Raw genomic sequence first — 71,449 nt, 5'->3', positions numbered from 1 at the left:
CCTGTTTGGACTCTGTGTTTTGACAAATGATTTTTTGGACCCTATGTTTTGTAAAATAGTTAAAATAGAACCCTAAACTCAATTTTGATGAAGAAAAAATTGAATATAACAACACAGTTTTTAAGCAGAATGATTTTATTTTTGTTCTGAATTGTTAGTTTAGTAAATTATTTGTGATTTTAGTTGAAAAAACATTGACCAAATTTGGGTTTAGGGTTCTATTTTAATTATTTTACAAAATATAGGGTCTAAAAAGTAATTTGTTAAAACATATGGTCTAAACAGATAATTGAAAAAAACACAGGTAAAAAAAGTATAAACCCAAAATTTAAACATAAATTGAAAAAAATATGTAATATATATTAATTTTTAATCAAATGGGTGTATTTGGGATGAAAATATAATACCCCTAAACAAAAATATAAATCTTCATAGCTAAATCCTTGTATTCCTTTTCAGGCCTCTCGCATGGTGGTCTCTGACTGGGAATTGGAAATGGCTACTATTGACGCCACCAATTGCAAGTACTCATGCGAGACAGCCGCTCAGACACTACAATGGATCCACGCCATCGTCGATTTCCTTAAACCTTATTCTTTCTTCGTGAATGCTCACGTCGTCAATTTTTTCAAGGCAGAAAAAAAACCCCAGCTTTCTGTTTGTTTCTCTTGAAAATACGCTTTAAGCTATTATTTATATTATTATTTCTACTTTTTTCAGGATAGACTATGGGAAGCAATTGACAAGGAATGGATTGAGTGCCTACGCAAAGAACCAGTCGAAAATCTTCTTCAAATTCCTTCTGGAGTAGTTCAGGTTTCTTCTATTGCATTCTGATTTGAATTCCCATTACCACATGTGTTTACTCACATTTCAAACGTTTTTCATTAGTACTACTCTAATGGTAGAATTATCGATTTTTTTTCGATGGAAGGATCACTGGCCTGCTTCACTTAAGAAGTTTATTCTTACCTTGAGATCTCTGGTGTTTCCCCGAGAACAGACAGACTTACAAACGGTATGGTATCATAGCTCTGTGACAGTAACTGGTGTGAAGCGATTCCCTTTCCTTTGTTGAGAAAATTCATATTACATGGTTGCTTAAGAGAACAGACAATAAACTTACTTTGACATATTTAAAAACACCACATTGTGTTTTAATGTATTTACATTCTCTAGGGAGAAAAATGGGCGTAACTGCACCACAAACACTCTAATTCTACTAGATGATTAAGAAAATGTGTGTAATTTTACCGGGCTTTATTTTAGATAAGGATGTGATTTTTGGAATGTTAAAAAGTGTGTAGGTTTACAAGTACTGAAAAATGGAAGGAGCTTGGGATTGTGTAAAGCAAGAGGGTTTGAGTCCATTGTTGTTTCAAATTGGGAGATGCAGATTTGTCTATATAATTATTTATTTATTAGTTAAATATTGTTTGGGAATGTATCTTCTTTTTAGGAATTTCAATGACTTCTGTGGTAACCTCTTTCATTTATGGGTTTGGCAGGTATTACCTGGTCTGAACATATCTTCACTTAGTACTGTTCTAGCCCAAGGCATGAATCTGAAGAAAAAACATGAAGTAGGTTATTACCTTATTGAATTTCTGCCTGAAATTTTAATGGTTTGAGAACCTGATTTGCAATATGACCTTTCAAAAGATATGTTTATTGACACACTTGTCTCTAAAAGAGATTTTGAATCCAAGTTTTGCTTTGTTTATTTTTGAGCAATGAATGCTAGTGAATACTTACTGAAGCCAAATAATTTTGTATGAGCAGGTTGAAGTTCTTTCCGCTGTTGTCAGTTCCATCACGAACTCTGTGACAGCTCACACAATAGTTGATGTTGGCGCTGGTCAGGTACATTTGCTTTTATAAAATCTATATGACTAGTTTGATTGATGATTAAACCTGCTAAAATGCTTTCAATGTCTTGCACCCTTTTTTAGTTGCCTACCTCGTTAGAAATGCGATCACGTCTTATATAATAAATGTACCCAATAAGATGGACAGTAAAACTTTAAAAGGTCACAAGGAGACTGAAATGCTCCCTTTTGAATACATTAGAGTTATTGGAGTTTTGAACAGTGAATCTGTGTCAAATGATTTTCCTATAAATTATAATGAAAGTATTTGAGTAATTTCTTATTTTAAGGGAAAGCATTATTAGTAGTTTTAGCCATACTTTTTTTTTTCTTTCTATTTATTCATCAGAAAATTACAAAGCCAAGTAAAAGGGATTATAGTTTACTTTTTTTTTTACATGCTAACAAATTGCCGTGGCAAGATATTTTTTAATCTTATTTATTTTATTAGCACTAGTTGTCTCTTAATAAAAATAAAAACTTAACTGTTCTCTGCCATGTTTTAGGAGAAAAAATAATTGATATTTCGGTCGATTACAAATATATCATCTGTAGATTCTATTTGTAAAATTCCACCTTATTTTTGGAAACTACACTTCCCTGAAATTGCAACACAGTTTCAATTTCATTACTGAAACAATTAATCTTGGAGTTAAACCAAATTAATAGGGAAAAAATACCTTCTTCTTTCAGTGTTTTTGTTGTACAACGCCATTTTGTTAATCAGGTTGCTCTTTTAGGGTTATCTTGCACAAGTTCTTTCATTCCACTACCAGCATTCTGTAATTGCAATAGATGCTTCTTCTCATCACGGAAGGGTTACAAATGCACGCGCAGAACGAATAAAGAGACATTATGATTCTCAGATGCGTAAATCTGAGTATGGATATTGAAACTGTTTCATGTTATCTTTTCTTTTGGAATTCTTTTTGTCCAGTTTCATATTCTTTTGTAGTTTAAATTCTTGTTGAATGAGGATGCCTATTTCATTTATTGTCTCACCTAATCATGGAGTTCCATGTCTGTTATCCTGAGGAGTCTAATATTGTTTGATGGGTTGAATAACTTGAGTTGGAATTTTATGCTTGGAGAGAAATTCTCCCATAAATTGCAAGTTTGCTAATGATGTTTTTCGTTTTGTCAGTATTCATAAGTTAAGAACTGTGTCATACTATTTGCATAATCCAATTGGTTGACGTCAAGTTTGTTTTTAAGCTTATTTGAGGTCTGTATGCCATTTTGCATATCTTATTTGCTTGAGAATGCTGTTTATTGTTTTGACAGCATCTTGTTTTGTTATTGGAAGTAGGCTGCTTAGTTTTGAGTCTTTTAACTTCAGATAGCTGTGTTACCTTTTGCATAAATCTGATATAATTCTTTTTCCTAGGCTCAGTGTTTTGAAGTTGGCTTCTTAATAGTCAATGTATTCAAGAAATACCTTCCTTTTATTATTATCATTATTATTATTGTGACTGGTTATTAATTTATATATCTTTTTCTCGTTAGATCAGGAAAGAGAAGTTTGACTGTGCCTAAGACAATCACATGCCATGTGATGTCCATCGACACGTTAAAAGATTTGACTTCCATCTCAAGGGTTAACAATAATGGGCAAGATTGTGACAATATTGACACAGAAATGCAACAATCTTTGTGCCACGGGGACACTAAAACTTCACTGGTTCTAGCTGGGCTTCATGCTTGTGGAGATCTTTCTGTGATGATGCTAAAGTGAGTGCCAAATAATGCTTGAAGCTCAACTTTTCTAGATAAGGTTTATCACAGAATGAACATTCTAATGAAATAGTTTAGTGGTTGAGAAATTAAGGAGATGTCAATGTTGTAAATGCATAAATTTTTAATTATAATTTTACTTCATTAGAAAATTTAGGAATCGCTCTTTGGCTGTTGTCTCTTTCCTGCATGCTTAATTTTGACCTCAGTCAGCCAATTGCTTTCTCTCAGGCTTTATCATTATTTTCCCCTTTATTCTTTTTTGTATGAGAATTCCTTGTCCTCCTGTTTCTTCTCTTTATTCTTTCTATAGACACATATCTGTATTATACTCAGGCACATCTTTGCGAGAATTCAAAATTTGAGAAAGTTTTATTAAGCCCAAACCTCACAACTAAAGGCTTCGCAGCTTAACTAAAGAAGTGCATGCATTATTGCACTTTGTAGGTAGTTTTGCAATGCAAGACCTAGAGAAGAAGAGATGGAAACCTTAGTTTTTTTGGTGAGATTTTTTTTTGTTGATAAATAATCAATAGTTCATACTACTATCAAAGTCTCCAATGCTAATCATATTCAAGATTAATAGTTCCATTGTATATTATAATCTCATATCCCAAATTACAGAGCTGAAACAAAATGTATTTCAGAGAGGAAAAAAAATCTGTCAGGTTATTATAGGAATAACGGTTGTGTGTGTGTATAAAATAAACAAACATTACTGATATTAAAGACTGTATATTGTAGACATTTAATTTGCATTAAACTATGGCCTCGGGAAGCCGCATAACTATCCCAGCCTTCACTGCCAACTACTCTTTACTGCCTCCTTGACCCTCATTCGCTGTTATGTTGGCCATGGTCTTCCTCATGAGCATCATACAACAAGATTTTTATCTTCTGTTGAAACTTCTTCATCTTCCTCCCTGCAATTCTTGTGAGATCCAGTGTCACAATCACCATGAAATCTGAATTAGTAGCCATAAGTAAAGACTGAATAATTCCTGACTGACAGATTCATTTTAGCATTATCTGATTTTTATTCCTTTTCTTAATGCTTTCAAATCCTTCTGAGTTTTGGATTTACCATTGTCATTTGTCATTAGTTACTACCATTTTTAATGTTTTGTTTCCTTATTCCTTTTTTTTGGCTATTATTCAGTTGGTTTGATCTGAACAAATCACATATTTTTCTGAATAGGGCTTTTTTGGATTGCAAAGAAGTTAAAGCAGTTGTTAGCATAGGTTGCTGTTACAACCTATTATCTGAAGAAGGTTTTGACCATGTAAATTCTGAATATGGTTTTCCAATGAGCCGTGGAGTTAAATCATCTGGCTTGTCACTTGGAAAGAGTTTGCGTGATCTTGCTTGTCAGGTAGAGGCATATCCTTTGCCACTCTACTCCCTCACAAAATGTGCGTGTATATATATGTGTATATTTTAAAATGAGATATTATAAATATATATTTCTTAAATAAATCATTTATGTTTGAGACTTCAACATCTTTCTTGTAAGGTCCTGACCCTCAAAATAAAATTGTCTTTTCACTGTAGGTTTTATAATTTAAAATATATTAGTTGTAGCCTTCTATAGAAATTTTGCTTAATACATTTGTATTATGCACTTACGCAAGCATTTTTTGTCGATTGAAGAAAAACTTTACTGATGTTTTTTTATCTTACTAGAGTGCAGAGAGGTGGAGATGTCTGGAAATTGATGCCGGTGTTAACAACTTTGAGCTGCATGCTTTTCGTGCTGCTTTTCAGATGGTACCCCATTTATTTTCCTTCTACTGCAATTATTCTTCTAATTGTAATCCTGGTACAATTTGTAAATGTTAGCTTAAGTTTTGACAATATATATGCCGTTGATGACACAATCCATTTTCTTACTATATTGCCAGCTTTACCTGGGTACAACCTTCTTCGAAATTCTTCTCGATGTCTATTTTCCAATTTCTCTTCTTTCATATAAACTTTATTGTGGATAACATGTGTCCCTTTTAAAGGTTCTTAATAAATACTATCCTGAAGTCATGACAACAAGTCCATCAATTGGGCGTCAAGGGAAAGCTTTGCGCCGTCTAAAGAAAAGGGGGACCTTTGACTCCTCGCTGAGCCACAAAGATAGCACTTGTGCATCTTCACATCATATGCATTCTAACTTGAAAGAAAATACTGAACCAGAAAGAGGTAAAGATTTTTCTTAGCATGGTTTAAAACATGGTTATGCCTACATGTTTTTTTTCTTTCCATTATGTTATATTGTTGGTGGGTTGAAACATGTCTAGGCCTACTAATTCAACTGAAGCATATAACACTGAAAATGTTATGCAGGTGACATCTTTTGCTCAGTATCTGAGACAGCATCCTTATCTGGTAGAGATCCTCCTAGTGGTTCTGAATGTGAGAACGTCAAATCTGTTGATAAGTATTCTCTTTTTCTGAGATATAGCCAGTCTGGATTGTGCCACCTAGGTCTCAAGTCTTTGCAGGATATTGAGTTTCACAGAATATGGGAGGAAGTTGAACCTTTTTCTGTAAGTTACTATTTATATTGTACTCTAAATTTTGAAGAAATTCCATTGTTACTATTTAAAAGACAGCAGGCTGTTTTGTTAAAAATTGATGAATTTGTTAGACCGTAGTCTTTTATGCTTCGCGGATGAAATATTTGCACCTTTAAACTCACCCCTTGTCGTTGTTGGAATTGGAACCTTAGTGATTTTCCTGGAATATCAACTTTCAAGGTAATACTGGCCTAATAAGATTTTTTTTTAGTAAATACAATAAAGTCAAAGCCTAACATAACAAAGTAGATGAAAAATCTACTAATTAGTTTAGCAAAAGGAAATAATAATCCCTAAATAGCAGCAGATGAAAGACAGGAACGCTCGTCTCTGTTGGACATTTGTCTCAAGGCTGGATGCTGCAAGAAGGATTCTAGACTTTTGTTTCTGAAAGTTCTACATGAGGGTTAAGCGTATCTTTCCTTAGTGCACTTCTCTGAGGCTTCAGTCTTGAGTTGCTGAGGCTAACACTACATTTGTGAGCCTAATTAGATTAACCAAGCTTATGTTTGCTCATGTTCGAGGACAAGAGACTATCAATGCTTTGTAAAAATAATCTCTATAGTGCAAAATAACTAAATTAAAGGTGATGACAATCAAACCTAGGGCCAAGAGATTGATAGCTGATCAGCTATTTAAACAAATAATCTGCTATGAGAATTACTGCTTGATGAATTAACTATTTACTTGTATTTTTTTAATAGCCTATCCACCACCTGCCTTGTGTGCAACATTACATTGTTTATTGTCGTTGAAACTACTGATGGTTTTGATTCATTTATTACTTATATGTTTAAATATGGGAGAACGAGTTGACAATCATATAACCATGCTTTGCGATTACATACAGGAATTCATTGGACTGTATTGGTCTCTTCGAGCTGCTTTGGGGCCTATCTTAGAAACATATATTTTGCTCGATAGATTGTTGTTCCTTCAAGAGCAAGGAAATACCATTGAAGCGGTGATGTTATCGATTTTTGACCCTGCATTATCACCAAGAAATGTAGCAATTATTGCCAAAAAGAAGTGATATAAATGTGATGGTAATATTCTACACCTTATTTTTGTTGATACTGGTTTGCAATGATCATCAAATTCTTAGAAATTATTATGCTCTCTTATAAGTATAGCATTTGACAATAGGCTTGAGAAGGAAGCCTGTCTACAGTTGCTTGTGTTTGCGTAAGGATTAGAAACTATAGATATCAAGAATTGAGATGGGAAAAATAGTTTTGCAGTTAATGGTAAAAACTATTAGACTCCAAGAAGAGAGTTGTTTAAAGAAAATTGCTGGAATTAAATAGATAATTGCTGATTAGGAATTTTGAGTGTGTTTGCTGGAGTTGAGGGGTACAAGGTTGGGAGAGAGATGTCTTTGTGGTTGACAAACTAATGATGAAATAGAAAGAGTGTTGGAGAAGACAATAATTGTCTTCGGAAAGATTACATTGAGGATTAAGCTCATAAACAATAATCCTGACATTGCTCATTAATAATTTTGTTTAAATGATTAATTTTTTACAAGATTATTATTTATATCGTGCTATTGGATGTGTTTTTGGCTGTTGGACTATTTATTGCCCTGTTCTTTTAGCTCGTTGTGGCCACTTATTGCTTAGTGATTGCTATTTACATGTGGCTATGCTAAAATATTTTGGTTATTTGGTCCACACAGACTGAATTATCAATTACTAGATAATTAATTCTTAGTTTTTATTTGGTTAACGAAAATTGATTTTGTATCTTGATAATTAAAAACAATAACGCTACTAAAAATAATGCAAGATTGTAAGAACATAACAAGAATAAAATTCCAAAGATTTAAACAATTAGGGTTTTTAATTTCATCTACAATCCCTCCTATCAATCACTAACACAATATTAAAAACTCTTCTTATTAAGCTAACAAGTTGTCAAAGTCTTTTATAATCGGATTAGGAATTATAAAACTCAACCTAATTGTGAACTTTCTATATTTCTATGATAAATTCAACAATTAGGAGGCAATGAATTCACAACCTAGATACTTTTGTTCTAGATTAAATCTATGCTATGCTGTTTCAATCAAAGCTTGTTTAAATTTCACTTTTCAAAATTTCAATTCAAACACAAATAGATAATAAAATAAGATAGCCAATCACATTTCATGCATTAAAATAGATTGAGACAAGCTTAATAGAGGAAGAAGAAAAATACTAATATTGCATTAGATCATCAAAGGAGTTCAAGAGAATCCATTAAAAACCCTAATAAAGATTTAGTTCAACATTGTCATTCTAAACATAAACAACAATTAAAAATAACATAGAATTAAAAGGCAATAGAAAAAGAACTGTAGAGAGCGAATGGAGATGCTCCACGGTGTGTTCCTTCCTTCAGAGTTCGTCCTTCTCTCTATTCTGATTCTTTCCTTTCGAAATTAGGATTAAAACCTAACTTTTTTCCTTAAGAAGCAATGCGGGCTGCGGCCCAACACTTCAAGTGCAGTGGCAACTTGGGCTTCGCGTGGACGTCAGGTGGGCTGCGGCCCAACCCCTTTAGTGCCGCGGCCTGTGTAAATTTTCTGGGGAAGAAGAAATAAGTTTGGGGGAAGTATACATCGTCTAAAAAAAAGAAAGAAAAAAGAAAAAAGAAAATATATATATATATTTGGTTGAGTTACGATAAATCTCTCTCGAGTAATGAACAAGGGTTGATTGTGGATTGTAAAGTTGTATATTGGTTTGATTGATTTATATACTCGTGGTAGGTTGAGCTTAAATGACTTTTTCACCCACCTCCGCCTAAGCTGTTTGTGATAATCTTGAAAAGTCCTTGTGATTCTTGAGCATGTTTTAGTCTAAATTAGTGGAGAATAGTAAGAGCACTTACATTGGATGAGCTAAAATGCGTTATTCTTTATAATATAGAGAAAAAATAGTTAAGTAGCCTTCCATTGGATGATGTAAAGTTATATTTTTTTACCTAAATGAATAGTATTTCTTTATATGTAGTGAAATATTATTCATCAAGCTATAAATATTTTATTATTATTTTATAAACTTTTGTATATATATATATAAGTGTGATACTATTATGTTTAATTATTTTATTTCTTAAAATGAATAAAATATTTTTAAAAATATAATATATAAATAATGTAAAGAAGCAGATGTATGGTATAATGTAAAAGTTTTGAGGTAAATTATAAAAGTATGTTTTTGTGATATATTTTATAATACACTTTCTTTATAATATTTAGCTAAAACTCATAAAAACATCTTCCATCAGCTCCTTTATACATATATTTATAATATCTATGCACAAACTCCAATTAATCCATCTCTACATTTACATAACATTTACATATCATTTATATAATATTTTAATATTATTATTTTCTTTATAAGCTTTCTCTCTCCATTTAGTATATATTTATTATTTCTTTTTTATTTTTCAATTATTTTATTTTACTTTAAGTAATAAAATATGTTTAAAGATATAATATTTAAATGATGTAGAGAAATATATAGAGAAGCTGATGTATGGTATAATGTAAAATTTAGAGGTAAAATAGAAAATTGTGTGTTTTGATGAGGTATTTTAAAGGATAGAGTAGAGCACCCAATGTGAGTGCTCTAAGTTGGCAAGCCTATAGGATAATGGACTGCTAATGTGAATTCGTTTTTTGTAAATTGAGTTGAGTACTTGTTTATTCATTAATCATGATTTGGTTGTCATATATATTGATGCTTCTAAGTGAATTTGGGAAATATTTGACTTGAAATTCTAGATTGTAAAAATGATGACTATAATGTTGTAAGGATGATATTGCATGGTATTCGTGATATTTGAGGCTAGATCAATTGTTATTGACTTGATTCATTTTAGAGTCCGTTTGTGTTTTTTTTAGAGTGTTTAAAGTTCTTTACTCGAGTAAAGGTAAAGGTTAATTTTGGGGGAGTTTGTTGAGTCTAGTTTTGTGTTGTGTTTAAGGTAGTTTTTATTTAGTTTCTCTATTGTCTAGGGCGTTATTGTGCTTGTTTTTGTTTGTTTCCAGGTTTTAGCTTATAAATAAATGAAAATAACAATTGGTAGACAAATGATGAAAAATTAGCTTTTTGGTGTTGATTCCGTGAAAGAATGAATCATCAAGCAATTTTATGGCTTTGGTAAATTTTCGGGACCAAAAGCACAAAAATTGAAGAAGTTGTTAAGGGTCAAGACGCTGATGAGTGTCTCTGCCCAGAAAATTTACGCGGGCCGCGACACTGAAGGGGTTGGGTCGCAGCACGCGAAGCCCAAGTTGCCGCTGCACTTGAAGTGTTGGGCCGCGGCCCGCATTGCTTCTGAAGGAAAAAAATTAGGTTTTAATCCTAATTTCGAAAGTAGAGAATCAGAATAGAGAGGAGGACGAACTCTAAAGCAAGGAACACACCGTGGAGCATCTCCATTCGCTATCTACAGTCCTTTTTTTATTGCCTTTTAATTCTATGTTATTTTTAATTGTTGTTTATGTTTAGAATGACAATGTTGAACTAAATCTTTATTAGGGTTTTTAATGGATTCTCTTGAACTCCTTTGATGATCTAATTCAATATCAGTATTTTTCTTCTTCGTCTATTAAGCTTGTCTCAATCTATTTTAATGCATGAAATGTAATTGGCCATCTTATTTCATTATCTATTTGTGTTTGAATTGAAATTTTGAAAAGTGAAATTTAAATAAGCTTTGATTGAAACAACGGATTTAATCTAGAACGAAAGTATCTAGGTTATTTGTGTAGCATCTAGGTTGTGAATTCATTAACTCCTAATTGTTGAATTTATCGTAGAAATATAGAAAGTTCACAATTAGGTGGAGTTTTATAATTCCTAATCCTATTATAAAATACATTGACAACTTGTTAGCTTAATAAGAAGAAGAGTTTTTAATATTGTGTTAGTGATTGATAGGAGGGATTGTAGATGAAATTAAAACCCCTTAGTGTTTAAATCTTTGTAATTTTATTCTTGTTATGTTCTTGCATTATTTTTAGTAGTGTTATTGTTTTTAATTATCAAGATACAAAATTAATTTTTCGCTGATCAAATAAAAACTAAGAATTAATTATCTAGTAATTAATAATTCAATCATTGTGGGACGATACTTGGTCTTACCAATAAATTACGACTATGTGCACTTGCATAGCTGTAATTTTCGCAACAAGTTTTTAATAAATGATGACGGATCGGCTTTTGCCTAAAAAATATTTGGTCACTATAATGTTATCTTCCTATTATAATTAGGAATCTCATTTAATTATATAATTTCAGAACCACTAACCAAGAAACACATGTAAATGTTCGGTCCCATGACATTCCTTTTTTCTTAAAAAGAAAGTAAAGTAAAAAGTTACAGACCAAGTTCATCGTAAATTGTTTGGGACCTAACACAAGAAAATAGTACTATGATAATTCCATGCAGGAGGTCAAAGGAAAAAAAAACTCTTTAAAATATACAGTAAGGTAAACTTAGATATGATGGACATACTATATGTGTTCCTTGCACACATGTACTATTTTGATAGATGGGCCACTTCTGGCAGGCTAGCGTGAGAGTTTGTATTAAAGTTTGTAATCCCTTCTCTCTGGGTTTGTGGTTTTCATCACATATAAACTTGTGGCCATGTACGTTTCTTAAGATTATTGGTAGAAAAAGAAATATGTTATGTTGGAGCTTTTAAGGAGTTTGGAATCATTACTTAACTATATAATATCAGTAATAAAGTTTTGCCCCACTTAATTATAGTCTCTTTTGTTGAATTCTAGAATGATCAATACACTGTTTTGTTTTTTGGTTTTATCTCTATTTTGACATTGTCATAGTCCTGTAGAATAATTATCTCCTAAAGATCCAATAAATACGCAACTGTGATTTTTTTTCTTCCACTTATCGAAATTTTCTCTCATTTTCAGGTGCGGTATTTGAGTTACTAACTTCCATACTTGGTAAGATACAGGTTTGTTTGTATTTACTTATTTGAAGAAATATGTGGTGCCAGTATTCCAAGGATACAGATTCGAAGAGAGGAGCTAACCTTGAACTTGTGTGACTGCTACTAAGACAAAGTTCATACGATCATTATCAATGAAATTAACAAACTTGGATTATTGTCACCGTTATGATTATTATGGTAAACAAATGGCTTCCTCTGGAGGTAGGCCACGTGTTCAAGTCTGAACGCCTTTGTCGTCTTGTACACCCAGTCTTTCTTTGACTTCTTGTTCCTTCTGTTAGCTGATATACTTTTATGGAATTTTCGAATAATTTAACATATTGTTCCAAGGAAGACTACACAAGAGTAGTTGTCATTTAAAAGAGGATTCACTTGTAATATATTCCAAGTAGCCTTCAATATTTTTAGATATATGCACAATCGTTATCATGGGCTATTTTGGTGCCAACTTAATTAGTTATATTTGACCAGCTTATTGGAAAACCATATGTGCTAAAAAAGGAGTTGGGGTCACTTGAACTTTGATTGTTTGATGACAAAACACACCTCTCTAACTGACGTTATATGTCTTCTTATTCTTATCGTCATCAGAAATTACCTTGATTTGAATGAAAATGCTTGCTTTGAATTTCTTATAGTGAGTACCAAATACACCTATTTCTTTAGCCGCCAGAAGTTTTGCTTGTTCACCTCTCACAGAATATGATTCAGTATATTGATACTTAATTTTTTCTTAAAAAAAAGATGTAAGGTCACTAGTATTATTTGCTGCTTAGATTCATTGTAGTACAAACATAGAGGTCAACTCTTGAAGATTAGAATGTAAATTAGTCCGAAGTTAGAACTACCAGCTACGGTTTTATTTCTGCTGTCTATTCATATTGAATTATAGTCATGGTTTTAGGCAATCAAATGTGGAACTAGTTGAAGTTATATAGACAATCATCCAAGGAAAACAAATTCTTATTTATCAGCCAAAAAAAAAAAACAGAGAAATTCCAAATGGAAAAATTAAAAAGTTTTTTAGAAGTTAGGGCAAATGATTAATGGATTAGATAATAGTAGCAAGATGTGTGACTCATAATATTTATGACGGCAGTACCAATACAGTCAGAAATCTGGTCAAGAGTCATTTCAAAATTAGTCAAGAAATATATTTTGGCTCAAAAAAATTCCTAGTACATCTATTTACCTAAAAGGTATAAGCATCTTCAAAGTCTCTTTTTCTAAAGATACTTATCTAGATTGGATTGGATGAATCATGTCTTGGGAATTTTTGTGATAATTCACAATATACCCCCAGAGTTTGTTTATATCTGTTCTTGTCACAGATACCAAAACAAACGGGTCTACCACTAACAAAAACTTGTACGTAGTTTTTTTTTTTCTATTTTATTGACATGATGGAAAACCCCATTAAAATTGTAATCAAGGAAAACCCATTAAAATTGTAACCAATTCGATCAAGTAAATTATAGCAAAAGACTTCAAAGATAAGTTTTGTTTTTTACGATAATATTTAATCAAACAATTTCCTTATATTTATTTATTTATTATTTTTGTTTTTTTTTTACAGAATGCTACTCTTAATTTGGTGTAGGTTATTATTATTAATTGTAACTCATCAATCTTTTGTTATATTCCAGGTGGTTCAATGATTTAGATGAAATGAATCTCTCTTCCAATATGTATTTTTTATATTCTGAAGAGTAATAAATTCTATTCCGACAAAAAAATTAGTAACTTATACCAAAAGACACTCTAGATAGGTGTTTGTTGTTTTATAATACATGGAAAAAAAAGAAAAAAATAAAGTTGATGTTTGTGTCAAGTGATTGATCTAAGTCTCAACACCACTAACACTTTTAAAGCAATGGATCTATCATCTAATTGGTAGTACTTTTCTAGTTAATGAAGCACTCTTTCTTCGAAATAATAATAAAAAAAAAGCAAAGTTACATGTTTCGTATCAAGTATTACAAGAGCATATGTCATTACTAGATATATTTTTTCAAGTTAAAATAAAGGTTTAATAATTACATAATCTATAATCAAAATCACGAAGAACAAAAATTACTAATTTCTAAAACATGTATTGGTAAGTTGTGACAAAAGTGAAAATTAGATGAGATATTCTTTGTGACTGTAATTTTTCCACACATTTTTAGACTAATTGAAATTATTAATATGTATCCAAATAGTAATATATGATTTCAAAGTCCTTTGCAAGAACTAAAATTTTTAATACAATATATAGTCTCACTCTTTTTGTCAAGGTAAAGAAACTACTTAATTCTTAAATGAGTGATTGCGGATAATCTAGTACTTCTAGGAATTTGTCTGGTGGATTAAAAGTTAAAACTCATTTGGTATATATAATTTTTTTAGTTTTTGTTATATTAAATTACACCAAGCCTCCTATAATCAAATACACTTGGTGCTAGGCAGCTTTACTTAATTTATTTATAAACTTTTGACTAACATGCATGTACACAATCAACAACTGGTCCTTGATATAGGGCAATATTTTCTTTTTAAAATGTAAGATAAGAGAACAAAACTAGCTAAGTACATCTATCTACGTTGAAGGTCATAATATTTAGTAGAGATATAACTCAAATAAACTCTGACCCGTTTTTATGTGATGATGGGGATGTTTATAACATCTTTATTCAAGTCTTGAGCAATGATAATAAGAATACTCTCGGTTTCTGATACTCCCAATGGTGCCATGTTATCATCAAATTATTATTATTATTATTATTATTATTTTGAAAGGATATTATCAAATTATTAACTACAGACCAATAATATAGGTGGATCTGCAAAGTTTTCTAATACAATCATCATAACCAATATATAATTACATGTCATCTTTCACAAAAACATCACTCCCTCTTTGAAAAGAGATTGATTTCATTTCAATCATCTAATGAATATCAATAATAAAATATATTTTATTAATTAACATGTAGTTCTAAATCAATGTATTCCTTCTCCAAAACCAAACCAACAAATAATTTGATCCATTCATGATTACAATAATTTTGCGTACTTTGCAAATGTGTATTTGGACAATTTATTTGACAGAAATTTAAAATTGATGTTACTTCAACAAATTTAGTCAAGTAAATAATTTTTTTTATCAGAATAAAATATATTTCACTAAAACAGAGTACAAACCCCCAGCACCAGTTACAAAGACTCAACAACCGAATTACAATTATTGAATAAAATCAACCAATCTCTTCTCAACAGCTTTCATATTAGAACTAAGTAACTCTAATAATTTAGCTTTAAGACCCATAAGAATCAAAGAGTTCAACTTCAAAACAGAAATTGAATAAGAATCAAAGACATAACAATTCCTGTTAGTCCAAATATAATACACAATAACAGCAAGGACAGCAGCAACAATCCTTTGATGAAGTCCCTCACGTTTCTCATCCATCTAATTCAGCCAACCTGAATACTGAGAAGGCCAAATCATATGACTCAGCCAAGAATGAATCTGATGCAACACCTTCTACGAAAATGGACAATTAAAAAATAGATGGGCATGCGACTCCACTTCCAAATCACAAACAGAACATAAGCTAGACTCAACCTGCATATGACACTTAATCAAGTAAATAATTTTTAATATCTTACCAGTTTAAATAGGAAAACAGTGGCATACATACTCAATATTTTTAAAATATAACAATTTAATCCTTAATTATTTTTTAGGAAAAAATACTTGTTAAAATACTGCGTTCCTCACAACATCTTCCATTAGTTCGGTTAAGTGTTGATTACGTTTTAACTCCTAATTAATCCATCTAAATTTTTTCTAACCAATTCTTATTAGTTGGTTTAATTATGAAATGATTGTATCAACGAAATCGGTACTTAAGAGATGAGTAGTGACCAGTGCATTGTTTTAACAATTTTGATCTCTGAATTGGTCGCGGAACACTTGGAGAAGATCTCATAAACCATTTTTTTGTTTTGATACTTTTTTTATTAAAAAAATATTAAGTATTAACTTCTTATATTTTAGAAATATTTTTATGCAGCCATTCTTAAATTAAATATATATATATATAAATATTTGGGAAATTTGGATGCCAATTTAGCCCTTTCCGCTAGTAATATTTCTGTTTTCGGTAATAAATGAATTATAACTCAATATAATAGCATCCCACCTATTTTTAAAAAATTATAAATACTTTATAATGTTAAAAATAAAAGTTCAAAATGGTTAATTGTATGTGTATTAAAAAAAGTACGTGTAAAATAATATTTTAAATTTTATTTTGAGTATTATAAATTATTCAAAATTTTTAAAAACTTGGGCGATATCTTCTACCGCTATAATATACATTATTAAATAAAAAAATTTGAATTTTAATCATAAAATACGGAAAGACAAATTTTAGTACGTAGAGAAGAGAATGACATTGGGTGAGATGAAGGCTTGGCTGCAAGTGGGGATGGACAACAAAGTGAGTAAGCCATCAGAATGGGGCCCAACTTTTGGTGAAGATAGATATTACTATTTCTACGTATGGGCCAACTTCCTATATGTGTGATGTGTCTACTCTACATAAAATACATTATTTAATTCACCATTCCAACTCCACTCCTTTAATTGTATATTTGACATTAAATTAATTTATATTGATTTGGTTAATTAATTTTTTTTTTATCAAAATACTATAATTTTTGACAAATAATTTTTAATTATTTTCATGTAATAAATAAAATAAAAAAACTTAAACTTATCAAAATAATTTCTCATATATATAATACAACTTTCAAAATAAAAATTAAAGAATTAATTTTTTATTAATCATGTATTTATGATACAAATTGTCACAAATAAAAGTATTTAAATCCATAGTTCATGTCCACCCAATAATAAAATATTTATATCATTAATTGAATGAATATTTATATCAATTAAAAATATCTACATAAATATGGTATTTTTTTATTAGGTTGACACAAATTAACATACCATTTTTTTAACAGAATTTTTTTGAATTTTTTTTATCAAGTGAACACGATCCACACCAATTATCATCCATATTCTTATCATCAAATCATTTTATTTTACCTCAATTCAATGTACAGTTGTACATGTCGGCAAGTCGGCAGTGATTAGTTTCTCAATGTCATCATGACACGTCATTATATCTTTGCTACAGTGATCTACAAATATAAAATGCTTGAAAAAAAAATTTGTTCACATTGTTGAAATATCTCCCCTTGACATTAAAATTTTACAAAAGACTATCATCCTTTCAAAAAGAAAAGAAAAAAAATAATATATATTTGACGTTGTTGATGTTGATTAGTATTATTATTATTATTTTTAGAGAAATTAGTATTATTAATTTTAAACCACGAATTATAAACTTCACGGCTCTTTCTGTTTGGTAAAATATAAGGGTGGCTAATGACTTTTACAATAATTGGCTATTTAGAGGTGGCTTGCCGCCGTTTTTTACTCTCATCTTAATTAATGATAAAAAAGGCGAATTATATTAAATAATTTTAAAAAATTCTTTATTATTTTTTTAACACATCATTAGAATCTTAATACCAAAGAGTTTTAGATCGAAATCATTTAGTCATAGAGTTAAATTTAATAGTCATTATAAATGTATGGGTAAATACCAAATGTTTTACGCTTGTTGCAGTTGAATACTTAATCTTTTATTTTTACGGTAAAAATATACAATGTTCCATATATATTAAAAATAAATACATAATCTTTTTTATTTGCAGCAAAAATACCCAGAGTTGCTAAATAAATGATTTTATCAATACCTCATCTGTTGACTCACCAGATATGTATAACTTTGTAATTTGTGTATTTTTGTCCTCAAAATATGTATTTTTTAAATTTGAATTAATTTAAAATGTCTTTTTAATTCATTTTTCCAATTTAAAATATATTTTTTTAAAAAAATATTATGAAATGGATCGATTGCAGAGTGACAAATGTCTACTTAGTCAGCATGTTTAACAACTCTAACAGATGAGGTACTTACAGAAGCAATGCTTTAGCAACTTTGTGTATTTTTGTCGCAAAGAAAAAATATTAGGCATTTATCTTTAACATATATTGAATATTGTGTATTTTTGCCACAAACATAAAAAAAAATTAAGTATTTAACTGTAACAAGTGTGAAATATTGTGTATTTATGCCGCAAATACCATTTATAACAAAATTTGAAGAAGTGAATTCATCTACATTACATTAACTCTATAAAGATGTAACGACCCAAATTCGCTAATAAGGCTTAAGAGCCTTGATTAGTATGCCAGGAGGGCATTGCTGGAATAATTGTGATTTAATGAGTAATTATGTGTTTAATATTGTTTATATGATAATTGATTGTATTATGTTGTAATATGATATGTGATATATGTGAGAACCACATTATTATGTGGACAGGTTCGTTGAGCACGACTCAAGACGATTCTAGGGTCAGATAGCGGGAAAAATTACAATGGAATTTAAGTTATGACTTTGGAGAAGTCGGGGGTTTTTTTTAGATAGCGGGTAGCGATTTGGACTATCGGGACATGAAAATAAATATATGGAGATATATTTAAGGTTAGAATGTCTAAGCGAGAATATTGTGGGATTTTACCATTTTGGCCTCGGGGATGGTTCTGGCACCCCGAGCCTCGGGATTAACTTAATAGATAAGTTAGACTTAAGGAAACCTTTAGAAGAAAAATAAACCGACTAAACACTTAGGCTCTCTCTCTCTCTCACGCTCAAGGAAACACAGAGGAAACCAAGGGAAACTAGCTGGGATTTCTGAGTTTGGTGGTGAGAATTTGGAGGTCTAGCGCAGGGATTTATCAAGCACTAGAACAGGGATTAAGGTAAGCATCTAAATCTGTTTTCTGTGGTTGAATTATGAGTTTTAGCTGGGTTTTAGTTAAGTGCTTAAACAAGTTTAGTTGTGATGTTCTAAGGCTGAATTAAGAGGGGAAACTTGGAAGCTTAGCTTGGTGAAGTGATTCTACAACAAAGGTGAGTTTCAACCCCTGGTTTAGAGGCTTTAAATTGAGTTTGATGGCTGGTTTGTGTGTGTTTTAGCACTTGGGTTTCAGAAATTGAAAGGAAGAGATTGGAGTGTGTTAGGCTGTGTTTTCTTGGGAATTATGCTGTTTAGATTATGCTAAAGAGGTTGGGAATTAATTGGTTAAGAGTTGGGGAGTTTTGGGATGGTTTAAGGTGAGGTTTTGAGCTTTGAAATGGTGTAAAATCTGGGTTCGAAGAGGAGGGCCGCGGCTCTGTTCTAGAGCGCTACGGCCCTAGCATGCAAGGAAGCCAAGGGGGAGCGCCGCGGCGCCCAAGGCAAGGGCCGCGGCGCATGTGTGGTTCAGTGAGGGAATAGGCTCTGTTTTGAGGAAGGGTCGCGGCTAGGCTTTGGGGGCCGCAACCCTTGGTTGCACACTTGGGATTTTGAGGGTTTTAGGCATGGGAGAGCGGTCTTGGGTGCTCGAGTTTGGTTTCACCACCGTGCTTGGTGGAATTAGGAGTCTCGGGAGTTAGTTTTGTAACTCGAAACCTATATTTGATTATTTATGAAACCCTATGCTTTGGTTGTGGCTAGGTGATAAAAGCTTAGGCTCGGGAACGGATCGTGCTTGAGGGGCGTTGCTCGTAATTCGATAATCGTACAGACTAAAGGTAAGAAAACTGCACCCGGTTGAATATATGTGACGGGACTAAGGGCTCCCTATTGTAGAAGCTTGAAAAGATGGTATTATGCCATGCAAGCCATTTAGTGAGCCAACGGCCTAAGGGTGCCAAGGGTTTCACTAGCGCACAGGGCGCGGCTCGGACACTGGTATCCGAGGACAGCTTATTATGCACTGAGCTTGGTTTAAGCGGGCCAGAGTCAGTGGGTTAAACAGAGGGTGCGGCCTAAGTCGTCGGCCCTGAATATTATGTGATATGGTTATTACATGTGATAGAATGTATCTTGTGTTGGAATGTATATGCTGAATATCTGTTGTGGATCATCTGATGAGTATACATGCTTACTGAGCTATTTGTCTGTTATTATTATTTGAGTTTTCTATGATGTTTTCTTACTGGGCCTTGGCTCACGGGTGCTACGTGGTGCAGGTAAAGGCAATGGCAAGTTAGATCAGCCCTGACTGGAGAGCTCAGCGAGCGGAATGTACATAGCCAGGTGCTCGGCCACCATGGTTAAGGTCTAGGCAAGGAGATTGTCTGTTTTGCCTTAGTATGACTAGTGGATACACTTGTGCTTTTGGGAGTCTGTAAACTTGTTTTAACTTTGTTTTGTATGGGATCCCATGTCTACTACAGTTTAAATATATGAAATGAGTCTTTTGAGACCAAAACCTTTTTAACCATAGATCTCACATGTTTAGAAGCACGTTTTCAAATTAATGACTTGATTAGCAAGTCCTGCACTTTTATAAGTACACAGTGTAACGGTCTTGGCTATCCAGGGCGTTACAAAAGAACTCTACAACATAATGGAAAACATACGGAATAAACTAATATTTCAAATTTTGATATTAATTCCTATTCTTTGAATTAAGAGAAAAAACTTAAGGATATATAATGTAACGCACTAGAGAGCCAAGATTGTTATACTGTGTACTTTAAATAGTGCTAGACTCGCTAATCAAGTCATGTGGACATAAATGTGTAACTAAAGGTGATTAACAGATTATGATTAATATTTTTGGTCAAAATGAATGATTATTTCATTAAAATGTTTAAGTTCGTACATGGGATATTCCCAAAATAAACATTTAAATGCTCATTTACAATTCAAAAGGGCAATTACAACACAAGGCAGCTTAAGCGGAAAAATTAGGGTTCAACCCTAACTCCTCTGTGAATCCCCAGCTATGGTGATCAAGCAAGCTACATATGTACACGCTGCCACCGAAGCTCTCCAACTCATGGCTAGTCCAGCTTCAATTTCCCCTTAACTACACCACATAGCACCCGTGAGCCAAGACTCAACAAGAAAACTTAAACATATTCATAAGTAGTTAACAATATATTACAGAATCATAATTACCATGCCTAGCAGTAATAACTCTACTAATACATGTGTTCTATTCAAATAAGTGACTATAGGGTCACGCCGGGGCCCCGTTGCCCTAGATATGTGACCATAGAGTCCTATCGGGGCCCGTTTCCCTAGGATAAGTGACTATAAAGTCACCCTGGGGCCCAATGCCCTATCCTCTATATAAGTAGACTTAGGGCTAGCCAAGCATACCTGACGCTTTACTTTTCAAGCGACCATAGATTCGGTCAAGCGTATACCACGCTCCTGATTAGACCTAACCATATCGGCCTGCGTTCAGCGCGCTATTGGCGCCCTTGACTTATAAGTCAATCCTTTTGACTAGCGCTCAACGCGCTATTGCCACCCTTGACTTATCAGTCAATCCTTTCGACCATCGCTCAACGTGCTATTGTCGTTCTTGACTTATAAGTCAAGCATTTTCAATCAAATAATGCAGACAATCATACATCATTTAACAATTATCTCAATACATAGCATTCAAGCATGCTTAATCAAAAAATTACAAGCATAATCATAATCATGCTCATTCACAGGGGCTTGAGCCCTAATCATAACCATGTTCAGCAACCGGGCAAAGCCCTAATCACATATTGGGCGCAGTTTTCTCACATCTGATCTAAGCACTAGCAAAATAAAGACGACCCTCGAGCACGATCCCTGTCCGAGCCCTAGCGATACCCTAGTTACAATCATAATAAATGATATCCACCAATATCAAACGAATAAAGGCTTCCAGACCGAGTCCTAGCCTCTAGAGCCTTGAATTCTACTAAACCGGGTAGTAGAACCCTTACCCGGGTAGTAGAGCCCTTAGGTTTGAGTCATCGCACTCACAAACCTCATATGGCTAACTTTCCCAAATAGCGCCGCAGTGTACCCCTGAACGGTCGCAGCGCGCCTCAAACTAGAGAGCCCCCAGCCTATTATCTCTGGGACACGCGCTGCAGCGCCAAGACGATTTAGAGAACCGCCCAGCCTCTGAGTTCATGCAGGCCGCAGTACTCCAAGAACAGCGCCGTGGCGCAACTCCGTGAACCCAAATTGTCAAAGTTTTTCTCTGAGCCAAATCTCACATAATTCACTCCAAATAATAATAAAGCCTAGAATTGAGTCACAAAACATCATTAATACACCATAAACATCAAAACCCAACCCTCAAACTTAATAAAATATCAACCACACTAAAAAATCAACAGTAGATTCTCAAAACTTAGAAGAAAAAAAATCAAAACTCAAGCTTGAGCTTACCTCTGTACAATTCGTTCCCTAGCTATTTCTTTAAGCTTACTAGCCACAAAGTTCTCCCAAAGCAAGTTCCAATTGCTTACAAGCACCCTCCTTAGCCTCAAGATGATCAAGCCACTCCAAAATTCCTCTTCGAGCCAAAGTACAAAAACAAGGGAGAGAGAGTAACGAGAGAGAGAGAGAGAGAATGAGTGTTTCTGTTTTTGGGTTTCTTATTGCTGAAGTACTCTAGTGACTAAGTCATTCCTTGAAATGAAAAGACCAAAATGCCCCTACTTATTTCCTTGCTCTCTAATGCCCTCAAGGGCAATTTAGTCTTTTACCATATTTCCCGCCAATCTCAATTAATACCTCATAATTCCCCAAGTAATCATCAAATAACTTCCCATTACCCGATAAATCCTGGTAATGTATTAAATTACCAAAATACCCCTGGGCTCACCCCGAGCTGGGTATTGGACCATGTTGTGATTAAACCGCTAACTTGCTCACTAGGATCATCTCGTGCCGAGTAACCCAAAAGTATCCACATAATAATGTGGTCTAAATCACAAAACGCATATATTTACAAATATGCCTTCAACAGGTCAAAATTTATGAAAATGCTATTATAATAAGAAATAAGCCCACATGCATGCTTAATACATCTAATCATGCAAACATAGTCATATTATAATATAAATCACATAATCATGCATATAATCACACAATTAATTCAATTATTGTCATCCTGGCCTCATAATCAAGGCATTAAGCCTTATTAAGAAAATTGAGACGCATATAAGATTTGTTTTAATCAAAATTGTAACCAATTGAAACAAAAATATATATATATATAAGGGGTTGAGAAGTCTTCTAAATTAGTGAGAATTATTATATATGTACATTAGATTATTATTATATTAATCAAATTTGAAATGAACATTTAAAAAATGTGTGCTAATAATAAAATATTTTCATTTGAAAGAAAAGTCTGCTAAAAAAGGTTGGAGAGAGTAAGTCATCCATGATATTGGTTTAAATGTTATAATTCTAATTGAATGACTTTATATATTATTAAAAAGATCATATTAGATGATCATATTGTTATTTTTTTTTTAGAATTGATAGGGTACTAGTAGTGTCTAACGTCATAAGGAGATGACACACTATTATTGGTGAAATCCAATATAAGATCCCACACAATTTAATTTAATAATTATTATAGGATATCGCTAACCAATTAAATAATGACACTTTTTGTGGTATTTGTCATCTTTAAATGTCAAATAGCAACAATTTTTTTGTCTCATAGTACAAAATTACACATTGGTATAACCCATCACCTATAGCACACCCGGTAGAACTCCTAGCTTTATAACTAGAAAATTAGAAATGTAAAAATTAGTGGTGGTTTCAGGCCCCTTGGTGGTGTATTCAGCTCTTCTCTAAAAAAATAGATGACTCTTGTACATGGATGATATTTAAATATTTGTCTAAATTGGCAGATATTTGTATTCTGACTTCTGAGGTATAATTGAGATGTATTATGTTGTGCAACTATATATATATATATGTATATTTTAAAAAAAATGTTAGTAAAATAAATTGAATATTTTTTTTTACCCCCCTATACACTAATATTTATCAATTTTCTTATAACCATCAATAATATTATAGTTAAGTCAAACAAATCTTGTTAAAATAAAGATTACTAGTAGGATAACGTCTATCCAACATTTACACTTAGTTTATTTGTTTACGCTTGTAAATATAAAATTTTGATATTTAAAAAAAAAAAATTGATAATCGAAAAGTATATATTGAGAGAGAGTGTGCGTGTGTGTGTGTGTGTTTTTTTAAAAGAGTTTCACTATATTTAAATTACACAAAGGTAAATTTGCTAGCAAATAGATAATTAGAGGGTGAACCATCCAAGACATTATAATTATTATTATTATCAGTGTAGCAACATTATTTTTATTTGTTTCTATTATGCTACATGTTGATATTTTTTTTTGTCTCAATACTTTATGTTGATATTGAAAGTTTTAATATTGTATTGTTTATATGTAAAGATTCCAAAAGAAAAAGAAAAAAAGTAGTGCTACTGTTTCTCCATTAATTATTTATGTCTTAATATTATTATAAAATGCGGTGCTCTATAATTAAGATTGTTCTTATTATTTACATATATGTATATAAATATTAAATGTTATTGTAGGACTCACTTTAGTGGGGAAAGAAATAATACAAAGATTGACACACCGGACTTATGTACACTACTATACAGTCTTCTAATTATAATTATTATACCACATGAGACTAAAATTACTCGAGAGGTAGGAACTACTACTAGCGAGCACCATCCTTGCAAATTTTAATTTAATAAGGTCTAAAGTGTAATATGAATTTTTTATACATAAATATATATCATAAAAAATGTTTAATTAAATATATGTATAAAATATGATAACCCACAATCCTTGCACGGAATTACTAGTTGACTTAATAATAATTATTCTAATTAATGAATTTTTTTTTCTAGTCTTCTCCCTCTATCTTATTTATTTATATAAACACACACACCCCCACTTTTCTTGCTTTTTATTATGAGATACCTCTATTTCTCTCCCTAAATACTATTGTCATATTATAATAATATGTCACTTCTTCTTCTTCTTCTTCTCTTCTTATATTAACTTATTTTCTCTGTTTGCTTTTGCTTTTGATTTGCTTATTTTCCAAGAAAATCTATCAAAAAGAAAAAAAATCAAAGAAGAAGAAGGAAGAAGATGATGATGATGAGTAGCAGTAGCATAAGCATGGTGGAATCAAAGCTGCCACCTGGGTTTCGGTTCCATCCAAGAGACGAAGAGCTTGTTTGTGATTATCTCATGAACAAAATAACTCACTCTGATTCAACCCTAATGATCGAAGTTGACCTAAACAAGTCTGAGCCTTGGGATATTCCAGGTATTATATAACTCTCACACTTTTTCTTCTTACTATCTCATTTATTATATAATTTCGAAATTATAAATGATGAAACTTGCATATAATTATGTTTATTTGTTCATTATAAAACATTTGTATATGCATTAATTTTTTGGTTATTTAATTTTAAATGATCATATATGTATATATTATTGTCATGTAAGATGATAATAAGAATTAAGTTTTTTTTCTTTTTTTCCTTTAATATTGGATCTTTTATTATTTCTCGTAGAGATTGTTTGATAGGATATTGACAAAAATAATGGGGGAATAATATTAATTAATATTGTTTGTATTTTGTGTGAAGTTAATTTTAGTGGTGTACTTGCCAGTTGTATTGAGTGAGAAAATTACTTATTACTTTCTTCTCATCATCTGTTGTTTGGCTAAATTAGATATATATATATATATATATCGGTCCACATGATGCGATAGCAACCTCAATGGCTGCTATTCATTTTCACATATAATTATAATAATAATTATTATTATTATTGAATTATTAGAGTGGCTTCTGTGCTATGTATATACTATATATATTTATATAATATTCATATGCTTATGTGGTTGGCAAAATGAGACTCCTTCAGATATTTCTTTTTTATGATTGATTCACACTTCAATATATAATTATTAAAATAAAAATCACTTTTGTTAAGTTCATGGCAAAATATTATCTTCAAATTCGGTTTATATATATAAATATATATATTTTCTCAAAGAATCTTACTTGAATTATGAGTAGATTCATGAATGTTAATTTTTTTTAAAAGAAAGATAGATAAAAGAAAAGATAACTGAATAAAGAGAATAATAAACAATACATGTTCATTTTTGTTTACTGCATAATATGCCATTTTTCTATATAAAAAAAATTAAGTGTTAATTTAATTTTAATTTGTTTTTTGGCTTCGTACAAATAAACCTGTCACGAATCATCACACATAGAATTTGTATCAATTCTTGTATGAAATAATAAAGTTATTTAGCCATGTGAAGCTAATTAATGTTCTCAAATTAAATTTCCCTGGTGCCAACTAATTTCGATCTCCAGATTTATTATGGCCACGAAATATAACACAATAATCATTATTTTTTTTAAGTCTGATTACGACACTCTTAAAACTAATAATATTTACATAAACATCACTGACAATACTGATATTTAAACGTAACACAAAAAACTTCTATTTTCAGTTATATATGTATTATAGATTTTACTTTAGACCACTAAAATGTTTAATTTCTGACTAATATATTTATCTTAGTAGTACAGCACTTAAAAAGAGTAATATAACTCCACACCTTAAAGGTATAAAACTTTCAGTGATATATATTAATCCTTTATCTTTAGAAAATAAGCATTGTCGTTACTTTTAGTCTAAGAAATGTCATCATATAATTTACACACAGAAGAACACTAAGGTCTAATCACTCGAATATTCCCTATTTACATTATCTATATGTTTGTTATATGTGTTTTATGTCAAAATCAAAAGAAAAGCTAATATTATTGCTAAGGTGTCCTAATTAAGGCTAATGTCTTGTATGTTAAATTTTGAATAGAAACAAAAAAGATCATATTCTCTACTTTTTGAACAAATGGATGTTAGCCTTGGTGTTGTCCCAAGCGAAAGCTGTGAAAGTGATTGGGATAAGAGCAAAGGTCTTGTTTCCATCCACTAGTGATTGGACACGTGTCATTAAGTACATCAGTTGAGCTTTGGCTTCAAATTACTTTTTTTGGTCATCCAGATCATCCTTACCCTGTCAATTATATAGTTTTTGACTTTTTCCCCATCACTAATGTGAATATCATTCCCCAATTTCAAATTTCTTTTCTATTTTCCCCTCAAAAAACAAAAATTCCTTTTCTTTTATGTTTTTAAATAAACAATTTCATAACTTCTTTAATTCTTCTTCTATCAAACCAACCACACTTTTAAAACTAACTTACTAGCCTAGTTGAATTTAGTTTTTATTTCAGCTAAAATTAATGATAGGTTTTACATATATAAATTGAAATTATTTGTAATATTAGGGAGCCTAAGTTTAATATATATATATAAGAATTTTTATAATTGATAACCCTATTTTAAATAAAAATCTAATATAATTATTTATAAATAAAATATTCATATATATATATATAAAATGATAAGTATTATAAATAAAAATATATAAATGTACACATCAATAATTATGAGATAAGGCTTCATTTATGGAGCTACTTCATCCATCCACGTGTTCAACAATTAAGTCTATTTATTTGATTTGGAATAATTTTGAAGAGAAATAGTAATGATGATGCGTTGCACGTGTGTAGAGACGGCATGTGTGGGAGGTAAAGAGTGGTATTTTTACAGTCAAAGAGACCGAAAATACGCAACTGGGCTTCGTACAAATAGGGCCACTGCATCTGGGTATTGGAAGGCCACTGGCAAAGACAGGCCAATCTTTGGGAAGGGCAAGGGAGCCAAGGGCCATAATACCCATTATGCCCTTGTTGGTATGAGAAAGACTTTGGTCTTTTACCAAGGAAGAGCTCCCAAAGGAAAGAAAACTGACTGGGTTATGCATGAATTTAGGCTTGAAGGTCCTCTTGCTCCCAAACTCTCTTCCCTCAAGGTACTTCATAATTAATTACCATATAATATATATATATATATAAGTAAATGGTAAAAATAAAATTAAGTAACTAAAAAAACTATTTTGTCAAGCATACTATGCCATACTTGATAATATAGGTTGTTCTTTTTTACCTATTAAATTTGTTGTTCCATTGGTTTTTTTGACAATTAAAGCGGTTCAATAAATTTACAAGACTTTTGAGGTGTTTAGTTGTATAATCTTACAATCTTTGCTCATGACTTTTTCTTTTTTGATTTTTCTGGCTTGTCATGAGATGAGACCTAATATGCAAACTCTCTAACAAAATTAATATGGTAGCTGACCTAATCATGTCCTTATTAAGCTAATCAATAGCTTTCAAGCTGTAATGCACTATGCTTTTTTTTTTTTGGTTTAAAATATACAAATTTTATTTTATTCGATGACAAGTTTGCTGACATATTTTAGATTCTGGAGACTAAGAATGTTATCTCCTTGTGTAAGCACAAAATCCTAACTATAAGGATTCTACATATAATTAATTCCTTGAATTTAATAAATTATAATCATTATGTACTGATTAATAACTCACCATATATTTTCAATATACAGGAAGATTGGGTTTTGTGTAGAGTATTCTACAAAAACAGAGAAGTAGCAACTTCAGCCAAACCCAACATGGGATTAACCACCTACTATGGAGAAAAAACAGGCTACAACTCCAAGTCTCTCCCTCCATTAATGGATGCTTACATAAGTTTTGAGAAGCCTCAGAAAATTCAATCTTCACCAGAACATGATTATAATAATTATTACAACAGCGGTGATCATAACAAAGCTCATAATATTCATGAGCATTTGCCCTGCTTCTCCAACAATATGAACTTACCCCAAGGTAATTACCAAACCCATGACCTAATTTTCAAGCACAGCACCCAAATGGAACCAAATTTGGGCATAAGAAGCACTAGTAGTAGCACTGCTCATGAAGCCACAGCACTTGGTCACCATGGGATACCAAACTTGATGGACACTAGTACTAGTAGTAGTACTCTTATCAACCATTGTTTGAACCCTTGTAGGGGTGATGGTGGTGGTGGTGGTGAGGATGAAGTTTTGAGAGCTGTTTTGAACCAGATCACCAAGATGGAAAGCAACCCAAATTTGGATGACTCACCATTGTTAAGTGGTGGAGAAGGAAGTTCAGAGAGTTACCTCTCTGAAGTAGCAATGGGCATGCCCAATATTTGGAGCCACTATTGATATATTTAGTAGTAGTAGTAGTAATAGTACTATTACTACTACAACTGCAAGTACTCATTTTTCTTCTTTGTCAAATTTTGTTGACTATGATTCATGTCGTAACTCATGAGCTCGTAGTCTTTTTTAGTGGGATTAGGATTAGAAATTATCAGTTGGTAAACATGTAAAGTTTATATTATATAATTTATACATATATATATATATATATGTGCATATTTGATTTTAATGATGGAAAAAAAATACATGTGATCTGGCGTTAAGCAGTTGTAAAAAGTGGTGAATTAGGATTTTTATTTATTATTATTATTATTTTATCAATGTTACTCCAAAATTAATTATAAGTTTCAAGATTCAATTTGGAATTTCCATTTTCTGTAATGTCGTCTTTCTTATTCTTCACTTCTTAACTATAAATAGAGACTATTTCTGAAGTATATTATTTTATTTTGGAATCTTTTAAGTATATTGTTGACAATACACAATATTTATAGTTAAAATTGAATACACATAGCATAATTTAAGTATGTATGTAGCAATACCTTATACCATAACACAAGATACAAACACTAAATGCTTGCCGATTTCCATATATAGTAAATGAAAAATCGTGAATTGGTATTTTTGTTTAATTGTCATATAAATTATAAATTGATTTTGTGGAAAAAATTGTTTCCTATTAACATCCCAAAATATATCCAATAATAATTGATATGACAAGCAAATAATTAGAGTGATATCTTAATTAATTAATAACTTTATTGTTGGTTTCGTATATGGCTACTTAATTGGCTTCATTCAAACATGTATATCAACCTAATCCCTTGTTACATGCATGCATGCATGCATTACACAATACACATACATAATATATATATATATACATACATATATGAGCATAGGTTAGAAAGTTAGATACCACCCAAACAACCAACGTGAAAGTGAAACGCTATTAGTTCAAATAACTTTATTATATTACGTGATGTGAAGGCGGCTTTATCTTTCGGGTTACTTAATTAATTTGCATAATTTAATATATCAATAAATAATTTATAGATTTCACTATCATGTACTTGGCCTTAGTAGCTGGTGGTGATGGTTCATTAAATGCATTAATTGGGGTGAAAACTAATATAGAATCTCCTCCTTTCTACTCCATGATAGACATATTTGAATTTATGGATTATATATTCATATTTGAGTTTCAAAACGATGCATAATTAAATAAAATAAAAAAAATACACATACATATGTAATGAGGGATTCATTTTTCTCTGGTCGTACGTGGGAGCATTTGCTCTTCCTCTCAACTTTTCTTAGTCATTTTTTTTTACTTCATAACATTATAACTAAACGATGATGTGTTATATATAAATATATTTGGAAAAAAATTGGGTATCGAGTATTTTTGGGATATGGATAAGTTACAGTGTATAATATAATTACAAGAGGTTTCTCATAAATTTTGAAAAAATTTCAAATAATTTAGGATACAAAAATCATGATTTAAATAGTATTTTGCACAAGCGTATAAATATTGGAACAATCACGCATATAAAAAGTTGTTTGAATCTTCATTTCAGTATCTTAAATTATTCAAAATTTATTAAAATTTTGTGGCATGTCTTTTATAACTATATTATAAATTATCAGGTAAAAGAAATTAAAATTACAGCTTATTTATATATCAAAAATACTAAAAAATACTTATAGATAGAAATTAAAAATAATCAGTAACCTGTATATATAAATATAAATATCGACATGTGTATTGTATAAAATTAATTGTGAGAACATTGGCTGATTGGCATTTAGTAAACGACAAGTAAAGGGATACAGTACTTGTTTGTAAAAACTTTAATTAATCCAAAGTTTGACTGTCTCTTTCATTTTACGTAACTAATCAAATATTGTAGAGAAGAGACTATTCCCATATATATTAATAATATGAGATCTCACAGCATCAAACAAGCTGGATTTTCTGACTTATTTCTTAACAGAGAGTCTTTGGTTTGTAATATATATTTGTATCCTAGGTACCCACATATGATTTTCTTAAATATGTATTAGTAGACTAGACTGGAGATCGACACAAATAACGATATTCAATTCCCAGTAATTATATTGATATGATAGCATTAGAAAAAGAAATAGAAGTCTTTTGCCATCATTTAAAAATATATTATACCATACCAAACATGGTGCTGACTTTACTAATATTGAGTGTGATAGGCTAGCTACCCTCCTCTAGCTACTTTTTTTTTTTTTATATATATATATATTTTTTAAATCTTCTCTTAGCCTTATAAAATTCCAATATATAAAACGTATTAATGGTACCATGGTTAGGCTTAGGACCATATCCACAATGTAAAACTAATATGAATGACGTATTTGAAAAAACCTTTTGAAACAAGAAAAATTAATACAGTTTAACGACATGTTTGGATAATTAATTTGTTTAATTCTTGGACAATTAACTATTAACTTCATATTTTCTTGTTTCTTGGCAACTACACAGTCAGATTTGGAAATATTCACTTTTTTTCATATACAAAACATAGAACTTTCAATTTTCAAAATTATAATTAATTTTTTTTACAATTTTTGGTATATATTTGGAATTATTTTATTTTTTTAATTAAAAAAAATATACTTAACACCCTAAAAATGATAAAAGGATAACTTTAAAATTCAAAGGCAAATTTTCCTCTGTTGATACTAAAATACTCGATCAACAAATGTAATAATAATAAAAATAAAAAAACTAACCAGGTTAGATATTGTTTAATATACGTAATCAAACATGATTTGCATGAATGGTTTTCCGGGTTAATATGAAGGGTATTTTTTTTAATCAAGTAATTTAAACCTTAAAAATATTGTGCATTGTAATTGTTTTTTCCTCCTAGGAACAACCAAATGGTGGAAAAGCCTTCCAATGTTGTATATTGTAACCATACAAAGAAATAAAATGAAAATAAATTAATGTCCTCTTAGCTAAAAAAGAAAGAAGATAAGGTAGAATAATGAGAAAATTAACTTGAAAGTACTTCCTTTATTACTAGTTATTAATGTTATAACTTGAATTGACTTGAGCTTTGAGATGAACAGCTGCCGTTTCACTTCTTTCAGAAGAAATTTGAATTAATCAAATTAATATCTACTTTTTTTTTGTCAATCGGTCAATACTTACCAAGTAACAATAGGATTTAAATTTTTTTCCTAATAACCAATAGTTAAGAAAGTCACCTATTAACTAAGAAAAATACTAATTTGGCCCCTGTGTTTTGTCCGAATACTCAATCGGCTCCTATGTTTTGTTAAATGACAAGTCAGATCATACGTTTTGTAAAACGAATCAAAATGATACCCTGAACTCAATTTTGGTCAAACAATTTTTAAATATGACCAAAATACCCTCGAATTTTATTAATTTATGAATTAAAAATATATTTTCAAATAAAAATAAATTTAATTTAATTTAAAATAAAACTAAAACTAAAACTTTTTTATGTAAAAAAGTAAAACAAAAATTAAATCCAACAATCTCGAATTAAAAAGGAAACCCTAACTTTCTTTTCCTTCTCTTTCTCTCTCCTGCCCGACGCTCTCTCTCCTTCTCTCTTTTATACCTCTCCTGTTGGGGTTTTATGCCCTAATTAAAACTCAAATTTTTTGTAATCTCATTTTATTATCAATAAAAGAATAGAAACCATTTTTTGACTTGGTCAATCACTTTGCTCACATGTTTTATTTTCATGATTATTTGTTTAATATAAACTTCTATTAAATCCCGATCATATAGCTAATCTTATTTATAGTGACGTAATCACAATGGAATATAACTATGATTATATGTTCAAAATAAGTTAGTCCTAAGATTAGTCAGTGCACCGGATTTACACTGACTTGCCAATCTACGATATGATCTACTTACACATTATAGTGTTATGTTCTTTCCAGAACATTAGCAAAGTAGATAAGATCGGATGTATTTGTTACATCGGACAGGACCGATATTGACAGTTGATAAGATAAGTAAATATACTATTATTATCTATTCTAGTCATATCATATAGTTGACCATAGGTCAATTCAATCTCAATTCTGAGTGGTTAGTATTCTAACTGATTGTATTATTTGAGTTCTTTGACTTGTTCGTTACCATCTTACCCTGCGGACTAGCCCATCTTGGGAACTCGGTAGTATAATTAAGTGGGAGTGTTAATCATAGATATGAACATCTATAGCTTCTGATGAAGAAGTGAAACGATGGTTTCCTTTTAGTTTGGTTCAAGGTGTTAAATGATAAAGATCTCATTTCAGTAATTAAATTAGTTTACTGAAATATCATTTACAAGGAACTAAGTGTTTTAAGGATAAAATACAATGAGGGGTAAAACGATATTTTAGTCTTGTCTCATTGTAGACCGTCTATAGAGGATTGAGTGACAATTATGGTTGTAACAATGGATAATTAATAGCGTATCTATATTTGTTATAGAGTGTTCTATGAATTCAAGAGTGTAATTCTGAGTCTATAGTGGAGTCACGAGGAATTAATAAGTTAGTAAATTTATTTGTTAGATTTATGATAACTTATTGGAGCTTGATTTCATAGGCCCATGGTCCCCATTGTACCTTGGATAAAATCATCTAGATAGTCTCAATTAATTGATTTAATTATCAATTAGAATTATCAAAGTTGACCATGTCAATTTTGGATAGTTTTACAGAGTTGTGTAATTTTGAGAAGAAAAGAGAAACTATGGCAGATTTATTGTAATGCCCCGGATTCCCTAATATGGTTTAATTGACGAATTAGTAGGCCGGGAGGGTCATAACTGTTTAATTATGCTATTTAAATGTATTTATGCATGTTTATGAGAATTATATTATTATATAATGTTAAATGCATGCATGTGGGTCCACATTTGTTTACAGGGGTGTTTTGGTAATTTGGCCCGTTAAGGGTATAACTGTATACTTGTTTGCATGTCAATGATATATTGTGGGACCACATTATAATGTGGATTTGTGTGAGTATTTCGGCATGAGACGATCTTTAAGCATGATTCATCGGTTTGGTCATAACGGGTTTGAGCTCGGGGCTCGGGGTGAGTCTCGGGGTGGTTTTTAGTGATTAGAGCGTTACCGGGGATTTAGGGTAACAGCATATGGATTATTGGCATTTGAGGATATTGAGATTAGCCGGAATCGGGAAGCGTTAATTATGATTAACGGGATAAGCTGAAAGTACCAATTTTTACCTTTGAAATGGTTTTAGAGGCTTTAAGTAACTCAAGGGTAATTTGGTCATTTAAGGGTGGATATATATGACATAGGAATGCTGTAGAAAAACAGAACAAAACAGGGGCAACCTTCTTCCTTCCTGTACACTATCTTCCCTTCATTCTTCCTTTGGTGTTTTTGAGTTCAAAGTGGAGTTTCAAGCTAGGAAATTCAAGGGTTGAGTTGGTGGACTAGATTCAGCCATAGAAGGAGGTTCAAAGCAAGTTTTAAGGTGAGTTTTGATCATTAAACTCAAGTTATGCTCTGTTTTCTCTTTTGGTTTTTAGTTCTTGAATTTGATGTGGGAAGTGAGAATCAAAGGGAGTTTTTGTGTTGTTTTGGTTGGGATTTGATGAGGGTTTGCTTAGAGTGTTATTTAGGGGTTTAATTATAGGTTTGGAGGAGGTTTAGAGATGATTTGAGGGATTGGTTTGAGAGGAAAGAACACAGGGGAAAAACTGGGTTCGTTTGAGGTCGGTTGCTGGTTTAGGCTGGGCGCCGCGGCGCAGCAGGGGAGCGCCGCGGCCCTTAAGGCCAATTTTTGCCAAAATTGTGGTTTTTAGCTTGGGGATTCAAACCTTAGGCCTCGGGGTTGGACCTAGTACCCGGTGGGGTAGTATTTGATGTCTCGGGGGCTGGGATTTGGTTTGGAAACCCTCAGTTATCATTTTATTAATGAATCCTATAATTTGGTTATGACCAGGTGACCGTCAAGGAATTTAAAGGTTGATCGTTCTCAGGGGTCGTTCATATAATAACTTTTACTTGAACCAGAGGTAAGAAAACAGTGTATGGATACAGTTGCACCCTGTATATGTATATGACATGCATGGTTTGTTATTAAAACATGTTGGTTGATATATGTGGACTTGGAATGCATATTAAATGCTAGTGAACGCTGATTATCTGTTTATGGCACTGACTAGTCAGGGACCGACTCTAAAGTCGATGATCACGTATTGAATAGCTCCATGGCATTAATGCGGGACCGACCCTAAGGTCAAAGAACTTATAAGCGCTTGCCTGGTCTAAGGCCAGATGTTTATAGTCAGGGTGTATGACCCCGATGACTGTTTGTCACGTGTCTAGGGGACGCTGTCCATAGTTACGACTCTAGAGTCGAGAGGAAGGTTATGTTGGTGATTAATCACCATGCACCTGTCCTGATCAAACTTATGAAAGAACCACTTATCAGTTAAGCCCTGGTGACCCTATAGTCACATGGCTAGAGGGAGCTGTGCTCATTATTGTGACTTTTGGCTATTGTCACCTATCTGTTATGGACTGATAGTCCTGAATTATTATTATAATCATTGTTGATATTTTATTATGTTTTCTTGCTGGGCCTTGGCTCAAGGGTGCTATGTGGTGCAGGTAAAGGGAAAGAGAAGTTTCACCAACCCTGAGTGGAGAGCTTGGGCGATTTTGTGTACATATTGGGCCGCCTGACCACCACGGTCAGAGAGTTCTCAGAGGGACTAGGGGTTTATCCTATTTTTTGCCGCTTAGGCCGGCGGGGTTTGTAAATTTGAAACAGTAGCAACCCTTTTGCATTACGAACAACTTGTAAATGTTTTTGAAAGGCTCATGAGCAGTTTATTTACTTAATGAAATGTATTCTTTCTTTTATTGGTTTTTCACCTTAACCTGATAATAAACCTTAGATCACGTTTTTAACCAAAGGACTCGGGTAGCGGGTCAAATTTCCGGTTCACTGTTCACCGTAACTGTTCTAGGGTAGTCAAGGCATTACATTTATTAATTAAGATAAATTGATATCTAAATTAATAAATAAATTTAAATCAAGGTTCAAATTATAAATAATTAATTTGATTAATGATTTAAATAATTATTTAATTAATTAAATCAATAGAAAATAATACAGACCTTGATTTTAAGTCCAATGGGCTTATAATCAAATGAGAAATTTCACGGGCCTATAGCCCATGATAATTTCGACCTAGAGCTTCAAAATTGCTATTATTTTATTTATTTTTTAATTAAATTAAATGGCCTAATTGAGTTTATAAAAGGAGTGCTTAGAGAGAAGTCAAAACATAAGTTTGATAAGTCACAAGTCAGATTTTCTGATAGTTTTAGATTCTCTCTAAACACAAGTCATTTTCTAAACCTCTTTGTTATTTTCTCTTATTCTCTCTATATCTATCTAATGTGTTGAGAATTGCCCACACTAGTCTAGGTGGTTCTAAGGATACATTGGAAGATTGTGAAGAAAATAGAAGATATGTTCAGTTTCTTGATAATACTCTGCGACAGAGAGGATACAAGAGTTAGAGAAACTGAAGGAAATACTCTTTAATTCTGCTGCGTATACTGTAAGTATTCTATTTTTTGTTTCTCTTGAATTCAATTTTAGAAACATGTTTTAGGCTATCTCGTATTAATTTGTTTAATATTAGATACATGAAAATAAATAAAGATCATGTTTAAGCTTTTTCCAACATCTCCTTCTTCTCCACTATCATCCATGGAAGCTCCGGCGTGCGAATTCCCCTGGCGATATGCGCTCCACCAGCCTCCTCCTCTCACCGTCGCAAGGCCACCTCGGAAGTTTGGAGGCTCGATTTGAGTCGTATGATGTGTGTGGCGACGAAACCAGCTCACTGGAATCCATGGACTCCAGGGCTATTTACTTCAATCAGACCACCTCAGCCCGTCGTGGGTTACACTGTCACCACCATTAGCTTCCTCATGGTCAGGGATTTAAAGCCAAGCAATTTCTGTGACCAACCCTCCTTCTGCCTGTGAACTCATCCCATATTCCCATTCACATTCTGTACCAACTCTCTAAATTGATTTTGTTGTATTTGATGTCACTACTCTAAATTGATTTTGTTGTATTTGATGTCACTAATATTTGTAAATATACTTGTAGGAAGATAAAATGGAGGAGGTTGCACAAGGAAGAGTTTGGACCGGTAAAGATGCAGTATCACGAGGTTTAGGTTATGCAATAGGAGGTCTCTCTCGGAATGTTGCAATAGCAAAACAGAAAGCCAATATACCACAAGACAGAAAGGTTTGAATATTAGTTTTCATCAATTAGACTATCATTTCTGTTGTTATCAGTATACACAAGATCAAGATATTGGAGATTTAGGGTTGTAGGAAGGGAAGAGAGGAGGAGTTAAGTTTAATTTTAATTTTAATTTTGTTTTAGTTTTAGTATTATTTTTTATATATATTTTAATTGTTTTATTTATTTTAAAATCACTTTAATTTATTTTTTATTATAAAATTCAATATTAATTAGATAATAAAAAACTTGAGGGCATTTTAGTCTTGTTGAAAAAATATTTGACCAAAATTGGACTCAAGAATACTATTTTGCAAAGTATTCTAGCAAAATATGAGAGCCAAATTGGTATTTTCCCTATTAACTATCATTTGTTTTCTTTTGTATTAAACAGCTATTTCTTGGGGAAATGATAGTTCCAATCCAAGCATAAAAGAACAAAACATAATCAACTTTCATGGTTAGTTCGCCTCCGGAGAAAGAAATCTGCTCAATCACAGCATTGTTTATCTACTACTTTATAGGTCATAAAGAATCAATACTACATTTCCTCCAAACAATTGGAGACAAAACCAACTCAAACTACTGTCACACTACAAAATATCAGGGCGTACCTCAATCTCATTCAACAGACCCACGTATTTCTTTAGCATAAAAATGCATACGCATGCAAATTAGATATACTAGATATATTTTACTTTAAACCAATACAATAGACTAAAGTCAGCTTACGAACAAGATATTTTATTAACATGGAAAATATGTACAAAATGATGCTAAGTTCCAAAATGATTTCCCAAGGTTTCCTTGGCCAAATGCATCACCAAGGAAGGATACAGAGACCCACATTACTGAGGAGCTTATTCTCCCCAGCAGCCACTGAAACTTGGATGTGGCTAAACTTGCAGCAAGCAGCGCAATTGAAAACTAGGCTCTTAAACTTGAAACGCCCTAATTTTTCAGGTACTGATACAAAGGTACCCAACAAATTTAATCTCAACAAAGTAAACCTTCCCCTCTCATGTCTGATAAGTGGTTACCAGGTTTTAATCGCTTAAGCTACCTATCAATCTTGATGCTGGCAATCACCAATTCTATTCATCCAGCAGAGATATTACCTCTTTCTAGGGATTGGCAACAGAAAAATTTGTCATCTTCGGTTCTTGCAAGTTCTTTGATAATTTGTTCAACATGACGTCCTTCGCCATTGCTTCTTGCTTTTCTTTTGAGGTAACTTGAATGGACTCCAGCTCTTCCTGCGTTTTGAGGTCTCACAAAAGAGGCCAGAAGCCAGTGCCTCCTGAAGCCATAGCTCAAATGCTTCTTCGTTTTCATCCATCATTTCAGCATCCAAATCCCACGGGTATCTACTTGAGTTCGATCTTTGTGTTTTCTCCAATCCAACCATGTTTACATGGAAACTTGGTCGATGGGTGTTGGGTCTACATGCCATTCCCTGAGTGGGCACAAATCAAATTTGTAAAATATAAATCTATTTTTCTTTTTACTGTCTGAGTGATGCTACACGCACCAGCACTAATAGAATTCATACAGTTTATCCGGGCAAAAATTTCACCCTAATCTCTAAGAAAAACAAACTAAATACAAGTCAAGGGAATGCGGCCGTTCACATACTAACAGAATCCAAGCAAGGTACTATGGCCAAACAATTTTTTTGTTTCAGTATTTTTCAAAATGGGGCTTAGATTAACATCGCATTTGCTTAGCTATCTTTAAAAAGTAGGCACAAGAAACGGACAGAGTAAAGCAACTGGCACCCCTTAATGACATAGAACAAGTTCGAAATAAACAGAGCAGAGCAGATAACACCCCAAAAAGATATAGACCAAGCTTATAATACACACAAGAATTTAAACCACCGACCTGACAAATGGCCCATTCTGAAACATCAAAGATTTTGCTCTCAGCACAAACAAAGGCACGAGGTATCTCAACCTAAAAGAGAAATAAAAAACACTCGTTAATAAAAAGTTCAGCATTATCTATTGATTGTATAAAAGAGCAATTATTTGATAATGAAAAATTATATAATGTAACAGCATATTTCCACTTCGCCAGATGCAAACAGTCAGAACCCAGAAATATAAAAATAAATAAATGAATCCCAAGGCAAACGTCTCATTAAACTGAATATTGTTTTAAAAAAACTTGTTTAGGAACCAAGGTGTGTTTCTCAAGTGAGGCATAGCAAGCCTCAGTCAAGCAAGAAAAATTACAAATATAAAAATTCATCACTAAATACCAAATATAACAAAGTTCATAACTGATGCAATGAGAAAAAACACAGTTTTTTCCCCCTCTTTCAAACAATTAAGTCCTAAAATCCATGAAGTTTAGCAGCTTTATCTGAATAATGTAATAGAGTGAAGAGTAGAGACTTCCTGTTGCCTACAGATCTACTAGGGTTTTACGGCACCCAAGAGAGGTAGCTCAAACAATCAGGCTCGTGGTTAGCTCCCACAAGATCCGAGGTTTGTGTCCCTTCTGGGCACTTAAATACAACTGTTATAGTTTACTGCTCTCCAAATATTATAAGGTTAGACAAGGAACCTCAGTTTCAAACTTGGGCCCACAGTGCAAGTTGGGAGAATTTCGAGCAGACTTCCTGCTGCCTATAGATCTCCCAGGGTTTTAAAAGTTCACCTTTGTAAGAAAATTGATCTTTTTAAATTACTTCAGCCAAAATTTAACCCCAATAAGATATTTAAGAATTCCCAAAAACTGGTAAAGAAAAAAAATGGGTCCAAAAATTAGGTCTCCACGTCGAAAGTCTAAACCTAACAAAAAACAGATTTCAGTTTTTTTCTTTCTTGTTCTGGCACCTTGAGGTGTAAGCATCAATTTTTCATACGCACTGAAATTATTGGTTCAAAACTGCACTCCCCTCCCTCTATGAAGAAAGGCAAGTCTCATTTGTTATTAACAGTGGCACATGAGGTCATGAAATACATTCACAGTACTATACCTATGAGAACTTGAAGAATTACAAAGCAAAAAAACAAGAAAGAAAGAAAAAACTTAGGTAATATTACCTTCTGAGGCCTATCAAAGACCAGAGAGCCTTTGTATTCCACCCATCCATCTCCATCCTTTGCTTGGTGGTATTGACAGCAATCCTGATATCAGAAAAACTCCAATAATCACACATTCATAAAGAGTGCAAAGACTGTGTGCGTGTGTGTGTGAGAGAGAGAGAGAGACGTAGGTAGAAAGAAAAGTGTATGACAGGACTAGTATCTAACCTGGCACCATCTAGCCTTCGCCTTACTCCTATTGGTGCATACCCATATATGAGAATGTCCACACTTAGTACACTGTATACGTCTTGACTCCTCGGAGCAATAATCTGGACCGTCCTGCTTATAGTAGAAGTAAGGTAAGACAATTAAATTGGGCTCAATCCACATTTAATTAATGTTCAATTTATCTTGAGTCTGTACATAGATTTGCATTTGGTATATCTTCACCAAGAAAATACATAATTTTGGGCAGATTTTTTACAGCAATTGTAACTTTTACCACCATCTATTTCTTATTCCATTGCTTCTCCAAAAAGAGAAATAACAAAATTATTAATACAATAAAATTTACAAAATATCTCCATCCGACAAAATAATAGACCAAAGAATCATTCATCAACCCTTCCTGCTAGAAATCCACCAATATAGCCTAGTGCATTTTGTCACACAACCTATATAGGTATACATCATGAACACCCATAGTAATAAGTTCCCCAAAGCTTGTAACCACATTGACAGTATAGTTATAAGTAGAGCAATAAATGAGACAATTTACATTTGGCATTTTTTATGCACTCATTCTATCAAAGTGAAAACACACTAGGTTCATGGGAGGTTGCAAAGGAAGCCACATTAGTGTGTGCATAATTTAGTGTGCCATTAGCATCACTCTTACAAGTATTATAATGTGTCTCACCTGACTTGAAGTACCATGTGAGTTCTGGCAGACACTCCAAGTCCTGGATTCTTCCTTTCTTAACTGCTCATCATAGTCTCTTTTCTTCGTGAAATCAGAAAGAACCTATAATGCATATTGTTAGTGTTTTTGTTATCTCCAACATAATTAACTTACTGATTCAAAGCTTTTGTCTGTAGGTACTATTTACTAATAGCCCGGTTGTTTAATTGGTCAATAATTTATGTCACAAAAGCTTTGAACATTGTGCTTATTTTATTATGTTAATTATTTTTAATTCCCCTCTCATAGTAATTTTATCTCACATGCAAGTCAATTCAAGCTGTTAGGAAAGCAGTAGGCTTTCTACAACCCTTATTAGCCTTAACTTTTATGCCAATTACTCACCTAAAATATATCATATAGCATATTCCGTAGAAAAGCCAAGAACCATGACCCATGAAGTTATTATTCCCATATCAGACAAATTAAAAGTTACGACAAAAATAAAAGCACATTGAACAGCACTTTTTACCTCATATGCACACTGGAGCTTTTTAAATGATTCACTAGCCAGTGGACTTCCCATATTTTTATCCGGATGCACAAGCATGGCCTACAAATAAATGAATATAAATGAGGAAAATTAAAGGGGAAATTAGTAGTCATAAGGACATATAGAGAACATTCTGAAAAAAATGACAAAATATTATTCAGTATATAGAGTAACTTGATGGTTCTCGTATAACTTCAATGGAGTGAAACAGAGCCTGCTATGTAGTAAATACCCTTGCTACTTCTCTCAATACATTAAAAAATAATTCTAAATATTATAAATTTAAAGAGAGAGAGAGAATGAAAAAATGATAAGGGGAAGGCAAAGGGAAAAGGGATGAAACAGATACCTTCTTCCGGTATTCTTTTTTCAGCACTAATGCATCAATTCTTTTGTGGCGTGGAAATCCTAGCGCCTCGTAGTGGTCAATACTACTTAAAATTCTTTTCATCTCATCGACTGAACAGGTTTGCTCCTTGACTACCTTGATAACAGGAGTTTCTTTCAGGTTATCAATAACAGATGTAGATGCAGGTTTACTGGTTGATTTACAAGAATGCAGCTTCTCAGATTCTTCTTCTGTTGGAGCAGAGTATTCACTCTCCCCAGAGAAATCATCTTCAATTATGGTTTCCGATTGCTTCTGCTCTTCGGACTGTGTAGTTTCTCTCAAATTATCACACCATTGGAGCATCAAATTCAATGCATCGTTTGATAAAATTGAAAGATTTATTGAGAGGAAAACACCAAGCCATCCCACACGAATTTTGACACAATATAGAGCATATAGAGTTGCCATTAAGACAACCAACCGGGCATGATTTAGGGAGAACAAATAACCTACATTCATATGACGGAATATTAAGGTTAAAATCTATCCAAAGACATCTCAGAAGAAAACTATGGTTAGCTTTTGTAAATTCCACATGACAGATACTTATGGGTATTTTGATTTTGTCAAGATACATGACAGAGCTCCACAAGCAAGCATTAAAAAGGATTTTCAGTTCTTTCTTCTATTTTCTCTAAAACATAACTTCTTGATAGTCAAATAGTATACCACTTATGTTTTATGCAGCAAGAATGGGTACAGGGAAATAGATGATAATGATAAAAGAATTATGCGTGTTGACAAAAGTTCACAAAAAAAAAAATAATAGCAAAATAAAAAACTCAGACATACCTCCAACTATAAATAGTGTCCCTGTTATCCAAAAGTTAGCATACATCCACAAAATTAGAATAGCAAAGAGTCCTACAATAAAAAGTCCTGGAGTGTAGCCCAAATACTGCACAGCACCTCCGGCAGCTCCCTGAAATGTTGTTCAAACTGTAAGTCACAGTTCGCATGTCTCATACTATAAATATCCAATTTTTTTCCACGATGAAGATTATTTCTTTAACCGTCTTGGAATAAAATTTAGATTAAATAGACAGATATCAGATGTTCACTGGAGCCAACTACATTGTTTCTTCTGATCCATGATGTTTTTCATGAATCAGAACCATGAACTACACTCTACTAAATTAACTTCCCCCGAAATAGATGGAAGAATTTTAAATCAGAGAGAGAAATATTTTCTAGAAATATTAAAAAATCCTTTTAAAAAATAAAAAATAAAAATAAATGCGAGTCCCTAATAATGTGGGTCTTCATGCTAACCAAGATACACATCCTGTTAGTAATTGGTTTCTGTTGGGGCCCAAGTCTATTTTAGAGGACCAACATAGATCAAAATCCATAGATGGATCCGTATTAACTTTCACCACAGCCAGCTATGAAGCGATAAAGAGTCATAATTGTCTATATTATGTCTCACTATAACTTAATAGCTACATCTATAATAAATGTCCAACAACTTAGAGCAACCAAGTAAAACTAGATGCGCTGGGAACCTGTATCAAGAATATTCCTAGATTACATTAGGAAAATGCAATATATAGCATATCTAAACTCACCCAGAAAAGCTTAAATGGTATATAAGGCAACAAAAAGATCACTAATTAGACTTACATATAAGACAAATCAAGGATGAAACAAAAGCAGACCCAGGGAAGAAAATCGAAATCAAATAACAAGAATGAAGCTCACCATACTAAGAAGAACATAAACCAAGCAAGACATGGAAGTCAAACTGAGAAAGCAACTCCACATGATGAGTAGTAATGCCGCAGAACCTAATCCCACAAACGAATGAAATCCCCTTATAACGCAGTTCTTCCAGTAAAGCAACAAAAAACATATAAACCTCCCAAGCCTCGCAAATCCACTGCAAACCATCGGCCAATGCCTCTCCATGAAAATCCCAACTTTATCTCGGCCATGGCTGGCCCAAGTCCGAGCACGAGAGTAGATATGCTTCTGTGACTGCAGCCATTTCCAACCTTGCTTAAACAACCATACATCCTCCATTTTCGCCCAACTACCCACTTCCCCCAAAAAAAGGGTCGCTAAATATTAAGTTTTAGAAGCCAGCCACTGCTATCGATCAACATCGACTCGAAGTCCATAAAATTCTAAACTATCTGAAGTAAAATCAACAATGCAGGCCATAGAAGAAACCCTGATCTATCAAAAAAAAAACGAAGCTCTAGTTCACGGGTTTCAGAGAGGAGAAAAAAGTAGCAAAAATGGAGATCTAGTTAGACCGATCACGTTCATAGTTTCAACTCAAACTTGCTTCACATGCAAGCCTTCAGAAAAAGCAACAATGAAAAAAAAAAGGCCCAAAAAGATAATAAAGAAAATTAATTATTTTATTTAAAAAAAAAAGAATTATCACAAAATCCTCTTTTGAACCCAAAACATACTCGATTCGAAATTAGTTAGAGTCGAGAGAGAGTGTCTTGAACTCAAAGCTTGAGAAGAAAAAAGAAAAAGGAGAAGGAAAAAAAACCAAGAGGTGAAGCTGGGAAACCCTAATGGGAGAGAGTGGAAATGCCGACAGGTGGGCTCGGTTGGGGGTTGCTGAAGAAGTCAAAACAGGGACGACAAAGACGAAAGCTTTAATGGATTCGGATATAGCTCAAGTGAAGACCAGGAAAATTTTGGACCTGTTTGGAGGAAAGGAAAAGAAAAAAGAAACCCTAACAAGGACCAAAACTGTTCAGAAAGAGAAGAATGAATTGCTCGTGAAAAAAATAGAATAAAAGGAATTCTGTGAAATTTTGAAAAAGTTGCATCAAACACAAGGGAAAAAAAAAGTGAGAAGAGAGAGAGAGTAGTACATTGCTTGGTGGATGAGATTGGTGCTGTGCTGGAGCCTAATTATTTTAACTGGGTCCTACATTTTCTAGTGTGTTTTTTTTTTCTTTTATTTTTTTTATTATCATTATTTGAACTTTTTGTTCTTTCATTGATGAGTCCTATTTTTGTTAGTTGGCTTTTTTTTTCTTGTATCATTATACTTGAGGAATTGAAATAGTAGATTTCAGCACTTATTTTAAGTAGGTTGTAATTTAATAGCACAATGTTGTAAATAACAATTAATAAAAGTGGGTAGGGAGAGACTTGTTTGGATATATAAAAACTTTAGGCGAATAAATAAGTGGTAGAATTTATTTGTAACAAGCTTTTTCTTAATAATACTTTTATCCACTCCATTGTTATATAGAATTTTAGTATTTCATTTCAAATAAATAAATAACAAGTGGATTTATGAAACATTGAGTATTTGAATATTATAATAAGCCATTTTAGGTTTTGGTTTTCGCAAATAAAAACATTTAGAACTTATTTTATAAATATTAATAACTAGTCGGTCGTTTATTTATTTTTTCTGACAAAAAAATATATAAAATAAGTTGTAACACCACATTAACCCTATTTTGAATTAAAAAATCATTTTTTATTAGAATTATATTAAATTATATAGTTATAAATGATCATTAGTACGTGGTACAGATATTGGATCTTGACTCCATATACCTGAAAATTTACAATAATGTAAGCATTAGTTTAGCTAATAGATTAAATGAAGTCATGCGACATTTACTATTATGGCATGACATACTTAGCAATGATGAATGTTTTGTAATATTTAGAAATTTCGACATAATGGGATTGACATTTAAAGTTTGAAAATATATTTTATATTAGTGTCAAAAATATATTACGACAGATTACGCTATCAAAGTTATATTTGATATTGACCCTATATTTTATGATATATCGACTGATTTCAAATACATATTTGACTATTTTTTAGTTGACTAAAACAAGTAAATTTAAGGTACCAAAAATGTCGTGGCTGACATGAATTTATCCAGAAAATTGTCAAACTTATATAAAATTCCAAAACTATCGTCTTTGTTTAAGCTAAATTTGATGTTTGCGATCGTGTTTTGGATATTATACAAAAATAGGATAGATAGTATTAGCCCTATTTTTGAAATGGTTGCAAAATTATCTGTGGGACTTTCTCTTCTTCTTCTTCATATTTCTTCCTCTTTTTTTTAAGTAACAAAACCATTATGTTGTACTACTTGTTCTTACAAAAAGTAAATAATTTCGACACCTGTAGCAGCAAAAATTGACTGCAACCCGTTTTATTTTGTATGCAAATAGGATAAATATACTTTGTCAAAAAAAAAAAGGATAAATATACAAATATTTTTATTTTTGTTAATAATATGAATTCTGACAGTAATTTCAAAGGTATAGAATATGGACTAGTGTTTGCAGTGGAATAAAAACAACACTAATTTAATAATCAATAGTTGACCGAATATTATGCATTATTAACCTAGAATTAACATGTATGCCCAACGAGTCACTCTTCTTCTCATCAACTCAAAATATTATATTTATATATACTATGTAAGATCACAGAAGAATTGGATTAGCTTTTGGATAACATTCGTTATTGAGATAGGAATTTACATCCCATGCATGTGGTTCACAGCACAATGGCCCAAATTGTCCCTGAGTGGCTAAATGTATTTAAAAATATATATTTATACATTTTTATTCTTCTATGTTTTTTTAATATTTGAATGTATTACCTTTCTTTTGAAAAAAATATTCCAAAGCGGATTAAAAAATATTTTGACTAAATTTAAATTTAATCAGATTACAAAATAAAGAGATTCTTTTAGAATTTTATTTAACAAGAGTCCAAAGTGTTAATACGGTAATAGGTAAATTTTACCAAAAGTGTGTATATAAACCCCAAAAAGAAATAAAAAGTCGTTATTTGTTAAATGCAACGCATAGACGAAAATGTTATTCTGTATCCAAGCCAAGCTTCTCTCCCAAAAGGTCTTATTCTTAAAGCAAACAAACCACCAAACTTATTTACTTTACTTTAATTAAATGAAACCATTTTAGTTTTACAAGTCATGATGTGCGGGAATTTTGAATTTATTACAAATAATGTTTGATTATATGTGACAATTTTTTTCCCTGTTTTTTTAGCTAGAACAAAGTATAAAGTAATATCAACTTAAAAAATTGAAATCTTTTAAAGAATGACAAACATTCTAGAAAACAAGTCTTACATATTTACAATGGCACAAACTATAACTGAATATACTAAACAATCAAATCATTCTCAAAACAAAAACTGTTTGACAATGAACTCGAGATGCTAAGCAAACTAATCAAATTTCTTAATTTCATTCACATTTTCGCTCTCATAGGATTTTTCTCATTTCAACAAGAATGAAGATTCCACTGTTTCAAACTTAGTCCAAACTTGTACCTCATCTTTTGCAGGCTCAAACATGTGTGTGGCGCGCCACATTCGATGGTTTCTGTATAGCTCTTCTTAGAGATAGTGAGCTCTTGATGGTTCCCTCTGTAACACCTTCCACTAAAACAAGTTTGTAATTCTATTTTATAGCTGGATCTTCTTTTCCATAACTCTGGTGTTCAGAACATTCTGGGGCCGCCTTATCTGCAAAAATTATCACCAGTCTCTTACTACATACAAGTTTATGAAGCCACAAACACTGCAAACTATGTATATATATTTAGAAGAAAAATTAAAATTAGTTCATATATATTTAAAGTTACTCGAGCCACTAAATCTTTTGTTTCAAGCCATTAAATATTGTACGCACACCCATGTCACACGAGGATAAGAGGCCGTCATCAGACTATGCTGTTGTTGTTCTCCCAAAACCAATGAGACAGAGAGTAGCTTCAAAGCCAGAATTATTGTGGTTTTAGACAAGATAGATTTATGATTATTCATCATCATATAATATTTGTACGTAAACAAAAGCCTTAGAATCCATTAATGAGTCATCAAACAATGTTCTTCTACAAGTCTATAGTAAGACGAGAACAGGCATCACACAAGGCTATACATGCACACTATGAATGATGGAGCTAGGAGAGACTTGTGGCCATGCCTCAGCTAACTTTTTTTCTTATGTGTTTGTACAATGTCTTTTTGAAAAAAAAATTATAATAAATATATGTATAAATTTATATTGCCCCCTCTAAAATTAAAAAAAAAAATATACATATATATATATGTAATTAGGGGAATTCTGGACTTCATTTTAAGCCCTATCGGTAGGGCTCTCAGTGTTCTCAACCCGTTAACAGTTTTCGACGCAATTTTTTTTTATGACCGTGTATATTGTAGCTATTTAGAACATCCTGCAGATTTTCAGAAAATTCCGAATAGTTTGCAGTACCGAAAACTAGGTTCAAATATGTTGTTGCACGCGTGACTAACAACATGTTTGAACCTAGTTTTCGGTACTGCAAACTATTCGGAATTTTCTGAAAATCTGCAGGATGTTCTAAATAGCTACAATATACACGGTCATAAAAAAAAGTCGTGCCGAAAACTATTCATGGGTCGAGAAACACTGAGAGCCCTTACGGTAGGGCTTAAAGTGAAGCCACTGTAGAAAAATTATCCTATGTATTTATATTAGTATAATCTTCATTAATAAAAAATTTTGGTCCCCTCAATAACTCGATCGTGGCTATGTCAAACGTGAGTCATTAAAGTGTTTCACGATATCACTGTTGTGTTGGAACAGAAAACATAAGAAGAAGAAAAAAAGATGAGAGAAGTCTTAACACGGTTTATTCTTTGTAAAAGGAGGCAAACTATTTAATGCCAGTTAGTCCACTGCACTAAATGCAAGAATGGGACTAATGTCTGCCATAATCTGTAAGAATCTAGATTTTTTTTTTCATTTAAAAAAAATGATAGTATTAACAACTGCTATGACGATTTCTCATAGAAAGAAAACAAAGAGCTAGGAAGTTGATAACTTCTAAAAGATCCATTTCAGCAAATACCATTCACCATGATAGATTAAAGGTGCACAAGAAACATCCAAAGAAGTTATATAAACAGCCAGAATTTCAGTTTGAGGAGAAAATTAACCGTGTAATGTGTGCACAGACAGCATCCGGTCCATGTTATCAACTCTTCTTTGAATGGACTTGAGAACTATATTCATTGACGAAACTCTCTTTCTAACAGTAGATATCTTGGCAGCATACTGCATTATAAATGGCAGTGGAGCATCTTCTAATAGTTTATCAAGTTCTGCAAAAAATTTACAATTTAAGTTTTTTATCTTCCATGGAACTAACAGAACATATACAAAGGAAATACAAGTACACAACACAAAGTTGAGGTATCTATGGCTACAGCAGAAACGATTTATCCTTGCAAAGATTTTCAGATAAAAGTTTACCAATGATTGGTCAGAGGACCAGGTGGCCCTACCAAAAGCAGGCCAAAGTGACGAGTCAGAAGTCATGGTAACAAACGGTACTCATGTCCAACAAATTTAACCAATAGTGTATGTGAACACTTTAGGGTGTGTTTAGTAGGAGGGAAAAGTGGAAAGAACAAGAGGGTATGGAAATTACTGAAAGACAGACTCGTGGTAAGGTTGTTGTTTGGGAGAAAAGGATTGTTTGAGAGAAGAGATTAAATAATGGATTTCAAATACTCAATTTTCAATTTTTATTTCTTAACTTTGAATGAATTTTAGGATGAAATTGCCCACCCAAGAGATAGAGCATAATTCTACTAGCAAAATCTCCTCATTCTTTCCATTTCATCCTCCTATCAAACAAGAAAAGTTTTTTGGCATTTCTCTCCAAACTGTCGTACCAAACACAACAGAAGATTGAGTCATTCATCTCCTTTCTCCTTTGATTGATAATTTCTATATTTTCTCCCTCCTACTAAGTACTAACGTAGCATTAAATTTCTTATGAGAGGAAACTAAATATATACATATAAATATATATATATATATTTATGTTTGACACATATTTGAGATAAGAATATGAAAATGCAACTCGGACTAACAGTTACAAACAAAGATTAGAGGAGTTTTTGGACACTATAAACAGTACTTGTGAACCCAACAACATGGTCAAGCATAGAATAGCTAAGTAGAGCTTCTAATTCCAGTGGCCAAAAGTAATTTCTACAGGAAACAAATCCTTTCGCACCATTCATAAGTTCAAAAGAGTAAAGTTATTATAGCATTGGGAAGTCACTAAATTTTTTATTCAATTGAACCTGATTCCATGGACTTTCAAAGACGAATTCCATAAGAACAAGAAAGTACCTCCGGTGAGACGATCTATGGCAGAAGAGAGGTGGTGCTGGCTCGTGAGAGTGTCTTGGGCTTTGGAATCGAAATCGGAGATGGTGGTGGAAAGAATGGAAGAGAGGCCTCTGGCCAAAGCTTCGTGGGTTGGGGGAGATTGTACATTTCCATTGGAATCGTGGTGACTGACAGAACCCTCACCGAATTCGGATTCTGTGACCGTGGAAAGGCAGTTGTTGTTCTCTGAAGTCTCCATGGAAACCAGTGGAGGAAGCTCTGAACAAAAAGGTCTAACGGAGATTGAGAGGAGATCATCTAGTTAGGACTATTGTCAAAAGGGCCACTTGGAAAGGCCAGGCCCGGTCCAACTCCAGTCCTCAAACAGTATTTTTTTTAGAAAATTACATCATATTTTATCTTAAACTTTCAAAAATATAATAAGTTAAGTTTTTTTATGGCACCCTAATTCTAAGGCATTTGATGATAGAGATTTGGTGGCTGGCTCCATTTCTGATCCTTGCATTGGGGATAATAATCTAGGCTCTCCAACTTTTCCAAATTTATCCAATCATTTAAGTAGACCCATTATTCCTGACCTTGAGTCAAGGGGTGGGGATTTTAGCACTCCTTGTGCATTAAATAAGGATAAATCTGGTAAGAATGCCTCTCATTTTAAGATGGACGATGGGATTGGTTTGGACTCCTCTAGTGGGCCAGTTGTTGACTTGGGCCTTGAACCAAATTGTGTTACTAAGATTGATGATCATATGCACGTGAGTCACTTAGTTGATCACGTGTCTTCGTCTTCTAATGGTGCTATATTGCATGGTTCTTTCCCTCATGCAGACTCAATGGAATCTGAACGTGCCAAGTCCATAGCCAAACGTTCAAAGGATTCTGCAAAGACTAAGTTGGATCGAGGAAAACCTTTATTCCTTAATTCCTTAGCTGTATCTACTAAGAGTCCTAAGAAGGTTGGTAAAAAATCGGGGTTGGAGATCTCTGAATCTCGACGGTCCGACGTGGTGGATAGGAGTGTTGGTGGTGATGGGCATCTTTCTTCTCCGTCTTTACCGGTGGTGGTTGGACGGGAAGAGCTTAATTTGACTGTTGCGGTGGTTCCTGGAACTCAGGACCACCGAGCGTTATGAATTCCTTAGTGTGGAACGTTCGGGGTATCGGGAACGACCGAACGTTTCATATTTTACGGTCCCATGTGGTTGAGTTTCGTCCGGATATTGTTTTTCTGTCGGAAACGTTGTGTACTCACTCGTTTTTGGAGATCGTTCGTGTTAAGCTCGGGTTCGTTGGTAAGTTAGTGGTGGATAAAGTGGGTCGTAGTGGTGGTCTATGTTTATTTTGGGTAGCAGGTGTTGATGTTGATTTACTTGAATTCTCTCGTTTCCATATTGATGTATTGATTTCCTCTCATGATGGCTTGAAATGGAGGTTCACGGGTATCTATGGTCAACCCGATCAATCTCTTCGTAAGAACTTTTGGAAGTTTTTTGGGCGGTTGGCGGATGGGTATAGTTGGCCTTGGTTGTGTGGTGGTGATCTTAATGAAATTCTCTTCCCTTATGAGAAAGAAGGAGGGCTTGCCAGACCTCAGCACTTCATGGATAACTTTCGGAATGCCCTTGCAAAAACAAATCTTGTCGATTTGGGGTATGTTGGTTCTCCCTTCACTTGGTTTAAACGTAATGGGGACCAAGGGTTGATTCGGGAACGTCTAGACCGGATGCTCTGTAACCAGCGTTGGCTTGACTTATTCCCAAGTTCGAAGGTGACTCATTTGGCCTTTTGGGGTTCAGATCATAGGCCCTTGCTCACCTCCTTTCATCCTGATAGTTTGCATAGTGATAATCTTTGTTTGAAGCGACGCTTCTTTTTTGAGATGGCTTGGGCCAAAGAAGAGGGTTGTGGTGAAATTATTTCCCAAGAGTGGGGCTCCTCAGAGGCCTTCGATATGTCCGATATCGCTGGCCGTTTGAATAAGGTGGCTGAGAAGTTATCCTCCTGGAATCATAATGTCTTTAAGCGTACTAAGAAGGCCATAAAAAATAAGAAAATGATGCTTTCTTCTTTGGAGAACTTTAATAATGAGACCTCTTGGAAAAAATATCAAATTGTAGAGAAGGAGTTGGATACTTTGGTTTATAAAGATGAAAAATATTGGGCGTCCCGTGCTAAAACTTCTTGGCTAAAAGTGGGGGATAAAAATACCTCCTACTTTCATAAAGCTGCGTCGAGTCGGAAGAAGAAAAATGCTATTCCAGGTATATTATGTCATTCAGGTCTTTGGATTATGGATCCTCCTACTGTTGAAGGTCAGTTCATTGATTATTTTACTTCGTTGTTCACTTCGGACTCCCCTACGACGGACTGTATGAATCGTGTTCTTGATCTGGTTCCGAATAAGGTATCGCCTCTCATGAATGCTCAACTTATGCGTCCTTTTTCTAATGATGATGTGAAGCATGCTCTTTTTCAGATGAATCCTTATAAAAGCCCGGGGATGGATGGTATGGGTGCCGGGTTCTACCAAAAGTTTTGGGATTCTATCGGGCCTGATGTGTGTCGTGTTTCTCTTGAGTTTCTTGCTGGGCGTGATTCTTTGGACAGTGTGAAGGGAACTTCTATTTGTCTCATTCCAAAAAATAAGGAACCTAAGTTAACTATAGACTATAGGCCCATTAGTTTATGTAACGTGGTGTATAAGATTATTGATTAAGCGGCACAAGAAGGGGAAAAAAGGCTTCCTAGCTCTGAAAGCCGATATGGCTAAGGCTTACGATCGGGTGGAGTGGGACTTTATTTGTGGGATGCTTCTGAAGTTGGGTTTCCATTCGGATTGGGTTCGCTTGGTCCGCCATTGCATTTCCACTGTTAAGTATTCAGTCAATGTTAATGGTAAGCTTGTGGGTAACATTGTTCCATCTCGTGGTATTCGACAAGGTGACCCTCTCTCTCCATTCTTGTTTCTTATTTGTGCGGAAGGTCTTTCCGCTATTATTAAAAGTGAATGTTTGAGGGGTGGGATCCGGGGTCTACCATGTGGGAGGGGTGGCCCAGTGGTCTCCCACTTATTATTTGTGGATGACAGTTTCTTCTTTCTTGAAGCTTCTCGTCATAGTTGCGAGAGGTTCAAAGAGGTTTTGGGTTGGTATGAACAAGCTTCGGGTCAACTTGTGAATCTTTGTAAATCAGCTGTCTGTTTTTCTCCAAGGATTCCTGTTGCTGAGGAGGAGTATTTGGCTAGTGCTTTGGGCGTCCCTAGGGTGCCTTGTCATGATAAATACCTGGGACTCCCATGTTTTGCTGGTCATAGTAAGTCTAGCTTGTTCCAATCCATCAGAGATCGTGTTTGGAACAAGCTTTTTGGGTGGAAGTCTAAACAATTCTCTGCGGGTGGTAAAGAAGTGCTTCTCAAGTCTATCATTTAGGCTATTCCTACTTATGCAATGAATTTGTTTAGGTTGCCAGTTAAGTTGATTGAGGAAATTCATCGGCTTTGTGCTCGTTTTTGGTGGGGTGGTGACCATAATGCTAGGAAAATGCATTGGTGCACATGGGAGCGCCTCTGTTGGCATAAGACGGACAGTGGTATGGGCTTTCGAGACCTCTTTGTGTTTAATAAAGCCCTCCTTGCCAAACAGGCTTGGCGGTTATACAACTTTCCTAGTTCTCTTGCGGCTCGTGTTATGAAAGGCGTGTATTATCCTCATGGGGGTTTTCTTGGGGCTAAGGACACATATCGTGGATCTTATCTGTGGAAAAGTATCCTTTGGGGTCGTGAGTTGTTTGTTAAAGGGGGGCGATGGCTTGTTGGCGATGGGAGATCCATCAATCTAATCTCTGATGTGTGGATCCCTAAAAAAGACGCTTCTCGCTCTCACTCCTTCTTTGGGCACAATCTTTACAATTCGGTTCAGGATCATATAATGGATGGTGGTATTTGGAATAAGAACCTTATTTATAATCTCTTTGATGAAGGGGAGGCTCGTGCGATTCTCTCAATTTCGTTGCCTTTACTTCCGCGCAAGGACCATTTTATTTGGCATTATAATGTGTCTGGTGAATATACAGTCAAAAGTGGGTACTGGAATGCTATTCGTTGCTTGGGTCGTGGGCAGGTTTCGGGGTCCGAAGACCAGTCATCTTGGTGGAAAGAATTATGGGCCTTGACCCTTCCTCCGAAAGTGAAACACTTTGCTTGGAGGGCGAGCTTGCATTGGATCCCTACCATGACCAATCTGATTAAGCATGGCATCCCTGCCTCTCCTTGCTGCCCGGTTTGTAATGAAGGCCCCGAAACTACGTTCCATGCACTTTGGGGCTGTCGCAATCTGAAATCTATCACTGGCAACTTTTATGTTGATGTAACTTTGGACTTTCCTCCTGATGGAGACTTCTATGTTTTCCTTCGTCACTGTGGTCTGTTGTTGAATAAACGAGATATGGAGAAGTTCCTAGTTCTTCTTTGGAGGATTTGGTATCGAAGAAATAAGATTATCCATGACAATCAGGTTCTCAACGATGAAGGCATCCTGGGTTGGTCCCTTGATTTTTACCAGCGGTATTTTGATGCCAATGGGCCGCCTGTGCGTGAAGTTAAGTTGGGCAGGGGGCCAAATTCGATCCCGGCGGCTATTCCGTGGCGGCCTCCATTGATGGGCAGAGTCAAACTTAACTGCGATGCCAGCCTTGACGCGGTGGGTATGAAGATTGGGTGTGGTGCTGTTGTCCATGACTCTAGTGGTTCTTCCCTTGCGTCTGCTGCTGTTCCTTTCTCTTCCTCGATGTCTGCCCCTGTAGCTGAAGCAATGGCAGTCCTACAAGGGCTTCTTCTTTGTTCTCGGCTGGGTTACCACCATGTGGAGGTTGAAACGGACTGCAAGAGAGTTTGTCAAGCTCTCTCAAGTAAAACACCCTTGGTTGCAGAATTTGGTATTGTTATTTTGGATTGTCTCTCTCTTTGTAATAGCATTGATGTTATTAGCTTTTCCCACTGTAATAGGACTGCCAATTCTTTAGCTCATAATTTGGCAAAGCTTGCTCTAACTTTAGATGTTGCTATGATTTGGTGGCCAGGACTTCCGTATTGTATTTGAGCTGTGCTCTTCTTTGGCAGTTGCCTTGGTAATGAGAAATCATTTCTTTAAAAAAAAAAAAAGTTTTTTTATGGCATATTTTTTTGGCTTACATTTATGGGAGTTTTTTTCCCATATATTTATAAAATTTTATTTGTATACTAAATTTTAGTTTTTATATATTTTTAGTAGTTAGTTTTGATATGTTTTTAGATTATTTTTATAATTTTAATCTATTTGTATTATTTTTTATCATTCATATTTTATAAAATATTTTTTTTACATAATTCTTTGAAGAAAAAAATCTGAGACATTCATCACCATACTTTTTATTCTCATTTATTTTTCTTTTATTTTATTTTTTATCTTCTTCAATCAACATTTTATCCGCAGTAACTGGACTATCAAAATATTTTTTATGGGAGAGGATAGATGAAGGAAGGAGAAAAGAGAGAGAGATATCATGAGGGAGAGAAAAGAGAGGTGAGAGAGAGTTTTGTGTATTTATGATTATGGTAATCTATTTTTTATATTCTATGGAATTACCACATTTTAAACTTTTTTTTTTCAAAACTTAACATATTTTGTATAATTATTATTTTCCCTATAAATATAGAAACTATGTGTATTTTTTTAGGAAAAATTACACCTAGCACTGCAAATTTCAAAAAAATTTGAAAAATATGAAATTTTACAAAAATTAAAAAAATACGAGTAACAGTTTGTTACAGTTTTGTAATCGCATGTTACAATTTTTTAGTTAGTCTGTAAATGTTGTTTATAAAATTATAACATATGGTTACAAACTTGTAAATTTTAATTACAAATTTGTAAATTTTAGTTACAAAAAAACTGTATTGTTACAAATTTGTGAACTTTGTTTACAAAAAAAATCATATTTACGATTATGCCTATCCATATTTTATAACTTTTTACATATTACATATTTTTAGTATTTTTTTTAAAACCTTTTGTCAATTTCTTTTATTTTTTATAAAGGCCCGACCCGAGCCGGCCCAGTCCTTTTGAGTATCCGTTTTTTCAGTGTTCGGCTGTCATTTCCTTGGCCCTTGGCATTGGGCATCGGCATTTTCAAGTTGGTTCTTTTCTTCGTCTAACACCGGAAATTCTCTACGTACGTTTCGTTAGCTTCAATTTTGATGCTCTATTACTCAAAGGACTAACCAATTTGTTGACTTGTTTTGTGCTCTGAATGCTGTCGCTCTATTTTTTGTCATATGTTTAATGCCGACCACATGTTTGACGAAATTCCTACGAGAAAAACTCAAAGCAAAACAATGGCATTCCTACCTACTTTATTTTAAATTTTAGTTTGTGAATTAGATCGTACATATTTATACATGCATAATTAAACTTAAAATGTTGTCCTACATTGCAGTCAGCTGCTCTGTTGAACTTATCTCTGATCTATGAATGGCGACCTGTAGTGTCGGGCTTCAACGTTTGTCTGTGTTATCCTGTACGAATGTGGTTTTTTTAAGAAGACCCAACAAACCGTTATCCACAGCAGTTGTTACCTTTAATGCCTTTGTAGCCAATAAGTCAAACAGGATAATAAGAAGCTGCTCTACCAATGCATTCGTGGTTGCTGACGATGAAAAGTATGGCAATAAACAGATTATTAGTATTACTCCTCGCCTTTATGATTACATCCTCAGCAACGTTCGAGAACCAGAGGTAATAATATGAAATAACACTCCCATTTTAGACAAAAATCTTTCTCTGGATATATAGTTCTTCATGTTTCTTTTTCTATATTTTTCCTGTCCTTGTTTAATTGTTCAACAGAGGCTGCATTTCAGATTCTAAGGCAACTCCGGGAAGAGACCGCGTCTATGCGTGGTAGTCAAATGCAGGTATGACTACTGATTTGTGACTTCCTTTTATTATTTTAAACAAGGCATATGTGTGTGTGTCTATATATATGCATTAAAAAAACAGAAAAGGAGAACAGGTAAGCTGGTTTTGAGATGGCCAGGATTGCAATACAATCTCATTTGAAAATTATTTGGGACAAGCATAATTCTTATGTAGATGTCTCTTACATTATTATTTAGCTCTTTAAGTTCTGTTAGTTTTAACATTGACCTTTTAGTAATATCATTGTTCGTTATCTCTAATTTCCAGACAGTAAGGCTTACTTGCTAAAAAATTAAAGAAGCTTTATATCTATATTTGTATATCATTAATGTTTGTGCCTAAAATTTGTATGTATGTTATTAAATTAATGTTGTACGCTATTTCTGGGTCTAACAGTCTTGGACTTTCTTTTGATAGGTGTCCCCAGACCAGGCTCAACTACTTGCAATGCTCGTGCAGATTCTTGGTGCAGAACGGTGTATTGAACTTGGTGTTTACACTGTATGTTCTGCTTTACAAAACTTTAACTACATTATTGGTCTGACCAATCTCCTTCTACTTTTCCTCAAAATAAAAAACATGCTAACTCATGATAGTATTTAGGTTTTGCATTTTGCAATGATGAAATTGTAATTTCAAGTGAATATAGTTGGAATTTTAAGTAGTTCAATACAAGGAATATTAGTGCTTAACACATTCTTTTGCTCTTCTATGTGTGTATCTCGCTGTGAAATTGGTTTGACATAATAAATTTTGCATGATTGTTTTGTTGAATAATCCTCATTCTTTATGCTTGTCTGCCTCGTTACTTCTATGTGTTTGCATACTAGTCTCATGAAAACAATTTTCATACTTATTTATTTCTTGCTCGAAGATGATATTGCTGGTAAGCTAATCTGATAAGTAGTAAAACAGTACCTAAGCAATTAATTAGTTGATTTTGTCAGGGTTATTCATCATTGGCCATAGCATTAGCCTTACCTGACTCAGGCCTCTTAGTTGCTTGTGAAAGAGATGCTAGATGTCTTGAAGTAGCAAAAAAGTATTATGGTCGTGCCAATGTTTCACATAAGGTATAACTCTTCTCCTTTATGGTACTTGATCATTTACAATACAGTTGGTTGTTGCTGATGACTATGCACATAGAAATGAATCAATATCTGCGCGCTGATAATCAGGGGGTTGAAAACCACCATCTGGATTTCTCAAAATGCATATGATCTTGCCTTTGCCACCATGTTTGACTTATTTTGAATGTGAAAAAACTAAACTTGCTTATCATTTATAAAAATTAGAATAGGCTAGTTTCACCCTGCTGTATACGTTTGTAATCCCACAGTTACATGAACATACTTATGTGCTGCTGTCTCTCCAGCTAATATGTAACTGAATTTGACACAACTATTTGGTAATAGGTGCAAGTTAAACATGGACTTGCAGCAGATATCCTAAAATCATTGATTTTAAGTGGTGAAGCATGCAGGTAATTGCTATAGAACAACATTGAGCACATGTTACATGTTCTGCTATGGCTTTCTGTGTCGTATTTCTCTGTTTCTATGAACCAGAAAACCAGATTCTTGTATTAAAATGCTGCCAAGTTTACAGTAAGACAGTATTAGTTTCCCATCATTCACCAATCATGTTTTCACATTATGTGAGAATCTAGTGTGCTCATTGACTACGTTCCTTTGCAAATAATCTTTCTATTTTTTATTTTTACAAATTCTTTTCTTCTTCCCTGCACATGACTTTTTCATACTAATTTCTTTATGTTTTCATCTCTCATGTGATTCATTGTGATTGTTAATGAATCTTAATAATGTACAAGGCATGAGAGTTGCGGACTAATGCTGACATGCTTTCTTCTTTTTGCAGTTATGACTTTGCATTTGTTGATGCTGAAAAAAGAATGAATCAGGAATACTACGAATTATTGTTGCAACTGGTAATACCATAATAAAATCTTTTTGATCGGTAACATGTATTTCTATTCCTGTGTGTTTTAGGTAATGATACAAGGGTAGTAATTAATTCTATTTATGTTCTTAATATACCAACTCATTGCATCCTTTGGATTGTCAATCCTTATGCTACCACCTCTCGGTCTTTGCATTTGCTTTGATAATATATTGAAACTTTGAGATTTCCATTCTTGACTTCCTTCCTTTTCTTTTGTAATGTCATCCTTGTTTTTCATTAGTTAGTAATTTTCTGGTACCTCATCATCTATATTGCTTCTTTCTGCTCTTCCTTTTTTGGGTGTTATATCATATGGTGTTTAGGGAAGGATGTTATTGATTTGTTGATACAGATAAGAGTAGGCGGCGTCATTGTGATTGACAATGTCCTTTGGCATGGAAAAGTTGCTGATCCAATGGTAAATAACCGTGTACTGTAAATTTCTGCTTTTGAGATAAGTCATGATTAAACTATACATGTATATGAGCAGGTGAATGATGCCAAGACTGCCAGCATTAGGAGTTTCAATAAAAGCCTCATGGAGGACTCGCGTGTAAGCATTAGCATGGTGAGTACTATAATTTTATACATATCAACACATTTTGAATACTCTTCCGATTTGATTCACAACTTTAAACATCTGAATTTTAATTCTTAGGTGCCAATTGGAGACGGGATTACAATATGCAGAAAAAGATAACCATTTAGTAGTTGATAATAGGATGCTAATACAGTCAATTTACAACACATACTGTCTACATAGGCAGTGAAACATGGCTATGGATTCATACATCAGATGTAGCTAGACGTGGGGATGAAATCAGATTGGGAAAGATTCGAAGGACTTTGGCAGAAAATTTATAAAAAGAATCAAGCTCACAGGTGTCTTGTTCAACATTTCTGGAAAAGTTTCAATAAGTTTTTGTGTTTGAATTTGAAACACCAATGGGTTTTATGCATAATATGGAATGAATGTACATGCATAGAGAGAGGGTAGTGAATCATTGTTCCTCTCCTTGCTAAACATTTCAGAGCAAGTTATTGTGCAAGCTATCCTACAGCCAAAGTAATTGAAAAATCTATATACTAAAAGCTTAAATTGGTATAATGAGAATAATATATATATGTATAATATATATTTTTTTTTAATTTTACCTTAATGTCTAATAATCTCTTATGTAAAAGAAAGATGCTCAATTTAAGAACAAAGACTCAAGGAGAATAAAAGCTAATTCTATTTTTATTAAAGAAAGATAGGCCTACAAAATAATGATGTATCCATTTTCAAAAAATAAATAAAAGATAACAATGATGTATTCAACCGTGTGTACCAAATTGTAGGATTAAAATAGTATTTATACTTTTTTGTAGTCTCTTTTTGTCTCATTATTTGTTTGAATTCTACGTTTTGACAAATTAATTTTTAGATTTTGTGTTTTGAAAAATTACTTTTTAGACCATATATTTTGTAAAATATTTCAAATAGACTTCTAAATTCAATTTTGATAAAGAAAAAATTGAATATAACAATATACTTGTTAGGCAGAATAATTATATTTTTGTTCTAAATTGTTAGTTTGGTGCATTATTTGTAATTTTAGTTCAAAAAAATTGAACAAAAATTGAGTTTAGAGGTCTATTTGAACCATTTTGACAAAATATAGTCTAAAAAAAAATTTGTCCAAACAAGTAATGGAACAAAACAGAATGTTCAAAAAGATTTAAATTTATATAATAGCAGTGTTATATAAATTATTAATTAGAAACTCGATAATGTGGAAACTATAGACTTGAAATGTGACTTCAAACGAACAAATGGGAAATGTTCACCCACTATAGTAGTAGAATTATGATTCAAAAAGAAATATAGGCTTAAAAAATAATTTTTTCATTATGAAATTATAAAAAATAAAATAAAATTGTCCCTTAATATTTAATATTACAATAATGTTTAATATTAAAATATATACATATAAACATAAAGATTATTACTTCTTATAAAAGCATAAACATTATTACTTTTTTAATATACTATAACGACTCAAAATTATTGTTATGGCTTAAGGGCCCTGATTAGTGCGTCGGGAGGACATAATTGGTTTATGTGTGAGTTTACTGATTTAATGCATGATTATATGACAAGCATGCCTGAATGATTATATGAATGTAATTGTGGTTAAATGATATATTTGTGAGAACCACGTTATTATGTGGGTAAGTCTGCAGCGTGCGACTTGAGGTGATTTTAGGGAGTCAGTTAGCGGGAAAGTCACAACGAGGTTTAATATTTGACTTTGGGCAAGTCAGGGGAATTTCAGGTATCGGATGGTTATTTAGACTATCGGGTTGTGGAAATAAATATATGGAGATATATTTGAGGTTAGGAGGCTTAGGCGGAAATATTGGGGAATTTTACTGTTTTGCCCTCTGGGACGTTTCTGGTACCCCGAGCCTCGGGATTGACTTAACTGACTAAGATTAGACTAAGTTAATGGAAAGCAGTAGAACAAAAGACACAACCGACCCTTTAGCATATCTTCTCCTTCTCCTCTTCTCTTTCTTTTCTCTCTTAAGGAAACTACAGAAAATCTAAGGAAAACTCAACTGGAAATTCTGTGTTTGAGCTGAATTTATGAAGGATTAGCTTAGTTGTAACTAAGGGACACTCAACCAGGATCAAGGTAAGAATTGAGTTTTGTTTTTGGGTGTTAGAATTCTGAGTTTTGGCTGAATATTAAGGTGTTCATGGTTTTGATGTTTAAGGGCTGAATTGAAGCTGAGAAGCTTGGGTTTTAACTCAAAAGTTGTTAAGGAAGTGGTCCATCAAAGAAGGTAAGCTTCAACTCGTAGTTTAGAGCTTAAATTCCAAGTTTGCATGACTGGTTTTTGAGTTCTCTAGTTGCTGGGTTTCAAAAATCAAAGTGGAGTTTTAATGAGTTTTTAAGCTGGATTTCTGTTGGATTATGTTGTTAGAATCGTGCTAAAAGTCTTGTGATTAATGGGTTTTGGTATTAGTGTGCTTTGGGGTGGTTTTGAATAAGGTTAGGATGTTAGAAATTTTGGATTTTCTGGGCACGAAGGGGTGGGCCGCTGTAACAACCCAAATTCGCTAATAAGGCTTAAGGGCCTTGATTAGTGTGTCAGGAGGGCATTACTGGAATAATTATGTGTTTAATAATGTTTATATGATAACTTATTGTATTATGTGGTAGTATGATATGTGATGTGAGAACCACATTATTATGTGGACAGGTTCGTTGAGCACGACTCAAGACGATTCTAGGGTCAGATAGCGGGAAAAGTCACAATGGGGTTTAAGTTATGACTTTGGAGGAGTCGGGGATATTATTAGATAGCGGATAGAGAATTGGGTTATCGAGACATGAAAATAAATATATGGAGATATATTTGAGGTTAGGATGTCTAGGCGGGAATAATGGGGGATTTTACCATTTTGGCCTCGGGGACGGTTCTGGCACCCCGAGCCTCGGGATTAGCATAACACGTGAGACAGACTTAAGGAAGCCTTTAGAAGAAAAACATAAACCGACTTAATTTAGACTCAGTTCTCTCTCTCTCACGCTTAAGGAAAACAAAGGGGAAAACTAAGGGAAGAAAACACAGAAAATCAAAGGGGAAACAAGCTGGAATTCTGGGATTTGAGGTGAGGAATTGAAGGTCTATCTCAGGGGTTTGTCAAGCACTAGAACAGGGATTAAGGTAAGCATCTAAACATCTTTTCTGTGGTTGAATTCTGTGCTCTAGTTGGATTTTTGGTTAAGTGTTGAAACCAGTACAACTTTGGTGTTTTAAGGTAGAATTAAAGAAGGGAACTTGGGGACCTAGCTTGGCTACAGCTTGGTGAAGTGGTCCTACAGCAAAGGTGAGTTCTAACTCCAAGTTTAGAGGTTTTAGATTGAGTTTGGTGGCTGGTTTGTGTGTGTTTTAGCATTTGGGTTTCAGAAATTGAAAGGAAGAGATTGGAGTGTGTTAGGCTGTGTTTTCTTGGGAGTTATGCTGTTTAGATCATGTTAAAGAGGTTGGGAATTAATTGGTTAAGAGTTGGGGAGTTTTGGGATGGTTTAAGGTAAGGTTTTGAGCTTTAGAATGGTGAAAAATCTAGGTTCGAAGGGGAGGGCCGCGGCTCTGTTCTGGAGCGCTGCGGCCCTAGGATGAAAAGAAGACAAGGAGGTTCGGCCAAGGGGGCGTGCCGCGGCGCCCAAGGCAAGGGCCGCGGCGCGTGTGTGTTTCAGTGAGGGAGTGGGCTCTGTTTTGAGGAAGGGTCGCGGCTAGGCTTTGGGGGCCGCAGCCCTTGGTTGCACACTTGGGATTTTGAGGGTTTTAAGCATGGGAGAGTGGTCTTGGGTGCTCGGGTTTAGTTTCACCACCGTGCTTGGTGGACTTAGGAGTCTCGGGAGTTAGTTTTGTAACTGGGAAACCTATATTTGATTATTTATGAAACCCTATGCTTTGGTTGTGACTAGGTGATAAAAGCTTAGGCTCGGGAAAGAATCGTGCTTGAGGGGCGTTGCTCGTAATTCGATAACCGTACAGACTAAAGGTAAGAAAACTGTACCTGGTTGAATATATCTGACGGGACTAAGGGCTCCCTATTGTAGATGCTTGAAAAGATGGTATTATGCCATGCAAGCCATTTAGTGAACCAACGGCCTAAGGGTGCCAAGGGTCTCACTAGCGCACAGGGCGCAACTCAGACACTGGTATCCGAGGACAGCTTAATATGCACTGAGCTTGGTTTAAGCGGGCCAGAGTCAGTGGGTTAAACAGAGGGTGCGGCCTAAGTCGTCGGCCTTGAATAATATGTGAAACAAATGTTATATGGGATAGTATGTGTCTTGGATTGAATTGTATGTGCTGATTATCTGTTGTGGAATATTTGATGAGTATACATGCTTACTGAGCTATTTGTCTGTTGTTGTTGTTTGAGTTATCTGTGATGTTTTCTTGCTGGGCCTTAGCTCACGGGTGCTACGTGGTGCAGGTAAAGGCAAGGGCAAGTTAGATCAGCCCTGACTGGAGAGCTCAGCGAACGGAATGTACATAGTCAGATGCTCAACCACCACGGTTGAGATCTATGCAAGGACATGGAACCTGAAGACTGTCTGTTTTGGCCTTAGTATGGCTAGTGGTTCCTCATGTATTTTCGGGAGTCTGTAAACTTTCTTTAACTTCGTTTTTGTATAGGATCCCATGTTACTACAGTTTATATATGCTAAATGAGTCTTTTGAGACCAAAACCTTTTTAACCTTAGCTCTTACATGTCTAGTGACACGATTTCTAATTAATGACTTGATTAGTGAGTCTTGCACTTTTATAAGTACACAGTGTAATGGTCTTGGCTATCCAGGGCGTTACAACTTGGTATCAGAGCGTCCTAGGTTTAAGGGTTCCTGAAGACAGCCTGGATATGTACATTCGCTGCTGGAGACAAACTCAAGTTAGGGTTTGGTAATGTGTATATGTGTGCTTGTGTGCTTATGTGCCTATGATGAGCTATGCATGTGATATTCACTGAATTGCTAGGAAGCATGAGATATTGATAGGGCCTGGCCCTTGGCTGCTGTGTGAAAATATTGAGGCATGTTTATTAACATTACCGTGCATGTAAATGAGTATATGGATGACTAATTGTTTATGGTGCATGGATGCTTATATGTGTTGGTTACCTGAGATTGATTATGTTCTATTGTGGAGTTGTAGAGAAGCTTTTACCCTGTCATTGTGGTCTGACCGCCGAGTCGATATTTGCAGATTGACTTGGATAGTTATGCGTCCAAGGAAATCTTCACGACTAGCCGGCACTGGGTCCGGGACCAGGGGCAATGACCAGGGCCAGACACCTCCGCCAGTCCCTGAGAACTGGCAGCAGTTAATGGCTGAGATGCAGGCTCGATTACAGAGCCAAGATGAACTGATTCGTATTCTGCAACAGCAGGCTCCATTAGGGAGTGCTGCCCCTTCTTTACCACCTGCAGTGGTACCAGCTGTGCAGCCTGGGGAGGTTATTAACAAGTGGGAACCGTTATATGAGCGGTTGAGGAAGCATCAACCCCCAGTCTTTGAGGGAGGACCGGATCCGTTGAAAGCCAAGCAGTGGCTAACTATGATTACAGTGATTCTGGATTTCATGAGAATTGAGGGACAGGATAGAGTGGCCTGTGCCACTTATATGTTGAGGGAGGATGCCCGTATTTGGTGGGAGGGGGCATCACAGACCAGAGAGGTTGCTACACTGACTTGGGAAGGTTTCAAGGATTTGTTTGGCCAGAAGTACTACAACATTGTTGTTAGGGCAGCAAAAGTCAATGAGTTTGTGAGTTTGGTACAGGGTGGTATGACTGTTACACAGTATGTCCTGAAATTTGATAGGCTCGCGAAGTTTGCACCAGATCTTGTGCCTACTGATGCTGCTAGGCAAGATCGTTTTGTCAGGGGGCTTAATGCTATGATAGCCCGAGATGTTAGGATTACAACGGTACTTGGAGGAACAACTTATGCCCAGGCCGTTGAGAGGGCTCTTACCGCTGAGGAGGCGGAGAACAAGATATGGAAGGAGAGCGCAGTGAGGCGTGAGGGTCGCAGGGCGGTGCCTCCTTATTCTGGGACAGGTAGGGGCGGAGGCCCTAGTGACTTCAAGAGGAAGACTCCTGACACTTCAGCCGCTCCTGGTTCTGATAGGAGGGGTCGGGGTGGTCAGGGTGGCCGCCAGGGTGGCGATGAGACATGGCGGACCTATCCAGAGTGTCCGAGGTGTAGAAGACGCCATCTGGGTGAGTGCCGGGCCAAGGCATGTTTTGTTTGTGGAGCAGTGGGGCATCTCAGGAAAGACTGCCTAGCGGTGAAGAAAGGTGAAGCGGGAAAGGTGGATAGCTTGACTCCAGCTCGAGTATTCACCTTGACTCAAGCGGAGGCTGAGGCTAGTCCCTCAGTAGTGACAGGTCAGCTTTTTAGTGCTGGCTTTCCTTTTACAGTATTGATTGATTCTGGTGCTACGCACTCTTTCGTTTCTAGTAGAGTGATTGATAGACTGTGTAGACCTAGTGAGTATTGGCCGAAGGGGAGCGTCGCGGCGCCACAGGGCAGGGTCGCGGCGCGTGTCTGTCTTCTGAAGGGGCTAGGTTTCTGTTTCAGGGGCGGGTCGCGGCTAGGTTTCAGGGGCCACAGCCCTTAGGTGCATTTTTTATCTTTTGGGGATTTTAAGCGCGGGAACCTAACCTAGGGTGCTCGGGATCGATTTCACCACCGTGCTTGGTGGAATTTGATGTCCCGGAAGCTAGCATTGTACCCGGAAACCTTTATTTGAATATTAAGTGAATCCATTACCTTAGTTGAGACTAGGTGTTAAGCTAGGGCTCGGGAAGCGGATCGTGCTCGAGAGACGTCGCTTGTAGACAGTGAACGTGGAAACTAAAGGTAAAAAAACTGCACCTGGTTGTGTAATTGTAAAGGGACTAAGGGTTCCCTAATATGTATGCTTTGAAAGGATGATATTATGTCATGTAAACAGTAAACCAACGGCCTAAGAGCGCCAAGGTTACACTAGCGCACAGGGCGCGACTCGGCCACTGGTAGCCGAGGACAGCTTATTATGCACTTAGCTCGGTTTAAGCGGGCCGGAGTCAGTGGGGTAAACAGAGGGTGCGGCCTAAGTTGTCGGCCCTGATAATCATGTAGCTTGATTGTTATTAACGTTTAATTGCATCTTTGATTTTGAGTACATGTTATGTGGTTAATATGAGTGTTAAGTGTTTGATTATGCCTAAAGGATTAATTATCTATTATTGTTGTTTGTGATGCATATTATGTTTTCTTGCTGGGCCTTGGCTCACGGGTGCTACGTGGTGCAGGTAAAGGCAAGGGCAAACTAGATCAACCCTGACTTGTGTGAGCTGATTGTACATGACCAGCTGCTCAGCCGCCACGGTTGAGGGGAAGGCAAGAACAGGGGAACCAGAAATGTCTGTTTTGCCTTAGAATGGCTGATGGTTGTCTATATTTTGGAAATTCTGTAAACTGACTTTTAAACACTGTTTCTTTTTGGGATCCCATGTGTAAAACTATTTAATTATATAAAATGTATCATTTGAGACCAAAACCCTTTTTAACCGTAACACATTCATGGTTAGTGACACATTTTTAATTAAATGACTTGACTAGCAAGTCCTGCACCTTTATAAATACATAGTGTAGCAATTTTGGCTATTCAGGACATTACATATACAATTTGTATACCAGTTTAAAAATAATTATGAATTATTTCCTTTATTATATTATTTGATTTTATTATATAGCTGTGATAAGTTATAATGATTTTGTTTCTTTTTTATAAGGGCATCTCCAACCCATAGCATTATATATGGTGTTGCACCAACATTAAAACTAAAGAATTTTAGTACCATATTTTTTTACATTTCAATCACAACACAAAAAATTATACACAAAAATATATTCTTTATTATTATATTATTTTTTAATAAAATAATATCTATAAGATATAAATATATTTATTTTTTAGAAAATATATATGATATATATTAAAATAAGAAACAAAAAAATAATGTCTTTTGCCGTGTCGGCCCGGGAAGGGGAGAGTGGCCGAGTGGTCAAAAGCGACAGACTGTAAATCTGTTGAAGTTTTTCTACGTAGGTTCGAATCCTGCCTCTCCCACTTGTTTGTTGTAGACTTCAGAGAAGAGAAAGGAGGCATTCGTCAGCGTAGGAAGGCCCACCGAGCGAAGCTCTTTTTTTTTGTCCTTCTCTGACGCTGCCGCTTGGAGTCAACTTTTGAGGCTCTGCTACTCTTGTCTGGAAAGTATGTCCTAAGGCAATCCAGACTTTCGCAGCAGACAACCTGGAACAACTCAATCACTACTCCGAACAGTCTGGACCCCCTTAGGGGGAATAACTAAGACAACACAAAAGCTATTCAACTCATCTTATGTGCTTTTGAAGGAACTCCAGTTCAAGCCCGGCGTGGACGCGGGCTTCTATAAGAGAATGAGAAGCTCTCATCACAAGAAAACGCCAACCGCGCTACGCCCACCCGAGTTCGTTTTCTGCCGCCACTGGCCGGCCGCTGGGGAAACACAGCCCCCTCTCGGGAAACAGGGGTGGGAGTCCAACAAGCACTCCATACCAACTCTCCCTACCTCACCGCCGGCGGGTGTACAAGATCCGAATTCCTCAGATTTTGGTTGAAATAACTAGGCTGCAACAAAGTAAGTTTTAAGTGAACAGTGCACAATATATATAATACCGTGACACTATTCACAATAGGCTAAATGAGGTATAATATAGAGTTGAGTGGGAGGGAGTACCAGTAAATGCTGTTTTGTGGTTAAGTTGGAGTTGGCTTAATAGATGATTTTTTAAAATTTTTATTATTATATTATTGACAACGACCCTTTCCTTTTTTTTATAATATTTTATTTGATTAAGAAATGTTTTAAATTAAATTGATGATGTCGGTATTAAATAGTGTATTAAGTTACCTTTTTGGTTCTAAAAAAAACCAAATTTTTAAATGAAATTGTTATGTTTACTGACTTTTTTGTTTATTTAGTAATATGATTATTACACATTTTTGTATCATATTTATTTTATCATTTTGTTTATTTATTTTTTTGAATTAATTTTTCGTAGCTTATTTATTTTTATTGATAGTATATAATTAATAAATTTTTATGTTTATTTAATTTTGTTCAATTATTTTATGCACTATTTAGTTACAAGTTTATTGTTTATTTTTTTTTATGAATGGATGATCAAACTTTATTAATTGAGATTTTTTTTTAAAATACATATTTTTTTTGTTTTTTTGTTTTTTCAAAATTAGGAACTCAAATTTTCAAAAATACGATTTTCAAAGTTTCATAATTACAAATATATGGTTTTTAAGCAAAACAAAGTGAAAACAACTCACTTGACCAACTAAACGTCAATAAAAAAACATAAAAACAACATGAAAACAAAACAAAAAATGAAAAAATACAAAACCGTAAAAATGTAAAAAAAATTCTTAAAACTGTAAAAGTGAAAAGAAAAAAAAAATTGACCGTAAAAACGTAGTTTTTTTAAAGAAAAATAATATTTTATGTAAAAATCTCTTATTAATTTTAGTTTATTATTTTCAATTGTTAATGTTTTTTATTTATATTTTGAGTATTTTGTTTATCCAAAAAAAAATAACAATTATGTTTATGAACCTCTGTTCTCTTTGTTTTTCGGTAATTTATATTTACAACATTATGGTTTATTTTTTTAACTGTATATTCTAAAATAAACATTACTTTTGACTTTATGTATCCATATATTATTATTTTTTATTTAATGTAATGGTTTATGGTTTCACCATTAATATTATGTTTCATGTGTTTATAATATATAAATTTTCATAGAGGCATCCTATGCCCTTACCGTTTGAGTATTTTTTATTTTCGGTACTTTGAGAAATTATAACTTTTTTTTTTTGCATGATGGCGTACCTTATAGTAATAAGCATTACGCAAATTTTCATAAAATTTTGAATAATTTACGTTGCTAAAATCATAGTTCAAATAGTTAGTTGTACGCGTGCCTAATCAATTTTATAAACGTTGAAAACAAACTGATTAAACTCTAATTTCGACATTATAAATTATTCAGAATTTCTCAAAAATTGGCAGGATGTCTTCTACAACTATTATGTATGCAATCATACAAAAAATTGAATTATAATTTCTCCAGCTACCAAAAATAAAAAATACTCCTACAATAATAGCAAAAATGATACCCTACCTAAGAAGATGCCTATACAAATTTGTTTATATTAAAGAATACATACAAAAGTGTTTATATCATAATTATATTATATTTACTATTATCTGCACTAATATATTCAACACATAAAAAAATAAACATTTTTGTTTATTTAATTATAATTTGTCAACAATCATTTCAAATTTTTACAGAACACGCATTAATCTCTAAACTATCTCTTTTTTGTTTTTTGTTTTTTTGGGTGAAATCTAATATTAAAAAATATCACCATTAAATCATCTTTCTTTGCACTAATGTAATAATTTCAATTTGTTTACTTTTTACAGAACACATATTAATCTCCAAACTTTTTTTTTTTTTTTTTTTTGGGTGAAATCTAATATTAAAAAATATCACCATTAAATCATCTTTCTTTACACTAATGTAATACTTTCAATTTGTTTACTTTTTTATTTATTTTTTTATTTTCATAATCAATTGATATTAGTATATACATATCTTCTATGTAATAAGTGTGTAGATGACGAAGTTTTTTCTTTTAATAGCTTTTTTTTTTAATTTTAACATAATATTATTATATATAATATAATATTCTCATATTTAACGGTAGATTATAAACATGATTTAAACTTAAATCAAATTAAATAAATAAATAATCATACAAATTAAAATATTATATTTTTTAAATATTTTACAATGACAATTATTTAAAAATAATAATATCATACGTTTTATAACTTAAGTAAAATTTAATTAAACATAAACTTAAACTTCACATATCAGAATAATATCATATTAAATATATAACATAATATAATCTACTATCAACTAGAAACAAGTTTCTTTAAAAAAAAATTATCAACAAACTTAAATTTAAAATCTCTATAAAATATTAATATTATATTAAATATATATGTACGCCCTGATATTCAGCCCGGGTCTTTTATGCAGCTCGAGTACAACTGGCTAGCTAAGAACAGTACTAAAGGATCTACAAGTTGATATCTCCTCTACGAAGGCAGTGCGAC

The 71,449-nt window shown here is 33.7% G+C and overlaps 5 protein-coding genes, 1 long non-coding RNA gene and 1 other non-coding gene across 9 annotated transcripts; 5 read left to right on the top strand and 2 right to left on the bottom strand.

Moving 5' to 3' along the window:
* The first annotated feature begins 408 nt into the window (after positions 1 to 408).
* LOC133796827 (uncharacterized) lies at positions 409 to 12,576 on the top strand. Of its 2 annotated transcripts, none has more exons than XM_062234498.1 (13): positions 409 to 633; positions 721 to 816; positions 935 to 1,018; positions 1,509 to 1,583; positions 1,783 to 1,863; positions 2,609 to 2,748; positions 3,375 to 3,599; positions 4,801 to 4,975; positions 5,287 to 5,370; positions 5,610 to 5,793; positions 5,938 to 6,140; positions 7,021 to 7,216; positions 10,402 to 12,164. In XM_062234498.1, the coding sequence occupies exons 1-12, from the start codon at positions 469 to 471 to the stop codon at positions 7,201 to 7,203; spliced, it is 1,695 nt and encodes a 564-aa protein (XP_062090482.1). In that variant the 5' UTR covers positions 409 to 468; the 3' UTR covers positions 7,204 to 7,216; positions 10,402 to 12,164. The 2 variants fall into 2 exon arrangements, with proteins under 2 accessions (XP_062090482.1, XP_062090481.1); XM_062234497.1 differs by having other exon boundaries at positions 410 to 633; positions 12,110 to 12,576.
* Positions 12,577 to 25,084: 12,508 nt separating this feature from the next.
* Positions 25,085 to 29,566, top strand: LOC133796826 (NAC domain-containing protein 21/22-like). Its single transcript, XM_062234496.1, has 3 exons — positions 25,085 to 25,446; positions 27,794 to 28,095; positions 28,690 to 29,566. The coding sequence occupies exons 1-3, from the start codon at positions 25,266 to 25,268 to the stop codon at positions 29,338 to 29,340; spliced, it is 1,134 nt and encodes a 377-aa protein (XP_062090480.1). The 5' UTR covers positions 25,085 to 25,265; the 3' UTR covers positions 29,341 to 29,566.
* Positions 29,567 to 34,723: 5,157 nt separating this feature from the next.
* On the top strand, positions 34,724 to 36,263 carry LOC133793696 (uncharacterized). Its single transcript, XR_009874923.1, has 3 exons — positions 34,724 to 34,864; positions 35,336 to 35,408; positions 36,007 to 36,263. It is a non-coding gene; the product is annotated as an uncharacterized LOC133793696 (long non-coding RNA).
* A 2,124-nt stretch (positions 36,264 to 38,387) lies between these two features.
* On the bottom strand, positions 38,388 to 45,348 carry LOC133796825 (uncharacterized). Its single transcript, XM_062234495.1, has 9 exons — positions 44,254 to 45,348; positions 43,345 to 43,474; positions 42,511 to 43,001; positions 42,141 to 42,221; positions 41,627 to 41,731; positions 40,933 to 41,046; positions 40,723 to 40,806; positions 39,554 to 39,625; positions 38,388 to 39,125 (listed from the first exon to the last, which is right to left on the bottom strand). The coding sequence occupies exons 1-9, from the start codon at positions 44,572 to 44,574 to the stop codon at positions 38,856 to 38,858; spliced, it is 1,668 nt and encodes a 555-aa protein (XP_062090479.1). The 5' UTR covers positions 44,575 to 45,348; the 3' UTR covers positions 38,388 to 38,855.
* Positions 45,349 to 47,600: 2,252 nt separating this feature from the next.
* On the bottom strand, positions 47,601 to 51,163 carry LOC133796824 (uncharacterized). Its single transcript, XM_062234494.1, has 3 exons — positions 50,724 to 51,163; positions 49,517 to 49,681; positions 47,601 to 48,058 (listed from the first exon to the last, which is right to left on the bottom strand). The coding sequence occupies exons 1-3, from the start codon at positions 50,959 to 50,961 to the stop codon at positions 47,994 to 47,996; spliced, it is 468 nt and encodes a 155-aa protein (XP_062090478.1). The 5' UTR covers positions 50,962 to 51,163; the 3' UTR covers positions 47,601 to 47,993.
* Positions 51,164 to 56,808: 5,645 nt separating this feature from the next.
* LOC133796823 (uncharacterized) lies at positions 56,809 to 60,749 on the top strand. Of its 2 annotated transcripts, XM_062234491.1 has the most exons (10): positions 56,809 to 56,933; positions 57,198 to 57,496; positions 57,622 to 57,675; positions 58,097 to 58,180; positions 58,627 to 58,752; positions 59,095 to 59,162; positions 59,558 to 59,627; positions 59,994 to 60,059; positions 60,132 to 60,209; positions 60,300 to 60,749. In XM_062234491.1, the coding sequence occupies exons 2-10, from the start codon at positions 57,233 to 57,235 to the stop codon at positions 60,339 to 60,341; spliced, it is 852 nt and encodes a 283-aa protein (XP_062090475.1). In that variant the 5' UTR covers positions 56,809 to 56,933; positions 57,198 to 57,232; the 3' UTR covers positions 60,342 to 60,749. The 2 variants fall into 2 exon arrangements, with proteins under 2 accessions (XP_062090475.1, XP_062090477.1); XM_062234493.1 differs by lacking the exon at positions 56,809 to 56,933 and having other exon boundaries at positions 57,367 to 57,496; positions 57,608 to 57,675.
* Positions 60,750 to 68,248: 7,499 nt separating this feature from the next.
* On the top strand, positions 68,249 to 68,331 carry TRNAY-GUA (transfer RNA tyrosine (anticodon GUA)). Its single transcript has one exon. It is a non-coding gene; the product is annotated as a tRNA-Tyr (tRNA).
* Positions 68,332 to 71,449: the final 3,118 nt, after the last annotated feature.

The sequence above is a fragment of the Humulus lupulus genome, chromosome 8 (assembly GCF_963169125.1).
Source record: "Humulus lupulus chromosome 8, drHumLupu1.1, whole genome shotgun sequence".
Taxonomy (NCBI): domain Eukaryota; kingdom Viridiplantae; phylum Streptophyta; class Magnoliopsida; order Rosales; family Cannabaceae; genus Humulus; species Humulus lupulus.
Note: the sequence above shows the minus strand (reverse complement) of the source record. Positions and strands in the feature narration are given on the sequence as shown.

Bases quoted from the DNA above. Each gene is read 5' to 3' on its own strand.
- LOC133796827 (XM_062234497.1), top strand. From the start codon at position 469: ATGGTGGTCTCTGACTGGGAATTGGAAATGGCTACTATTGACGCCACC. The intron at 5,371-5,609 runs GTACCCCATTTA...TCCCTTTTAAAG, and splicing joins TTCGTGCTGCTTTTCAGATG to GTTCTTAATAAATACTATCC. The intron at 6,141-7,020 runs GTAAGTTACTAT...GATTACATACAG, and splicing joins AGGAAGTTGAACCTTTTTCT to GAATTCATTGGACTGTATTG.
- LOC133796826 (XM_062234496.1), top strand. From the start codon at position 25,266: ATGATGATGATGAGTAGCAGTAGCATAAGCATGGTGGAATCAAAGCTG. The intron at 25,447-27,793 runs GTATTATATAAC...GCACGTGTGTAG, and splicing joins TGAGCCTTGGGATATTCCAG to AGACGGCATGTGTGGGAGGT. The intron at 28,096-28,689 runs GTACTTCATAAT...TTCAATATACAG, and splicing joins CCAAACTCTCTTCCCTCAAG to GAAGATTGGGTTTTGTGTAG.
- LOC133796825 (XM_062234495.1), bottom strand. From the start codon at position 44,574: ATGGAGGATGTATGGTTGTTTAAGCAAGGTTGGAAATGGCTGCAGTCA. The intron at 43,002-43,344 runs GTATGTCTGAGT...ATATGAATGTAG, and splicing joins GACACTATTTATAGTTGGAG to GTTATTTGTTCTCCCTAAAT. The intron at 42,222-42,510 runs GTATCTGTTTCA...ATTTATTTGTAG, and splicing joins AAAAAGAATACCGGAAGAAG to GCCATGCTTGTGCATCCGGA.
- LOC133796824 (XM_062234494.1), bottom strand. From the start codon at position 50,961: ATGGAGACTTCAGAGAACAACAACTGCCTTTCCACGGTCACAGAATCC. The intron at 49,682-50,723 runs GTACTTTCTTGT...AATTTTTTGCAG, and splicing joins CATAGATCGTCTCACCGGAG to AACTTGATAAACTATTAGAA. The intron at 48,059-49,516 runs GTTAATTTTCTC...TAATTTTTGCAG, and splicing joins GTCTGTGCACACATTACACG to ATAAGGCGGCCCCAGAATGT.
- LOC133796823 (XM_062234491.1), top strand. From the start codon at position 57,233: ATGGCGACCTGTAGTGTCGGGCTTCAACGTTTGTCTGTGTTATCCTGT. The intron at 57,497-57,621 runs GTAATAATATGA...GCTGCATTTCAG, and splicing joins GCAACGTTCGAGAACCAGAG to ATTCTAAGGCAACTCCGGGA. The intron at 58,181-58,626 runs GTATGTTCTGCT...TGATTTTGTCAG, and splicing joins TTGAACTTGGTGTTTACACT to GGTTATTCATCATTGGCCAT.